This window comes from Rattus rattus, chromosome 1 (genome assembly GCF_011064425.1).
Source record: "Rattus rattus isolate New Zealand chromosome 1, Rrattus_CSIRO_v1, whole genome shotgun sequence".
NCBI lineage: Eukaryota > Metazoa > Chordata > Mammalia > Rodentia > Muridae > Rattus > Rattus rattus.
This window is the reverse complement of record NC_046154.1, coordinates 219,593,712-219,665,069: the sequence shown is the minus strand read 5'-3', so window position 1 is coordinate 219,665,069 and position 71,358 is coordinate 219,593,712. Positions and strand designations below refer to the sequence as shown.

At 38.2% G+C, this 71,358-nt stretch overlaps 1 protein-coding gene across 1 annotated transcript; it reads right to left on the bottom strand.

Moving 5' to 3' along the window:
- Positions 1 to 24,330: 24,330 nt before the first annotated feature.
- Kcnv1 (potassium voltage-gated channel modifier subfamily V member 1) lies at positions 24,331 to 31,973 on the bottom strand. Its single transcript, XM_032915177.1, is given in 5 exon segments — positions 24,331 to 25,735; positions 28,905 to 29,434; positions 30,246 to 30,430; positions 30,432 to 31,425; positions 31,799 to 31,973. Coding segments are annotated over 4 exon segments (1,509 nt in total). The 5' UTR covers positions 30,714 to 31,425; positions 31,799 to 31,973; the 3' UTR covers positions 24,331 to 25,223.
- Between the last annotated feature and the right edge of the window lie 39,385 nt (positions 31,974 to 71,358).

Genomic DNA, 71,358 nt, shown 5'->3' with positions numbered 1-71,358 from the left:
AGCTCTTCACAAACAGTAATGTTCTACTGCTGAGGACAGTACCTGGAGAATTCATTGAACATGGAGAAGTCAAGCTGGTACTTTTGTAGAATTTTTACCACTGCAGGCTAGTACTTGTGGTGTTGGAAGATATTCTTCAGGCTACCAGAAGAGAGGTGAATACCAATCAAAGACAAAAAGTCTACGGCCTACATGACTGCCTGGAAGATATCCTGTTGTGATTGTGGCACAATTCTTGTGAGAGTAAGCAGCCAATTTCTTATTTGAGTTAAGGCCCATTCTGTAAGATGAAACATGTACCCTATGCTACCAAGAACCTGAGACAAGATAGCCCAGCGACCTAGGGGAAAACCATATACTACTGCTCTGCTGAAGGAACATGGGAATACAATGACTACTAATGGCATTCTACTATATTTGTAGATCAGTAAGTTGCTTTTCCATCATCAGAGAAGATTCCTACAGGAGATGGTAACAAATGCAGAGATCCACAGGCAGGCAATATGCAAAGAATGGAAGAACTTGGAACACTCAGCCTGAAATGGTATGTCTCCAGGAAATTCTTCCCCTCAGGGATCAAGGAACTCTGTGGAAGAAGGAAAAATGTGTATAATGATCAGGGTGATGGAAGACACCAAGGAATTAAGGCCTTATAGATAAAGTAGGGCTCGTGCCATGTTAAATCACAGAGATTAAGGCAGGGTTTAAAGGGCCTTGACTGTTCTGCATCAGATGAAGTACAAGAACTGACAGAAGTGGATATTTGTCCCCATCCTTAACCCAGAATTGATATTCAATTGATAGCCACCTGTAAATAACAAAATTAATTTTCTCCAAGAGAGTATCACAGGGGTAGTGTTTGGGGATGAACCACTCTTTTTTTTTATTTTTTATTTTTTATTTATTTTTTTTTTTATTTAACTTGAGTATTTCTTATTTACATTTCGAGGTGTTATTCCCTTTCCGGTTTCGGGACCCAACATCCCCTTATCCCCACCTCCCCTTCTTTATGGGTGTTCCTCCCCATCCTCCCCCCTTGCGCCCTCCCCCAACAATCTAGTTCATTGGGGTTCAGTCTTATGGGACCCAGGGCTTCCCCTTCACTGGTGCTCTTACTAGGATATTCATTGCTACCTATGAGGTCAGAGTCCAGGGTCAGTCCATGTATAGTCTTTAGGTAGTGGCTTAGTCCCTGGAAGCTCTGGTGGCTTGGCATTGTTGTACATATGGGGTCTCGAGCCCCTTCAAGCTCTTCCAGTTCTTTCTCTGATTCCTTCAATGGGGGTCCTGTTCTCAGTTCAGTGGTTTGCTGCTGGCATTCGCCTCTGAATTTGTTGTATTCTTGCTGTGTCTCTCAGGAGAGATCTACATGCGGTTCTTGTCTGCCTGCACTTCTTTGCTTCATCCATCTTGTCTAATTGGGTGGCTGTATATGTATGGGCCACATGTGGGGTAGGCTCTGAATGGGTGTTCCTTCTGTGTCTGTTTTAATCTTTGCCTATCTATTCCCTGCCAAGGGTATTCTTGTTCCCCTTTTAAAGAAGGAGTGGGCAGATCTTCCTGGTCGCTGCCACCGCGGAGAGCCCGTGGGCAGAACCCCGCGAGCGAACTCGAGCCTCGGGACCAAAGGTAAGACTGACTTATCTGCTGCAAGTGACTTGCGGGTGGAATTCCCAGAACCCGTGGGGAGAGACACCTTACCGCCTGGTCAGGTGGGCACTCCTGAGGCTGCAGAGCAGAAGAGACCACCAACACTGCCCACCCCTGCCCACATCCCTGGCCCAAGAGGAAACTGTATAAGGCCTCTGGGCTCCCGTGGGAGAAGGGCCCAGGTGGCAGGAGCCCTGCCTGAGACACCCGGAACCTGAAGGAAACAGACCGGATAAACAGTTCTCTGCACCCCAAATCCCGTGGGAGGGAGAGCTAAACCTTCAGAGAGGCAGACACGCCTGCGAAACCAGAAGAGACTGCTCTCTACACACGTTGCTGATTCCAGAGGAAAACGCCGGAGTCCTACTGGAACCCTGGAGCACGGAGTCTCCCGGATTAGTTGGCGCAGATCTTCTCGCTTGCTGCGACCGAGGAGAGCCCGTGGGCAGCAGTGCGCGAGCAAACTCGAACCTCGGGACCACAGGTAAGACCAACTTTTCTGCTGCAAGTGACCTGCCTGGTGAACTCAAGACACAGGCCCACAGGAACAGCTGAAGACCTGTAGAGGACAAAACTACACACACGAAAGCAGAACACTCTGTCCCCATAACTGGCTGAAAGAAAACAGTAAAACAGGTCTACAGCACTCCTGACACACAGGCTTATAGGACAGTCTAGCCACTGTCAGAATTAGCAGAACAAAGTAACACTAGAGATAATCTGATGGCGAGAGGCAAGCGCAGGAACACAAGCAACAGAAACCAAGACTACATGGCATCATCGGAGCCCAATTCTCCCACCAAAACAAACATGGAATATCCAAACACACCAGAAAAGCAAGATCTAGTTTCAAAATCAGATTTGATCATGATGCTGGAGGACTTCAAGAAAGACGTGAAGAACTCCCTTAGAGAACAAGTAGAAGCCTACAGAGAGGAATGTAAAAATCCCTGAAAGAATTCAGGAAAACACAAACAAACAGTTGAAGGAATTAAAAATGGAAATAGAAGCAATCAAGAAAAGAACACATGGAAATAACCCTGGATATAGAAAACCAAAAAAGAGACAAGGGCTGTAGATACAAGCTTCACCAACAGAATACAAGAGATGGAAGAGAGAATCTCAGGAGCAGAAGATTCCATAGAAATCATTGACTCAACTGTCAAAAGATAATGTAAAAGCGGAAAAAGCTACTGGTCCAAAACATACAGGAAATCCAGGACTCAATGAGAAGATCAAACCTAAGGATAATAGGTATAGAAGAGAGTGAAGACTCCCAGCTCAAAGGACCAGTAAATATCTTCAACAAAATCATAGAAGAAAACTTCCTAACCTAAAAAAAGATACCCATAAGCATACAAAAGCCTACAGAACTCCAAATAGATTGGACCAGAAAAGAAACACCTCCGTCACATAATAGTCAAAACACTAAGCGCTCAAAATAAAGAAAAGAATATTAAAAAGCAGTAAGAGAAAAAGGTCAAGTAACATATAAAGGCAGACCTATCAGAATCACACCTGACTTCTGCCAGAAACTATGAAGGCCAGAAGATCCTGGACTGATGTCATACAGACCCTAAGAGAACACAAATGCCAGCCCAGGCTACTGTATCCTGCAAAACTCTCAATTAACATAGATGGAGAAACCAAGATATTCCATGACAAAACCAAATTTACACAATATCTTTCTACAAATCCAGCACTACAAAGGATAATAAATGGTAAAGCCCAACATAAGGAGGCAAGCTATACCCAAGAAGAGGCAAGAATCTAATCGTCTTGGCAACAAAACAAAGAGAAGAAAAGCATACAAACACAACCTCACATCCAAATATGAATATAACAGGAAGCAATAATCACTATTCTTAATATCTCTCAACATCAATGGCCTCAACTCCCCAATAAAAAGACATAGATTAACAAACTGGATCATAGCGAGGACCCTGCATTCTGCTGCCTACAGGAAACACACCTCAGAGACAAAGACAGACACTACCTCAGAGTGAAAGGCTGGAAACAACTTTCCAAGCAAATGGTCAGAAGAAGCAAGCTGGAGTAGCCATTCTAATATCAAATAAAATCAATTTCAACTAAAAGTCATCAAAAAAAAGATAAGGAAGGACACTTTATATTCATCAAAGGAAAAATCCACCAAGATGAACTCTCAATCCTAAATATCTATACCCCCAAATACAAGGGCACCTACATACGTAAAAAAAACCTTACTAAAGCTCAAAACACACATTGCACCTCACACAATAATAGTAGGAGATTTCAACACCCACTCTCATCAATGGACAGATCATGGAAACAGAAATTAAACAGAGGCGTAGACAGACTAAGAGAAGTCATGAGCCAAATGGACTTAACGGATATTTATAGAGCGTTCTACCCTAAAAAGCAAAAGGATATACCTTCTTCTCAGCTCCTCATGGTACTTTCTCCAAAATTGACCATATAATTGGTCAAAAAACAGGCCTCAACAGATACAGAAAGATAGAAATAATCCCATCGTGCTATCGGACCACCACGGCCCCTAAAGCTGGTCTTCAATAACAATAAGGGAAGAATGCCCACATATCGTGGAAACTGAACAATGCTCTACTCAATGATAACCTGGTCAAGGAAGAAATAAAGAAAAAAATTAAAAACTTTTTAGAATTTAATGAAAATGAAGGTACAACATACCCAAACTTATGGGACACAATGAAAGCTGTGCTAAGAGGAAAACTCATAGCGCTGAGTGCCTGCAGAAAGAAACAGGAAAGAGCATATGTCAGCAGCTTGACAGCACACCTAAAAGCTCTAGAACAAAAAGAAGCAAATACACCCAGGAAGAGTAGAAGGCAGGAAATAATCAAACTCAGAGCTGAAATCAACCAAGTAGAAACAAAAAGGACCATAGAAAGAATCAACAGAACCAAAAAGTTGGTTCTTTGAGAAAATCAACAAGATAGATAAACCCTAGCCAGACTAACGAGAGGACACAGAGAGTGTGTCCAAATTAACAAAATCAGAAATGAAAAGGGAGACATAACTACAGATTCAGAGGAAATTCAAAAAATCATCAGATCTTACTATAAAAGCCTATATTCAACAAAACTTGAAAATCTACAGGAAATGGACAATTTCCTAGACAGATACCAGGTACCGAAGTTAAATCAGGAACAGATAAACCAGTTAAACAACCCCATAACTCCTAAGGAAATAGAAGCAGTCATTAAAGGCCTCCCAACCAAAAAGAGCCCAGGTCAGACGGGTTTAGTGCAGAATTCTATCAGACCTTCATAGAAGACCTCATACCAATATTATCCAAACTATTCCACAAAATTGAAACAGATGGAGCACTACCGAATTCCTTCAACGAAGCCACAATTACCCTTATACCTAAACCACACAAAGACCCTACAAAGAAAGAGAACTTCAGACCAATTTCCCTTATGAACATCAACCCAAAAATACTCAACAAAATTCTGGCAAACCCGAATCCAAGAGCACATCAAAACAATCATCCACCATGATCAAGTAGGCTTCATCCCAGGCATGCAGGGATGGTTTAATATCTGGAAAACCATCAACGTGATCCATTATATAAACAAACTGAAAGAACAAAACCACATGATCATTTCATTAGATGCTGAGAAAGCATTTGACAAAATTCAACACCCCTTCATGATAAAAGTCCTGGAAAGAATAGGAATACAAGGCCCATACCTAAACATAGTAAAAGCCATATACAGCAAACCAGTTGCTAACATTAAACTAAATGGAGAGAAACTTGAAGCAATCCCACTAAAATCAGGGACTAGACAAGGCTGCCCACTCTCTCCCTACTTATTCAATATAGTTCTTGAAGTTCTAGCCAGAGCAATCAGACAACAAAAGGAGATCAAGGGGATACAGATCGGAAAAGAAGAAGTCAAAATATAACTATTTGCAGATGATATGATAGTATATTTAAGTGATGCCAAAAAGTTCCACCAGAGAACTACTAAAGCTGATAAACAACTTCAGCAAAAGTGGCTGGGTATAAAATTAACTCAAATAAATCAGTAGCCTTCCTCTACACAAAAAGAAACAAGCCGAGAAAGAAATTAGGAAAGCGACACCCTTCATAATAGACCCAAATAATATAAAATACCTCGGTGTGACTTTAACCAAGCAAGTAAAAGATCTGTACAATAAGAACTTCAAGACACTGAAGAAAGAAATTGAAAAGACCTCAGAAGGTGGAAAGATCTCCCATGCTCATGGATTGGCAGGATTAATATAGTAAAATGGCCATTTTACCAAAAGCGATCTACAGATTCAATGCAATCCCCATCAAAATACCAATCCAATTCTTCAAAGAGTTAGACAGAACAATTTGCAAATTCATCTGGAATAACAAAAAACCCAGGATAGCTAAAACTATCCTCAACAAAAAAAAGGACTTCAGGGGAATCACTATCCCTGAACTCAAGCAGTATTACAGAGCAATAGTGATAAAAACTGCATGGTATTGGTACAGAGACAGACAGATAGACCAATGGAACAGAATTGAAGACCCAGAAATGAACCCACACACCTATGGTCACTTGATTTTTTGACAAAGGCCAAATCCATCCAATGGAAAAAGATAGCATTTTCAGCAAATGGTGCTGGTTCAACTGGAGGTCAACATGTATAAGAATGCAGATCGATCCATGCTTATCACCCTGTACAAAGCTTAAGTCCAAGTGGATCAAGGACCTCCACATCAAACCAGACACACTCAAACTAATAGAAGAAAAACTAGGGAAGCATCTGGAACACATGGGCACTGGAAAAAATTTCCTGAACAAAACACCAATGGCTTATGCTCTAAGATCAAGAATCGACAAATGGGATCTCATAAAACTGCAAAGCTTCTGTAAGGCAAAGGACACTGTGGTTAGGACAAAAGCGGCAACCAACAGATTGGGAAAAGATCTTTACCAATCCTACAACAGATAGAGGCCTTATATCCAAAATATACAAAAGAACTCAAAAAGTTAGACGCAGGGAGACAAATAACCCTATTAAAAATGGGGTTCAGAGCTAAACAAAGAATTCACAGCTGAGGAATGCCGAATGGCTGAGAAACACCTAAAAGAAATGTTCAACATCTTTAGTCATCAGGGAAATGCAAATCAAAACAACCCTGAGATTTCACCTCACACCAGTGAGAATGGCTAAGATCAAAAACTCAGGTGACAGCAAATGCTGGCGAGGATGTGGAGAAAGAAGAACACTCCTCCATGGTTGGTGGGATTGCAGACTGGTACAACCATTCTGGAAATCAGTCTGGAGGTTCCTCAGAAAATTGGACATTAAACTGCCTGAGGATCCAGCTATCCCTCTCTTGGGCATATACCCAAAAGATGCCCCAACATATAAAAAAGACACGTGCTCCACTATGTTCATCGCAGCCTTATTTATAATAGCCAGAAGCTGGAAAGAACCCAGATGCCCTTCAACAGAGGAATGGATACAGAAAATGTGGTATATCTACACAATGGAATATTACTCAGCTATCAAAAACAACGAGTTTATGAAATTTGTAGGCAAATGGTTGGAACTGGAAAATATCATCCTGAGTGAGCTAACCCAATCACAGAAAGACATACATGGTATGCACTCATTGATAAGTGGCTATTAGCCCAAATGCCTGAATTACCCTAGATGTCTAGAACAAATGAAACTCAAGACGGATGATCAAAATGTGAATGCTTCACTCCTTCTTTAAAAGGGGAACAAGAATACCCTTGGCAGGGGAAGAGAGGCAAAGATTAAAACAGAGACTGAAGGAACATCCATTCAGAGCCTGCCCCACATGTGGCCCATATATATACAGCCACCCAATTAGACAAGATGGATGAAGCAAAGAAGTGCAGAAGTGTAGATCGCTCCTGAGAGATGGATGAAGCAAAGAAGTGCAGAAGTGTAGATCGCTCCTGAGAGACACAGCCAGAATACAGCAAATACAGAGGCGAATGTCAGCAGCAAACCTCTGAACTGAGAATAGGACCCCCGTTGAAGGAATCAGAGAAAGAACTGGAAGAGCTTGAAGGGGCTCGAGACCCTATATGTACAACAATGCCAAGCCACCAGAGCTTCCAGGGACTAAGCCACTACCTAAAGACTATACATGGACTGACCCTGGACTCTGACCTCATAGGTAGCAATGAATATCCTAGTAAGAGCACCAGTGGAAGGGGAAGCCCTGGGTCCTGCTAATACTGAACCCCCAGTGAACTAGACTGTTGGGGGGCGGCAATGGGGGAGGGTCGGGAGGAACACCCATAAGGAAGGGGAGGGGGAGGGATGTTTGCCGGAAACCGGGAAAGGGAATAATACTCAAAATGTATATAAAAATATTCAAGTTAATAAAAAAAAAAAAAAAAGAAGAATTAAGCATTCACATTTTGATCATCTGTCTTGAGTTTCATTTGTTCTAGGCATCTAGGGTAATTCAAGCATTTGGGCTAATAGCCACTTATCAATGAGTGCATACCATGTGTGTTTCTCTGTGATTGGGTTACCTCACTCAGGATGATATTTTCCAGTTTCAACCATTTGCCTACGAATTTCATAAAGTCATTGTTTTTGATAGCTGAGTAATATTCCATTGTGTAGATGTACCACATTTTCTGTATCCATTCCTCTGTTGAAGGGCATCTGGGATCTTTCTAGCTTCTGATTATTATAAATAAGGCTGCAATGAACATAGTGGAGCACGTGTCTTTTTATATGTTGGGGCATCTTTTTGGGTATATGCCCAAAGAAGTATAGCTGGATCCTCAGGCAGTTCAATGTCAATTTTCTGAGGAACCTCAGACTGATTTCAGAATGGTTGTACCAGTCTGCAATCCACCAACAATGGAGGGTGTTCCCTTTCTCCACATCCTGTCAGCATTGCTGTCCCTGAGTTTTGATCTTAGCCATTCTCACTGGTGTGAGGTGAAATCTCAGGGTTGTTTTGACCACTCTTAATGGTAGGACTCACGCTTAGGTAAGCAATAGGAAATGAACTCAATGACATCTTTGGTGACTCGTTATCTCAGTAGGTTAAGTGAGGTGTTTTCGTTGTTGTTTTAGTTTCTACATTTCCTGTTCTTTGTGAATATATCACGGTTTCTGGCTGGGAGCTTTTGTGGGATTTCTGATTGTATAGGTGAACATGTGTATCTTTGCATCTATATGTGTTTCTGTGCTTTTTGTTTTGGTTGTTTGTCTGGTTGTTTTGTCATATTTTTTTATTTTATATATCTTATTTTACTTTATTATTATTCCTTAGAGATCTGTTTGTTTTCTAATGAGAGACAAACAAGGTGTGGATCCGAAGGAGAGGAGGAAGAGAAAGGAACCAACATAAGTAGAGAGGAGCAGAGGAGCTGGAATAAGCAGCGAGAGGAGAAACAGTAACCAGAATATGTTGTATGAAAAAAATCAAAATTTTGAAACTTTTGATAACACATTTATGTTAGTAATATAATTACTAATTATAATTAGTAAAAAATTTGCTATTTTATAATTAAAACTCTATAAAGGTTTTCTTTCTTTTGAGACAGGGTTCCTCTGCATAATAGCTTTAGCTATCCTAGAACTCACTTTGTAGATCAGGCTGGCCTGAAACCCAGAGAAACTCAGAGAAACTCAACTGCCTCTCCTCCCAAGTGCTGTGATTAAATGTCTGATCACTGCTAATTGTATACATGTTTGCCTTGCCTCTAATGAAGATATACAACCACTGTATGTCAATTATAAACTTAAAATATTAAAAAATAAATTGCATTAGTATGCATGGGTATTTTTTTTTGGAAAAACAGTTTCATTGGTTGTCCTTTAAAGAAGAAAGCATAACAAATTGCTGAATACTGAAGCATGTGTGAATCAAGAAGCTCTGGGTTCTGCTTGAGGTATGAGAAAGGCATTCACTTGCACATCATTTGTGACTTTGTGACTTTGCTTTTTTTTTTTTTTTTTAACGGCTTGTGGTCAAGGTAGTACTGTTGTCTGTAAAATTCTTCTTCTTTTTCTTTTTTCAACTTTAGAAGTTAGACCGGCTGAAATGAATTTTCTACACAGTTTCCATAGCAACTCTAACTGTCTTTTATTTTCACATGTACCATTTAGAATGAGTTGACAATGATAATTATAGACCCGTTACAAAACATTTGCTGTTCAGCAAGGCAGGAGTAACGATGGGGTTTCAGAAATATTGCCCTAGTTTAGTGAAACTGAAATTACTTTTTCAAGATTTGGTTTTCTTAATCATATAGCTGAAATTCAAACTAAAGATCCCATTTGGATGCTAAATTGATTAATGTTGAATATCAGGAAACATGTCACTGCTTGGATTCCAAAATCACATTTGTTGGTGAGCTTTCATTTATCATTTATTTTTTTACTTATATACATTCCTTTACACATCTGTCAAATCTTCTTTAATTCAATTATTGCTTCTTTTGATACACTTTTACAATAGAATATATATATGTATATGTATATATATATATATGTCTGTGTGTGTGTGTGTGTGTGTGTGTGTGTTTGTGTGTTTGTGGGTGTGGGTGTGTGTGTATAAAAGAAGACAATGGGAATACACTATAAATAAGCCTCTTATAAGCCATTTTTAAAGGATGAAATAAAATTTCACATAATTTGGAGTACCCTCTGAACTGTGGAAGATGAAAAAGAAATTGTATAGTTAATTACTGTCCCTGTTTCTTCTGATTTAGTTGCATTGTAATCTTCAAAGCTAAATATATTTATTTAACTCAGTGGCCTTACAAAGGTTGATAGGCAAACACAAAATGAGTTTTGAGACATTTAGTTACTAAAAATACCCATTAAAGCAGCAGCATGCTGAGTGTGGTGTTAACACAGAAAAGAAAAAAAAATAGAATTTAGAATGTTTTGAAAATTCCTCTGCTATACCATTTTTATCCATTTTCCTTAATAACAAATTGAAATAGTGATACTGTACACTATAACTAAAGACGGTGTACTTCAGAACACAATAACAATTTTAAGAAATCTTTCTGCCCCACCTGGGTATCCATCCCATATACAGACACCAAATGCAGACACTATTGCAGATGCCAAGAAGTACTTGCTGACAGGAGCCTGATATAGCTCTCTCCTCAAAGGCTCTGCCAGAGCCTTTCAAATACAGATGTGAATGCTTGCAGTCAACCACTTGCCTGAGCACAGGGACTCAAATAGAGGAGTTAGAGAAAGGACTGAAGGAGCTGAAAGGTTTTTCAACACCACAGGAAGAACAACAATATTAACCAACCAGACACCCTAGAGCTCCCAGGGACTAAACCATCAACCAAAGAATACACATGGAGTGCCCCATGGCTCCAGCTGCATATGTAGTAGAGGATGGCCTTATATGGCATGAATGGGAGGAAAGGCATTTGGTCCTGTGAAGGCTTGATGCTCCAGTGTATGCGAATGTCAGGGCGGTGAGGTGGGAGTGGTTACGTGGGTGGAGGAACACCCTCATAGAAGCAGGCGTATAGGGGATGGGATGGGGATTTGCAGAGGGAAAACTGGGCTAGGGGATAGCATTTGAAATATAAATAAATAAAATATCCAATTTTATAAAATAGTTTTTTTGGAGGGAGCAGAAAGGATTGTAGGCATCTATCATGAGATGACTGAAATTTTCTTTTCATTTCTTTAAGATGTCATGTATAGAGAGGGCAATGATGTGTGCTATGATTGGGTTCTATGAAGTAGTGGGAGAGGGAGGGGATGATGAACCATTTTTAAGAGGACAACAGCAATGAGGGCTTAGTTCATTCTAGCTACTTTTTTCTCCTATGATACTCCTTAGAGAGGCTTATGCAATTCGTGAAGAAGCTGGGGTTTAACATGCCTTCAAAAAAGCTAGTGAATCACATGAGTTTACTGACTTGGATGCAAAGAAAACACATTACTTGGACCTTCTCTTTTTGGGTGGACAGAGTATGATAGATAGCCTATGTGACCTGTCAACTTTGTTCAGAACAATGCAGTCCTATTTCTAAGAGTCAAAGAGACAATTCTTAGTGACTACTATTGATGGTGACCTCATCATTAATGTGATAGCAATGCCATAGAAAGTCTTTTACACCAGTACCTTGGTAATAGCCAAAATGTACTCTCACCCTCACCCACTTTCGAAGGTTTATATAATCTTTGTTACCTCACAAATAGAGCTGTAACACTGAAAAAAAAAGTCTTTCATAACAATCTTTTCTTTCTTTTTTCTAACTTCATCAAAGCTGCTAGATCTTCTCTATGATCTGAAGATTCTTCTCAACCTTCTGTCATTTGGTTGTCTACATGGTCATTTCACAGTGAATACCTTGAACATAGTCAATCTATCATCTATCTGCCCATCTGTCTGTCTGTCTGTCTGTTGGTCTGTCTATCTATCTATGAGTACACTATAGCCACCCACAGACATACCAGTAGAGGGCATTGGATACCATTACAGGTTGTGGGCCACCACATGGTTTCTGGAAATTGAACTCAGAACCTCTGGCAGAGCGTCAGTGCCCTTAACCACTGAGCCATCTCCCCAGCCCCCTTTTTTCAATTTTTATATTAATAATTATTTGTCTTGATCACCTTTTTAGAGGACTGTAACTTAAATGTTTGGGAGAAATGTCAACAATTGTATGTCTGACATGCTACTTGTGAGATATTTATTAAATATCTCCTGAATACATACAGACAATGAGGGGAGTCTTAGCATCGAAGTGTAAGAGTTGACTAAGTATCAGTGATACTTATGTCACATCCAGATTATTTTATCAAGTGAAAAATATAAATAAAAAGGATTTGGGTATAAAGAACCATCTCAACAAGAAGAGATGGTGATAGCAAGGAAGGGTAAAATTAGTTAACTATGCAGGGATATGAGTCAAGTGAAAGAAGTGTTTCAAGGAAGTGTCTATAATTAACCTGTGAAGTGCTGCTGGTGGAGCAATATGGAACCTGAACACTGATGACTGAAGCTGTCAGTGAGGAGAGCATTGCTGGTCATAGGATCACTGCTTCTGTAGGCGATGGACTAACTGGACACTAATGAGTAGATTTTCAAGAAAGAAATAGAAACACTCTGAAAATAGAAAGACTAGATGTAGAAACTGCTGCCAAGGAATTTTTCATAAAGGACAGCAGAAAATTAGGTGCATTTTAGATCATGAGAGATCCAGAGAGGTTATTTGCTCATATTTTTCCTTTTGCTATTTAAAAACTGGGAACACTAAAGCACATTGTACGCTGATAGAATTTGCATGGGAGAAGGGAGAAGAAATGATTTTGTGGGGAAGAAGGAAAGAGCTTCTGAGGAAATCCCTAGAACTGGAGGGAGAAGTGAGATGGGCAGGTTGACTCTTGTAATAGAAAGGCAGAAATAAGAACAGATGGAGGAAGGTGACTAAGTGTGGGTGCCAGTTCTTGTAGAATGTCTGCTTGGTGATTCCATTTTACCAGTGAAAGAAGAATCTAAGGGAGGTGTTAGCAGATTCTACTTATTTTCAGTATGAATGGGCACAGGGGGTGCAGTTTGATTGCCCAGAAAACCAAGAATCAAAATGGGGTTGTGGACATGACTGTAATAAGAAGCAGGCAGCAGCATTGCTTCCTTTTATAGCTATGACCTTCTCTACAGGAAAAGATAAAACAAGGCTTTGGATTGGATTGAGTTGGGATGGGGCAGCCCTGATTGAATGTCAGAAAGCAGGTCAGTGGAGGTAAGGGAGAGAATAAAGAACTGACTCTAGTACTTGTGAAATTAGAACAGGGACTTGTCAGCATCCAAGTTATTATATTACTCTTAAATTATCCCAGTAAATAACTGCCTATGGAGCATATTGATAATGTTCACTGTACATAGTTTTCTTAGATAAATCACCATGGCTTATGGAGGTGATTGGAGGTTCTTTGTAAAGGGCTGTTATTGAAAGAGTCACTGAAACACAGCATTTTCAACCCATTCTTGGACTAAAATTTAAGGGCTGATAAGAAAAATTGATACCTGATTTTTATTTAGAGGAACAGAATTTTCATGTTAATGAAACAGATGTATTCAAAGATAGTGTTTTGTTCAGAGAGCTTGGGTTAGCATACATATTTTCTGCAAGCTAAGGATTATAATAAAAGTAACATTTTTTCCATTCTCAATGAACTCCGTTGTGCATTCTACATTCTACATATTACTATTAAGCATTAAATTGGTCAATGGTCCATGTCTTGAATATCTATACGTACATACATGAGAGAAACAGCAAAACAGGAATGCGATGTGACTCCTGGTAGGGAACATATTTGCTTTTAAAAATATTCAAACATTTTACAGAATACATTCAAATTTTTTGTTATATTTTTATTTCTCTCTCTCTCTCTCTCTCTCTCTCTGTGTGTGTGTGTGTGTGTGTGTGTGTGTGTGTGTGTGTGTGTTGGTGTGTGTGTGTGTTGGGGACATGAACACAAAATAGGAGACTACGACCTTTGAGAGTCAGTTCTTTTTTCACATCACCAGGGTCCCAGGGTGTTCAATTCAGTCATTGGTCTTCGGAGCAGGTGTCTTTTTCTGCTCAGCCATGTTACTGGCTCTTGAAAATAACAAATTCACCTAAGCATTTGTATTTTAAAGAATTTAAAACTTTTAAATGTTTTTGCAAATGTCTAGATCTTAGCAAATTTATATAGTTAATAAACCATACTTGTAGAAATATTTTAAGATGCTCTGTGGTAATAGAAGTACATGCATGTATGTAATATACATATAATTTTTATAGTAAAGTCTCAAGTATTGATTGTTCTAAGGACAGTTTAGATCTATACTATAAAAGGTGCAAATTCTACCACAACTGTTCTTGGGAACACAATCCCGCATCTGTGAGTGTTTCTCTTAAGGCAGAATGAGTGCATAGGGAAAACAAGCAATGTGATTTTAGGGTAATTTTTTTTCAGTCAGGTAGATGAATGTTTCCCTGATTTTGCCATCTATTGACTATGTGGATTTAGATGAGTTTTATTCTCCTAATGTCTCGTATTTGTCATTTGTCTTTTCCACACATCACTGGACAGGACACAAGAGAATTGGGCTTGCTTTTGATTATCAAATGACCTCTAGACCCAATAATCATAATGTTTTAAGTAATTATTTGTTGAATTAATAAATGGATATAAAGTAACAGACTGGGGGATAGGGATGGATCTCCCTAAGAATGGAAAATAGGAACCTTTGAGGCTGGCACCACACCCAGTCCCACAAAATCCAGAAGAAGCTAGTCCTTCAGGTGCCCTAACATGCACAGGATCAGAGGTGAGGAGACCACAACATCTGCCTCAATATCCGGAGTAACTGGGACCCCCAGGATCCAGAGACTCAGGACCTCCCCACCCAGCCAATAGTATGGGTTCCTTCCTGTTTAAATCTGTACTCAGAATGCTCTGCACCCATTCCTACAACACACAGAGGGAGCCCGACTCCCAGGTGCTTTGAAATACCCAGGATCACAGAAAAGGCCATAACATCTACCTCAACATCCAGAGTAATTAGGTACCCCAGGATCCAGGGACACAGGCATGGGTTTCTTCTGGACCTGGACCGGGAGCAGACCTGGGTGCTGGCTCTGTATCCACTCTTACAGCATCCATAGGGAACCTGACTCCCAGGTGCTCTGAAATGCCCAGGATCACAGAATCACAGAGGAAGCTAGTCTCTCAGGAGGTTTGACACAACCAGGAACACTGGAGCTCTGACACACTTAAGATCATAGTTAAGGCTACAATATCTTTCCCAACACCCAGTGTAACTGGGACCACACAGGATTCAGGGAAACCCAAACCCTGCCCAGCCACAGGCACAGATTACTTCCAGCTTGCAAACCCAGGGCTCTGCTCCCCATCCACTCCTGCAACATCTTAAGAAAGCTTGACTCCCAGAAGCTCTGACACAACAGGATCTCAGGAGCTCAGTCATACCAGGATTTCAGAATCAGAGAGGCAGCTTGCCACACCCAGCATCTTAGGATCATAGGATCTAAGAATCATAGCATCACAAAGACAGCTGGATTCTGAGGAATTCTGACACAATCAGGATCACAAGATTGACAGGCTCCAGTTAGAGACAGCAAGTGGCAGGTGGCATTGAGATAACCAGATGGTAAGAGGCACAAGAACATAAGCAACAGAAGACAAGACTATTTGGCATCATCAGAACCCAGTTATCCAGGTACAGCAAGTCCTGGATACCCCATCTCAATGGAAAAACAAGATTCAGATTTAAAATCACATCTCATGATGGTGATAGAGAAATTTAGGAAGGACATAAATAACTCCAAAAAGAAATACAGGAGAACATAGGTAAATAAATAAAAGCCCTTAAAGAGGAAACACAAAAATCACTTAATGTATTACAGGAAAACACAACCAACCAGGTGAAGGAATTGAACAAAACCATCCAGGATCTAAAAATGGAAATAGAAACAACAAAGAAATCACAGAGAGAGACAGCCCTGGATATAGCTAACCTAGGAAAGCAATCAGGAGTCATAGGTGCAAGCATCGCCAACAGAATATTAGAGATAGAAGAGGTAATCTCAGGTGCAGAAGATACCATAGAAAACATTGACATGACCTTCAAAAAAAAAGAAAAATGCAAAAATCTCCTAACCCAAAACATCCAGGAAATCAAGGACACTATAAGAAGAGCACCTAGGAATAACAGTTATGGAAGAGAGTGAAGATTCCCAACTCAAAGGGCCAGTAAATATCTTCAACAAAAACTTCCCTAACCTAAAGAAAGAGATGTCCATGAACATACAAGAAGACTATAGAACTCCAAATAGACTGGACAAGAAAAGAAATTCTTTCTGTCATATAATAGTCAAAACATATAAAAAGCAGTAAGGGAAAAAGGTCAAGTAACATATAAAGGCAGACCTATCAGAATTAGACCAGACTTCTCAACAGAGGCTATGAGCTCCTAGGTAGATGTCATACAGGCCCTAACAGAATACAAATGCTTTGCTGAAACTACTATATCCAGCAAAACTCTCAATTGACGTAGATAGAAAAATCAAGATATTCCATGACAAAACCAAGTTTACAAAATATCTTTCCACAAATACAGCACTACAAAGGCTAGTAGATGGAGAACTACAATATAAGTAGGGAAATTACACCCTAGAAAAAGCAAGAAAGTAATATTCTTGCAACAATCCTAAAAGAAAATAGCCACATAAACATAATTCCACCCCTAACAACAAAAATATAAGGAAGCAATAGGCAATTTTCTTTAATATTTCTTAAAATCAATGGTCTCAATTCCCCAATAAAAGAACAAAGAAAAACTAAACATGGCTATATAAACATGACTGAGCAGTTTGCTCCATACAGGAAATGCATCTCAGTGACAAAGACAGAAACTGCCTCAGAGTAAAGGGCTGGATTTTCCAAGAAAATGGTCCCAAGAAACAAGGTGCAGTTACCATTCTAATATCCAATAAAATAAACTTTCAACCAAAAGTTATCAAAAAAGTTAAGGAGGAATACTTCATACTCATCAAAGCAAAAATCTACCAAGATGAAATATCAATTCCGAACATCTATGCTCCAAATGCAAGGGCACCCACGTTCATAAAAAGCAATTTGATAAAGTTCAAATCACACACCACACCTTACAATAATAATGGGAGACTTCAACACCCCACTCTCAGCAATGGACAGAGCATAGAAACAGACAGTAAACAGAGACACAGAGAAACTAATAAAAGGTATGAATCAAATGGATTCAACAGATATCTATAGAACATTTCATTCTAAAACAAAAGAATATACCTTCTCAGCATGTCATGGTACCTTCTCCAAAATTGACCATATAGTTGATCACAAGGAATCAACAGATAAAAAAGGTTGAAATAATCCCATGCATCCTATCATTTCACCATAGACAAAGGCTGATCTTCAATAACAACAAAATCAACAGAAGTCACACATATCCATAGACGCTGCACAATGCTCTACTAAATAATTTGATCAAGAAAGAAATAAAGAGAGAAATTAAAGACTTTTTATAATTTAATGGAAATGAAGTCACAACAGGCCAAATATATGGGACATGATGAATACAGTGCTGCAAGGAAAACTCATAGCTCTGATTGCTTCAAAAATGAAACTGGAAAGAGAGTACACTAGCAGTCTGACAGCACATATGGAAGCTTTAGAACAAAAAGAAGCAAATATACCCTAGAGGAGTAGATGGCAGGATATAATCAAACCCGGAGCTGAAATCAACCAAGTAGAAACAAAAAGAACTAAACAAAGAATCAACAAAACTAGGAGCTGATTATTTGAGAAAATGAACAAGATAGATAAACCCTTAGCCAGACTAAGCAGAGGGCACAGAGAGAGTATCCAAAGTAACAAAATCAGAAATGAAAAAGGAGATATAACAACAGAAAAAGAGGAAATTCAAAAAGTCATCATATCCTACTACAAAAACCTATACTCAACAAAATGGACAATTTTCTAGACAGATACCAGGTACCAAAGTTAAATCAGGATCAGATAAACCATATAATCATTTCCATATGCCCTAAAGAAATAGAAGCAGTCATTAAAAGTTTGCTGACCACCCCCCCAAAAATGCCCAGTACTAGATGGGTTAAGTGTAGAATTCTATTAGATCGTCAAAGAAGACCTAATACCAATATTCTTCAAACTATTCCACAACATAGAAACAGAAGGAACACTATCCAATTCCTTCTATGAAGTCACAATTACACTTATTCCTAAACCAGACAAAGACACAACAAAGAAAGAGAACTTCAGACCAATTCCCCTTAAGATTATTGATGCAAAATTAATCAATAAACCAAATCCAGGAACACATCAAAACAATCATCGATAATGATCAAGTAGGCTTCATCCCTGGAATGCAGGGATGGTTTATTGTATGGAGATCCATCAATGTAATCTAGTATATAAAGAAACTAAAAAAAACAAAAAACAAAAAAAACAAAAAACAAAAAAACAAAACAAAACAAAAAAAAAACAAAAACCACATGACTATCTCATTAGATGATGAGAAAGCATTTGACAAAATTCAATAGCCTTCCTGGTAAATGTCTTGGAAAGATCAGGAATTTAAGGCCCATACCTAAACATAGTAAAAGCAATATACTCAATGGAGAGAAACTTGAAGTAATCCCCCTAAAATTAGTTCCTAGACAAGGATGCCCACTCTGTCCTTATGTATTCAATACAGTACTCAAATCCTGGCCAGAACAATTAGACAAGAAAATGATGTAAAAAGAATACAAATTAGAAAGGAAGAAGTGAAAATATCACTATTTGCAGATGATATGATAATGTACGTAAGTGACTCCCAAAATTCCACCAGAGAATTCCTAAACTCGATAAAGAACTTCAGCAATGTGGCTGGATATAAAATTTATTCAAACATATCAGTAACTTTTCTCTACTCATAGGACAAACAGGTTGAAAAAGAAATTAGGGAATTGACACGCTTCACAATAGTCATAAAAATATAAAATACATTGGTGTGATTCTAACCAAGCAAGTGAATGATCTGTATGACAAAAACTTCAAAGTTTCTGAAGAGAGAAATAGACGAAGATCTCAGAAGTTGGAAAGAAATCCCCTGCTCATGGATTGGCAGGATTAGTATAGTAAAAATGGCCATCTTTCCAAAAGCAATCTACAGACTCAATGCAATCCCTCAAAATTCCAACTTAATTTTTCATAGAGTTAGAAAAAGCAATCCTCAAATTCATTTGGAATAACAAAAACTCAGGATAGCAAAACTATTCTCCACAATAAAAGAATTTCTGTGAGAATCACCATCCCTAACCTCAAGCTGTATTATAGAGCAATAGTGATAAAAGCTATGGTAATTGTGCAGAGATAGGCAGATCGATCAATGGAATAAAATTGAAGATCCAGAAATGAACCCACACACCTATGGTCACTTGATCTTGGACAAAGGAACTAAATCAATCAAAAAGATAAAAGTCAGCATTTTGAACAAATGGTGCAAGTTCAACTGGATGACAGCATGGAGAAGAATACAAATCAATCTATTCATATAACCTTGTAGAAATCTCAAGTCCAAGTTGATCAAGGGCCTCCACATAAAACCAGATACACTAACTAACAGAAGAGAAAGTGGGGAAGGGACTGGAACACATATGTACGGTGGAAATTTTCCTGAACACAATACCAATAGCTTATGCTTTAAGATCAACCATAGACACATGGGACCTCATAAAATCACAAAGTTTCTGTAAGGCAAAGGACACTGTCAATAGGGTAAAACAGCAACAAACAGATTTGGAAAAGATCTTTACCAACCCTACATCCAAAAGAGGGTTAATATCCAATATATACAAAGAACTCAAGAAGTTAACTCCAGAGAATTAAATAACACTATTTAAAAAAAAATGGGTTACAGAGGTAAACAAAGAATCCTTAACTGAGGAGTATTGAATGACTGAGAAGCACCTAAAGAAATGTTCAACATCCTTAGTCATTCAGGAAATGAAAATCAAAACAACCCTGAGATTCCACCTCACACCAGTCAGAATGACTAAGTTCAAAAACTCAGGTGACAGCACATGCTGGCAAGGATGTAGAAAAAGAGGAACACTCCTCCATTATTGGTTGAATTGCAAGCTGGTACAAACACTTTTGGAATCAGTATGCTGTTCCCTCAGATAATTGGACATAGTACTACCTGTGTACCAAGCTATACCACTCCTGAGCTTATACCCGAATGATGCTCCAACATATCACATGGACATATGCTACACTATGTTCACAGCAGCCTTATTTATCATAGCCAGAAGCTGGAAAGAACCCAGATGTCCTTCAACAGAGGAATGGACACAGAAAATGTGATACATTTATCCAATGGAATACTAATCAGCTATTAAAAGCAATGACTTCATGAAATTGCTAGGCAAATGGATGGAACTAGAAACTATCATTGTGAGTCTGGTAACCCAATCACAAAAGAACACACATGATTTGTACTCACTGATAAGTGAACATTAGGCCCAAAACTCAGTACCCAAGTTGGAATTTACAGACCACCTGAAGCTCAAGAAAAAGGAAGACCAAAGTGTGGATGCTTCAGTCCTTCTTAGAATGGGGAACAAAATACTCACAGGAGGAAATTCAGAGAAAAAGTGTAGAGTAGAGCATGAAGGAAAGGCTATCCAGTGACTGCAACACTTGGGGATTCACCCCTTATACAGTCACCAAACCCAGACACTACTGTGGATGCCAAGAAGTGCATGCTGACAGGAGCCTAATATAGCTGCCTAATATAGACTCTGCCAGAGTCTGACAAATACAGAAGTGGATGCTCACAGCCAACCATTGGAATGAGAACAGGCTCCCCAATGGAGGAGTTAGAGGAACGACTGAAGTAGCTGAGGGGGCTTGCAACCCCATAGGAATAACAAAATAAACCAACCAGTTACCCCAGAGCTCCCAGGGACTTAACCACCAACCAAAGAATACACACTGAGTGACCCATACCTCCAGCTGCATATGTAGCAGAGGATGGCCTTGTTGGGCATCAGTGACAGGAGAGGCCCTTGGTTCTGTGAAGGCTTGATACCCTAGTGTTGGGGAATGCCAGAGCAGGGGTGTGAAGAAGTTGTTGGGTGGTTGGGGGAGCACCCTCATAGAAGCAGGGGCAGGGGCTATAGAATTGGGGGGCAGGGTTGAAGGGGAAATTGGGAAAGGGTAAAATATTTAAAATGTAAATAAAGAAAATATCCAATACCAAAAGAAATTGAAAGTAGAATAGATGGATTGGGTAGTGCAGGAATTGGTAAGATCAAATGAGGAAAGGGAAGTAGCTATAACTGGAACTCTTCCATCAAATGATGTCAGTAATGTATTATATCTAATCTAGTTGGCTGAAGGGGCGCCATGAGATCCTCCAACATCCCTCTGTATTACCAAGGTTTTTTGGCTATGCTCCATAAATTGGGAATAAGGTCTTATAGTTGAAGACAACAACTATGCAATTCTCTTAACTCGGAGAAGTCAAACAGGTTCCTATCTGTGACTTCACCACTATGGACTAGTGTGAATGCTACTAGAATGTATTTGTTCACAATCAGAAGAGAAATGTAGACAGCAACTGAGCTACAGTCACTTCAGTCTAAAATGATGGCCTGCCTACAAGAAGTACTAGCACCAAGCTTGTAAGAGTAACCTACTGTCTTAGTTAGGGTTTCTATTGCTGTGAAGAGATACCATAACCATGGCAACTCTTAGAAAGAAAGACATTTAATTAGTTTTGGTTTACAGTTCAGAGGTCTGGTCCATTACCATTATGAGGAAAACATGGCAGCATGCAGGCAGTCATGGTGCTAGAGAGGTAGTTGAGAGTTGTACATCTTGATGCGTAGTTAGCAGGAAGAGACAGTGAGTCACTAAACCTGGCGTAAGCTTCTGAGACCTCAAAGCCTATCTCTAGTTACACACTTTCTATGACAATGCCACACCAACTTCAACAAGGCCATATCTCCTAATAGTGCCACTCCTTATGGGCCCATAGGGTCCACTTTAATTCAAATCACTACACCAACCATACCTGATTTGAATTAAGACCTACTTCATGAGATGTAACCCATCCCAATCAGTACTTGGAGGCCAAGAACCAGAGACCAATAGCCCAGAGACCTAAAGGGAACACCAAATACTACTGTTCTATTTAAGGAATATAGCAAAAATGACTTCTAATGACATATTGCTATATTTATAATTTTGTGACTTGTTCAATTATCATTAGAGAAACTCCCTTTTGTAGCAGATTGGAACATAGACCAATAGCCAGACAATGTTCATGGTGCAAGAGACTCTGATATACTCAGTCCTAAATGGGTTATCTCTACCATATCCCTTGCCTCCAGACTTACAAAATCCTGTGGAAAAAGAGTCAGGGAGATTGTAAGAACCAGAGGAAAGAGAGGGACCAAAGCCCTCTAAGCACAGCAAGAACAATGAGCAAATGAACTCATGGCATGAGACTGTGGCATGTACACAACCTTGCCTGCTTCTGCACCAGATGGGGCCCTGGAGCCAAGAGGAAATTTTAATGCAAGCCTCATCCCTAACCTGGAAGTTATTTCCAGTTTATAACTTCTCACAAAAGAGAAATCAGTTCTCTCTATTTGTGTCTCACTAGGAATACAAATACCCAATGACAAGCAGTAGAGAGCCAAGACAAAACAAATTTAGTGGAGTCTTTTGAGATTCTTTGTCACATAGGGTCTTGTCAAGGTGTTTTTGTTTTTATTTTTATTTATTGTAACCTTACAGGTCATTTGTAAATCTATCATGGCTTCCATTTTTGCATTTTTATTGACTTCCTCTGTGCAAGTGTGTGTGCCTCTTCTATATATTTCCTGAGCTTTCCCTCTGTTTTCTTGCTTTTTGTTGTTGATCTAAATCCTATACTATTATTGTTATCATCATCATTATTATTATTATTATCATCATTATTATTATTAAAATGTCTTTGTGTTTTCTAAGGGAAAGACAAAAAAGTGGTGGATTTTGATGACACAGGAGATGAAGAGGATCTCAGCGGAGTTGAGAGAAATGAACCCATCATCAGAACATAGTATAAAAAACTCGATTCGCACTAAAAGAAAAGTAGAAAAAAATTATAGTTTTAAAAAACTCATGTCATGGAAATTTGTTCAGATTTTAAACATACACATGCAGGCACCAGGAGTTAGTACCTTGCTTCTGTGCTAAATATTACAATCTTATATATTTAAATTAGGAATGTACTTAGAAACCATGGCATCTCACAAATGATTGGCACCTTTCTTGCTTGGTTGGTAGTTTGTAATATAGCAAGATGCCTTAAATACACTTGGTGAAATATGCAGGCACACATCAACAGTACATTACAAATTATCAAGCCATATATTAGGACAAGGGATTATCTTTTTCTTTTTGAGACAGGTTCTTACCATTCCTTGAGCTTGTTATGTAGTCCAGGTTTCCTTGCACTTGCTATTTGAATTAAGCTGACCTAGAATGTGCTATGCAGTCGAGTTGGTCACAGGTTTACATATATTCTGGTTGAGCTTTCTGTGTGCTAAGATTTGAGCCTTGCCTTACCACCTCAGGATTTAAAGAAAACTGTTATTCAATGCTTATTACCATCCATGTCAGCTATGATTTCTTCTAAGTGTCTTTTCCTAATTGTATTCTAAGTGAAGTTTTAATATTGCAGTTATTCTGCATGTATGCATTTCATGTATATTTGTTTTATAAATAGGAAGAGTAACATTTCTATCCCAGAGCCAATCATCCATCCATCTATCTATCTATCTATCTATCTATCTATCTATCTATCTATCTATCTATCTATCTATAGAATTTTATTTCATACATCAAGAAAGTAGGCAATAAGGGAATCCTTTGTTAAGCTTTTGAAAGTATTATTTACTATAATATTTAGAAACAGGGTTGTTTCTTAGTTTTAAAAATTTTGGCTTTAATTATATGCCACAACATCTAGGTATTGTTGTATTCCCATAAATACCAAAGAAGTGCTTGTGATATCTGAACATCTGTTATTTACCTCAACAGTCAGAAAGCTTCTCACAATTTTTTAACAAATAAAAAGTTCTTTGAGTTCAACTAATGATGTCATCCAACATATTTCCACATATGAAAAGACTATCTAATCTTTTTGGTGAATAAATTTACTACTTTAGTTTTCCATATTCATGACTTTGAAAGCATAGCTTAAATAATTCATCCATAATGAAATGTTTTATAAATCATTTAATTTTCCCAGAGAGCTATGCTGCGTTCTTCTTCACACATCACACTCAGCTGGGATAATGAAATTGTCCAGGGACTTGAAGTCTCACCTACTGTACTCTTCAGCAGTTTGAGGCTTCCACTTACAAATGGACTGTTGAAGGGTAAAGCTCTGTCCAGTTGGAACCAGTGACTTGCACTTGATGGAAGATGAGGTACTCACTATGGCTACTAAGCTTAAGTGTTTGATTGCAAAGCTAATATTTATACTCAATAGTTTTAATTGATAGAGAAAGAAGTAACTTATTTGTAGAATATCTTTAAATGGCAAAAAGATGCACTGTGTATTTTTAAATGCTCACTGCCCCAACTCCCCATGGACTGTGCAGTTCTACTTCCATGAAAAAGCAGAAAACATCACTGCTGAAAGCCCAAGAATAATGACACATGATTCTTTAAATTTTGATGTATGAAATCATATTAATTGATACTTCAAAATTCAGATACGTGTTCTTTTCCCAATTGATTTTGGTTGTATTAATTGGCTACGTTGAAGACATGTGTGTTAAAATAATCAGTAGATGCTATAGAAGATGTTAAATATTCTAGAAAATACACCAGAAAGAAGATAAGTGGTCAAGAAAATCATAATCAGTATACAGATAGCCATAGCAGCAAGGCTTCATCAATCCAGTCAAATCTACATAGGTTTTGTAAATAAGTTGAAGGTAAACTTAAAACCAGAAATCATCTCCACCACTGCTTCTAGTACTCGCTCTCTCCCTGCCCTTTAATCGAAGCATCTCCATGATGCTCCGGGCATAGATATCCCTCAGGTTAACACTAATGTATGAGTCAGTGGCTATATTCTTGGTAAGCTTCTTGAGAGCTTCACGCTGTCTCACAGCTGCTTCCTTGAGTTTCAAGGTGAAGTAACAAGCAGAGAAGCGATCATTAATAATGGCAATAGGCAAGGCCAAGACAAGGATTCCTGATAGAATACACATGAAGGCCACGATTTTGCCTGTCGTGGTGTCTGGTCTAATGTCCCCATATCCTACTGTAGTCATGGATGTTGTGGCCCACCACCATGCACAAGGAACACTGGTGAAGGTTGTATCAGGAATGCTTTGCTCTGCAAAGTATTCTATTGTTGAAAATATAGAAATTCCCACAGATAGAAACAGGAGCAGTAGGCCGACTTCTTCATAGCACTGGGTGATTGTCATCCCAAGTGAGCGCAAGCCTGCAAGAGAAGAGGTGCTGTCAGGCATACTCATCCTTCTCCTGCTTCTCTCCTTCCCTTCTCCCTCCTTGCAATCCACCCACATGCATGTTCTGCATAACTAATATGATGAGCCATGCTCTGGGGACACAGTGAAGACGAAATTATGACCTCTGGTTCCAGAAAGCTTAGAGTGTTCTTGGTGGGGGCAGGTTTGGAAGGATAAAGACAACTGTTACATACATTCATTCATTTACTTGTATAATAACTGAGATCATGTTATTTCTGACTTTTTAACTATGAGACTGAAAGACAGGCAGAAACTGTCTTACATGAGTTCATTACTTCATGTGGTGAAGGCCCTTTGCAGAGGTGCCTGTGGAAGACTCACTTGGTCAAACCTGACTTTTAGCATGTCATGCCAGCTCTTCTGCTTAACAGCATTTTGCTGGTGTTCTTATATATTTTTGTGTCTTCTTTTATTATCTTTTTCTCTATTTTGTTTGATTTTTTTTATTTGAGACAGGATTTCTTTACACGGCCTGGCTGTCCTGGAACTCACTCTTTAGGCTGGCCTTGAACTCAGAGCTCTGCTTGCTCCTATGTCTTATTTTCTTACTCATAACAAAGCTTAATACAATCAGATGTTTCACTGCCTGAAAGCCAGAGGAAGGTTGTATTCCATGGCAATAAATTCAAACAGCAGGATGAATTAGGCACCAGTGGCAACACTTGCTTCACATGTATATCCAAAACATATTCTTACCAGTGTAAACAAGGTTCTGGAATTCCCAGAATACCAATTGAAATTCTAATTCTTGTTACCCTTGATCATATGATATTTGGGCTTCTATGTAAGGATAAAGCTAAGTAACAAAATCTTACATTGCCAAAAGGCATAGTAATGAAGGGAGGTGAGGAATTTACCAACGTTGAGGAGTCACAGGCTTATGGAATTCCAGTACCACCTATAAAAAGCCTAGGTACCAAGAAGAGCAACAAGAACCTACTATAAACCAGGACTTAATAACCAGTGAAATGTCTTCCCCGAGGTTAGAGAAATGTTTCCAAGAGTTTCTGTTTTGAAGGCACAACATGACCACACAAAAAAACTGCCTTGAAAGCCCAAATCAATACTTTTTAGAATAATTTTTATTCATACTCCCCCTTAGGGATTATTTGAAATCCATTAGAATATAACCCATAATCTACCTATTTTGTAGTTGGCTCTTCAAATATTGAGATAAAAGCCTTAATATCATCTATTTGTAAAGAAGAATGCATGTTGATTTTGAGGTTTACCTTAAAACATATGTCTTTCAGAATAACTTTATACTACCTTGTTACAAAATTGTCTTGGATGTGTCTATGTGGAATGACAGTTTAGAAATAAATTGACACTATATGATGAGAAATATAGTGCTTAGAAACTGATTTAATTTAAAGATAAATGCTATATTCATATGTTTCTTAGATAATGCTCAGAAATAATATTCACAGGGCTAACATATGTAGTACAAAGGTACAAAGCCAGGATTTATACCAAGACTGTGAGGGATCCTAACCATAATTATGTAATATCTCTCAACAGAAGTTTCAAATATGTTGGGTCTTACGGTAGCTGTGGCTATATTTTGTAAATCTTATCCCTGACATAAATCTATCACATATTCATACATTTTTCATACACTTTAAATTGAAGCTTTGTTAGCTGCACTTGCTGTAGAACTGAAAACTTTTGAAGAGATGACACTATGGGGATTACTATTATTTCCTTTTTCCTTTCTTTTGAAAAAATGTAGCTCCCAGTGCTTTATAAGTTGAATCCTGTGAAGAGTTTATAAATACTCAAAGAAAGCATCCCATTATCTGTGTCAGGAAACAAAGAGTGTTACTTGTAAAACTTCTTGGAAACCCCATTATCACATCCTTGGAATGTAAGACTAGTTAGGAAAATACATGACTAGAATTCTGCAGAGTGAGTTTTAATTATAGAGATGTAAAACAAAAACTCAGGTTAATTACTCCCTGTCTTAATAAGGAGACATAGCTACCACCATTTTTACAGTGGTCATTCAAATATATCTTTGTGGATATTTATGGGAGCAGTACTCTGTAAACATATTTGTATGTGTTTGTGTTGTATTATTATGCACTCTACTCCAGTGTATCTCAAAATATATATGGATGCCAAATGACCTACCTCAAAATATTTGCATATCTGCTAACATACATGGATCAGAAACTATTCCATGTACTAAAATCTGACCTGAAGTCATGAATTTGTGGAAATATCCTCATTTTCTTTAAGTGAACTCTGATAACCCTTGAATATTCAATAGTCATACAACCTAGTACTGAGCACCACTACTTTCAGAAAATAAAATTTTTTTAATTGCTCTGTTTGATTTCCTTTGACATTGGCTATAGCTTTTAGTGACAGATTAGTTTGTGTGTGTGTGTGTGTGTGTGTGTGTGTTTGTTTGTATGTTGTATATGAATATTTTCTAGAGAATGTTTATTTGATTTTTCAAAATTTAAGATAATTTTTTTTCTTTTTTTTTCTTTTTCAGAGCTGGGGACCGAACCCAGGGCCTTGTGCTTGCTAGGCAAGCGCTCTACCACTGAGCTAAATCCCCAACCCTCAAGATAATTTTAAAATGCTGAATAAGACATTAATTACTGACATATCTTTCTTCTAACACAAAATAATTTTATTTATTCATCAAAAGTAAGTGGAAGGCCATCAACACCTGGCCATTTTTCTTCTGCCCTGACTCTGTTCTCCAGTCAATATATATATATATATATATATATATATATATATATATATATATATATACCATACATCTGAAATACTTTTGGAAATAGAAGGTACAAATAGTTTATGGCCCTATTATATTATATAATTTATATGCCATTTATATGTTTATATATGATCTTTGAGAAGAAGGTATATATATATATATATATATATATATATCTTATGGACAGAAAGTGTGTGTGTGTGTGTGTGTGTGTGTGTGTGTGTAAGATAGATGATGAATGAATATGCTTATGATAGCATCTTGAAGATTTTTTTCCCTTTTATAGAAGATGAAAGATGGATAGGAATAGAAGGGGTGTTGTGCCAATATATCTAAACTTATGTTAAAAGGAAAATTAAAGGGCACCAGTGAAATATGAATACCTGTCGAATGCCTTCCCAGCTTCAGCATGCGCAGAGCTCTGAGGAGCCTCAAAACCTGGACCAGACGTCCTACATTTTCCAGCTCTTGGGTGGTGTGGCTGCCGCTCAGGCTTTCCACCAGAAGAGTTATGTAGAAGGGCAAGATGGCAAGGAGGTCTATGATGTTTGGAACCTTCCTCAGGAAGTGGCACCTGTCTTTCACACACAGGAAGCGTAGAATGAACTCCCCGGTGAACCAACTGATGCACACATACTCCAAAATCTCCAGCAGCTGTAGGTTGAGCCAGCTTAGCTCAGCTGACATCAGGGCCATGTTGACGATGGACACTGCCACAAAAATGATGGAGATCACTCCAAAGATCCGGGCTGCTGTGGAAGACCCAGGCTTCTCCAGAATATCCCAGAGCTTTTGTCGGACGGTAGGACAAGGTCCTTTTGAGAAGTCCTGTTCACTCTCATGTTGACTTTCCTGGTCATCTGTGTCCTTCTTGAAGTCAAGAGTTTCACTCAGCTCCTTTCTTCTGAAGTATCTTTCAGAGAAGACAACTTTGTGATTAATTTAAACACAAACACACACACACACACACATGTATAAGAGAATTAAATTTGACAGAGTTCACACTTATATATGAATAAAATATAGAAATATATGTTCATATTTTTCCATGATGGTCCTCGACAGATTTCTGACTTACTACTTTTAAAATGACACTTTTCATAGTAGAAATTTATGTAAATGGATTTATACATTAGCAGGCAACCTAAGATCAGTGAGTTTTTTGTGACTTATTTTTCTGGTGACAAGGACATGAATTTCCCACATGGAGTGTTCATGTGTATAAAAGAAAAATATATGAAGGAGTGGTAGGAATGACAGGAAAGAGTAAGTCACTATCAAATCAGATAATTGTCACCCAGGCAATGATCTCTGCTTCAGGACATTAATGAGGTCCTTCAAACAAGGTTTTCACAGTTAAAATCAAGGTTTGATGAATGATAATAAACCAAAACCTTTCATTCTTATGTATCTTTGGGGGCATAGTTTTTCTGACTCATCTATTAAATTATCAGATGTTTACTGCAAGTCTGACTGGTCTGAAGTCTCACAAGAGATCTGAGTATTAGCCTCTGGGAGAAATGGAGCAAGAAGTTTTTGTTTTTGTTATTTTAAAGTTCAATGCACAAGTTGACTTTAGGGCTGATTTACTTTACAGCCAAAATGTAGACATACCTATTCCCAGGGTTGGAGTAGACAAGCTTACACAAAGCCTCAAGTCTTTGCCTGGGCTTTCTTACCACCCTCTCCTCCCTTCCCGCCCAACTGCCGCGCCCTGCTGGTACCTGTCCCTGCAGCAGGAGTCGATGCTGAGTTCATCGATGCCCCAGTACTGGATCTCCTGAAGAAAGGAGAGCGCACAGAGCTGCTCCATGACGTGCAAGCAGCCAGTGCGATAATAGTGGGGACATAACGGAATGCCTGAGGCTGCGGTCGAAGAAGCCTCGTTGTCCACCGGGTTAGCATCATCCACAAAGCTCCAAGGGGCTGGGGGCTGCAGCCAGGGCACCCAGGCGGCGGTAGGAGGCCACCACCACGGCCAGTTTGCCCAGGCGCGTGTGCGGGAAGCAGGACAGAGCTTGCTGAGAGAGCACGAAGCGGCTGCCTCCCACGTTGACCGTAAGGCAGTCCCCCAGAGCCAAGGGTTCCCCTTCGCCCTCGCTGCAGAAGACGCTGGAGTCCAGCGAGGTCAGGGAGCCGCTGTCCAGCGAGGACGAGTCCAGAAGCGGCCGGTTGCGGGGTGACAGATCCATCCCGACCGCCTTGGCCTGAAGGCACTGCGAAGTTGGGAAGGCGCTAGATCTAAGCGTGGGTCCCCGCGCGGGCGGTGCCACAGCCCCTGCTGGCGGCAGGGATCTCCCAGGTTCCCGAGGGAGAAGCCTCCCACTAGCGCACCCCTACTCTCTCCACCAGCTTGGTGGCTGGTGTCGCTAGGGAGCTGCGAGTGCGCGGTAGAGCGAGGAGGCTGGGAACGCAGGAGTGGTCGTGTGGAGGGAACCCATCAAGCCTCTATCAGGCAGGGAACAGCCTAGGACACACAGCCTGTCCCGGTGGCCCCTCCTAGATATAAGTAGAGCCTTTCCTCAACTTTGTAATTCAGAACTCCCAGTCCCCCACTCCCCAGCCTACCTGGTGTGTCGATTTAAGCTGGTGGCTTTGGGTGGCAGAGTTGGGCAAGGGAGGGAATGTGAAGATCTGGAGGACAGAAGCAGAGAGAGGACTCCCTAAGTGCAAGAAAGGGGACTAAAAGTTCAGAAACAGGTGGCAATAGCAGAATGAGTCTGAACTTGAGGATTTATAGCCTTCCCTCATCTATTGTAAGGTATTCACTCCGTGATGTTCTCTAGGGCTATGAACACATGGGAAAGCATGTCTGGGGTACCCGACTCAAGATTTCATCCCACGTCTCTCTGGTTCCCATCTGTCATTCATGCGAGATTTCCTTCTTCCTTAGGTTTCCAGCTCCTAGTTGAAAAATAATCCTTTTAGTTGAAGGTTCAGTGGCTCACTAAGAATAGGGGAGCTCAGCACACCGGGTGCCCCACAGGAACACTACACACTTTCTAAGTTTCCTCAGAAGAGACATTCTGGGCACATTCTCCAACACAAAGGGAGGCGCTCCCTTTAGGGAAAAAGAGAAAGGCAGAGAGACAAGGAATAGAACAAGCGTGGGCTGAGGCAAGAGTTTAAATAACAGCGACCCCACAGTTAAAGATGAAGCTAAATTCAGGAGATCAGGTGAGATTGGCATAGTGCCTAGTGGCCTTTTAGAGCTGTGTCTCCAGTCAACCTGTTGGACACAGGGCTGGTGGAGTGGGAAGAAATGACAGTGACTCACCTGCAACTTCAGGCACACCTGGGTGTTGCTCAGCCAGTGCAGCGAAAATGGATAATGTAGTATTCTTTAATCCTTCTGGTCTACAAGTTGAGAATTTTGACTTCACCAGTCAAGAATGGAAACTGCTCACAGCAGAGCTTTTAGCCAGAAACTGCTCACAATACAGATCTTAGCCAGCTTTTGCTGCCTGTTCTGCCTCTCTGCATCTTGGCTCCTGGCCTGGACTCAGGATTCTGTGGCAAGTTACACCCCCACCCTGCCCAGCACTCCTCTGGAACCAGCAGCCTAGGTGGCCAGCTTCTTTAGAGAATAGAAGTAGGGAGGTGAGAACCAGAGAGGAAAGGAGTGCTTAGTGACACTGAATATTACATCCATCGGAAGAATTGCTGCATTTGATTTCCATTCCCCACCATCTGTGTCCACAAAAATATTCCAGCATTTTCAGTGTGGTAAAGCGCTGGGAAGCAGGGTTAGTACAGTTACATTCTACTTCTTCATGTTGATGGAGAAGGGTTCATCATTATGCATGGCAACCATTTATGATCTGCCCTTCCCAGTGTTTGCCAGGGAAAGTGAACCCTGCTCTACTTTGTGGTTTCCTAGTGGTTTTGGAATCTATAAAGCTTACTGTAGTGAGGAGAGCTTTTCCAATTGATGGGACAGACACTTGGCTGTTTAGGTCTCACTTTGCCAGCTAACTTTGGTGGCTTTTTGTTGTAATTTACTATGTGGACTTTAGTGCCTCTTCAATATTGTAAGTTGTAAAATAGATGGGCAAACATTTATTCGCTGCTAACTTTATACCAAGAAATTTTGTAAGCTCTCTACTATTATAGCATATTGTTTTGTTATAACAGGACCATGAGATATTCATGTGCTCATTTAGTGCAAGAGAAGTTGAGTGATTTAGACTCAATTCATATTCAACTATAGTAATGTCAGAGGATACCTCCATAAGTTAAATGTGGAGAAGGTAATTTTTACTGATTTTCAAATAAATCAAGGTAGGATGACTTACCTGTGTTTCTAATGAAGGGCCAGAGTTAATGACGTTGTCGGCATTATAAAGAAAACAGATGAGAATTTCTTCTTGTGAGGCTCTCAGTTATCCTGTAAGAACTGAGGAGAAATTTCAGTAAGTCCCTTTAACTCTGAAGTTTCTAGGTTATGGTTCTATTAGTAGCTTTGCATTTGCTTAACTTTCACTTCTCCAAAGAACTCTTTCAAGCAGAACATATGAATCATTCCAGTAACTAGTTCATCATTATGTTTAGACATCATGTAAGCTAATAGTGTCCTTTTTTACTAAGGATAAAACTTCATCTCAATTACAGATGATTTAGTCATTGAAAAGAGGCACACGTTCATAGATTTATTTAGCTTTATGATCAATATTAAAGGTCTAGACTAGCCTTACAGATTATAGAAAAGAAATTTCTAAAATTTTACATTATTTTAGGTAAGGAAAATGACTGAGGGTCACATTGCCGGATCCCTGACCCTCAGTTGTGATGGTGTCTTAAGGAAGTAATAATAACAATATTCATCAACCTCATCCTTAAGGATACAAAGAAATGGTTCAGTTAGTAAGAGCACTTGCTCTGCAAGCAGGGAGACCTGGGTTCACAATTCGAGAACCCGTATGTGGTGGCTTGCCTGGAAGTCCATTGCTGTGTAGGGGAAAGAGAAACTACTGGGGCTGGTTGGACACCAGTGTAATTCTGAGTTCAGTGTGACCCTGTCTCAAGGGAAGGAATAAGCCAGAGCATGTTAAAGCATGGAGGCTAAGTCCTTGTATAGTCTTTGTGCCTACACCGGCACACACAAACTCCACAGTGCACATCTATCACATATATGCCACACATACTGACATACCAATTATGACTTTTTTAAGCCTAAAGCCATTTTCTAAGTGTGTGAATTTTCACAATGCACGAGAGACAGGCATTGTCATCATGACAGACTTCAAATTGTCCAACTCAATTGACGACTCTGTGAAAATAAATGCTAAAATTCATCATGCTGGAAATCCCATTATAAAATCATTTTCTTTGGTTTTTGAAAAATATTATTCACATTAATTTTATACTTGGTTTATGTTATCCATCTAGATGATGTACCATAATGTTCCTGTGAAATTAGTATTGATATTAATGTTTTAAGATGATAATGCAGAGATATGATTTAAACTCATTGAAGTTTTATTTAAGAAAATATACAATCACTATTAGTTTATATCCAACATACTTCAACATCACAGTTTTTATAATTAGATAAGGAGATACGATGGGAAACTTGAAAAAATAAAAAAAAAACTTGAATAAAAAGCTCTAAAAAAGGCAACGGGAAAATTCTATTTTTTTACTTTTTCTAACCCTATCAATCTAGGCTCTTATGTTTACATGAAATTCTCTTAAATTTTATTATTCATTGTCAAAAGAGAAAGCATTTCATACAGTCCATGCATCATGATGACTTGTATTTGATTTTGCAGGGGTTGACAACCAGATAAGTCAATGATATGGACTTTTAAAAATGCCTTTGTTTATGGCCAAAATGATTTTTATTCCCTTATCCTTCACAGGACTTGGATATGTTGAAAGGAAAAGAAATCAGATGACTTCTATGTATTCATCTTTCATGTGCCTTCTAGGTGCTTGGAATAAATCCTCCCAACTGTATGACAGCCCACTCTAATGCAGAATTTAGCTTAATGTGGGTTTGTTCTGGATTCCTTCCAAGGGGAGACAATTATCTTTGGAAGAACCCAAGAGCTCATTTTTATAGCCTAGTCTGTTATGGAGATGGCAGCATACACTGAGGATTGTGATGACGACAATAATATCATGATACAAATAGCTACTACCTGTACATGTTTAATTCATGCTTTGTATTGTGTTGGACATATAACCTTAACAGGTTGTCTCATTTTCCTCATGTGTTAAACAGTAGAAATGATTGTATGCTTTTCTTTTAAAATTAGATGAGATAGAAAATGTTACCAATCATTCATCTAGTTTTGAAATGATACTTTTAAAAATATATTATTTAATTTTTGCAATTATAATATAATGACATCAACTTCCTCTCCCATTTCTTTCCTCTAAACTCTTCTGTGTAACCACATTTTTAATGTTTAGGACTGTTTCCTGATATCCACCCCCACACTTCACCAAGTATTTACTGTATGATAAGCAGCACACTAAGAACCTGACATTATCTGACATCATTTATATACCAAAAAACCTTTCAAAACAGACATTATTATTATTATTTTTACTATTATTATTACTATTATTATTATTTTACATACATAAAACAAAGAGGGGACCATTAAAATAATTTCCATTTGTTACATAGGATGAAGATATAGATTTGACTCTGCTCAATTTAAAACCTGTTTTATTTGAAAAGGTTTGCTATAAAAATAGAACCATAATAGGCAGGAATCAGTGGAAATCTTTTTTTTTTCTACAAATAATTTTAAATATAAGTATTTATTTTTCTACTCTAAATAATTAAGGCATATATAATGGTCAAAATAACATGCATTAATTTCACAGTTTAATACCTAATTTTTTCTCTAAATGTGCTAGCTGAGATGCCTGATTTTCGTTTTATGACTTGCATTATGCTACTTGGATCTTCAAAGACATACGTTGAAATTTCCTGGATTGTGCAGGGCATGTTGAGTAGGCACTTATTATTTCACTGATTAATTCTGTAATTACACTTAATTTAAACTTTTATAAACAAGATTTAGATGCCGTGGTGCAGAAGCAGGGCAAGGGCTGTGCCCCTCATACTCATAAGCTGTTAATTGAACCCAGCATTGAGCTTGAACATTCCAATTAAAATCCCATTATTCAGCTTGACTGGAATCCCTCATGTTGAAAGATCAAAAGCCATTAAATAATGCACTTCTCATTGAACTTATATGGTTTATTAGTATTTTTCTTTTTCTTTGTGCTTCTCTCACGCAATACATCCCAACTACCACCTCCCTGCCCTTTACTCCCACAAATTTTCCCAGCATCCTCCCTCCCCATATCCACTGCTGCTCCATCTCCCTTTAGAAAAGAGCAGGCCTTCCAGAGATATCAGCTGAACACGGCATAGATGTAATAAAATGTAGCATAGACCTTTATGATGTAATAAAATTAAGCATAGACCTTTATTTAATACTGGACTATTAACAGTAAAGTGTTATGTAGCCCTCTCTGTTCTGTCTAGTGTTTTATCTCAGTATCAAGAAATGCAGCAAAGTTGTTTCACCCAGGAATTAGAAGAAAACCTTTGACCTAAGTATACTATGAAGGTTTTCTTATACTGTATTCCTTTTATTTTCCTGAAATTTGAAGAGTTTATCGATTGGCAATTGTTCCTAGAAATTTATTGTAAAATCTGAGGTCATGACTATAAGTGATATGCATGCATGTATTTGTATGTTCCATATATTTTATGCTTCGCACACACTATGTCATTGACAGTACTAGAAGCAGATGCAACATAAGCATGAGAAATCAACAATGCAGGCAAGTTGAAGGTGAATTCTAAGAAGGCCAAACTGTCATTATTTCTGCAAGCAAATAGTGAGGAACCAGAAATAGCCTAAGAACAAAATGAAGAGATATCATAAGGAGCAATGAAATTTCTTCTTAAATAAAGGGGTAATTGTTGTGGTTTAATGTTCCCTTAGGTAGTATCTTCATACAATTTGAACATGGTATTAAAAAAATAAAAATATCAAATATAAAATAATGTTTAAGATGTCTATATAGAAGCCCAGCCTCATATTAATGTTAAATGAAATGTGAAACTGTTTGGAACACATTATTCTAATATCTAACATCATTATCATAATTTCAGCACACAGAACACTGATTTAATAAAATATATTCTGTTGAGTTCATTACACAAAAATGGGCTGATCATACTTCCTTTTAAACTCAGTCAAGAATTTTTTTCACTCAACTTTGTGACCCACATTTTTGTACTTTTCTGCAGTAATAAAGAATGAAAATATGGATTTGATTAGATTTAATTATTTCTTTTATTTTTGGTGGTTATATCATTTGCCCATTAACTGACCTCCTTCCAAACCCTCCCATATGCCCATCCTTGCTCTCTTTCAAATTCATGGCCTCCGTTTTTATTAATTGTTGTTACATGCTTGTGTGAATATGCATGTACATACATTTCTAAATATAATCTTCTCCATTGGCAATATTATGTTACTTGCATGTATGCTTTCAAGATTGACCTTTTGATATTAGATAAACAAGCTGTGTGCTCTTCCCTGAGAAGACAATATTTTCTTCTGGCTGCATTCATTCGTTGCTTGTAGCTCTTAATGTAGGTTTTAGGTCTCTTGGTCTTTCTCCTATCAACTTTGCCATGTCTACTGTTGTCTATGTTCAGGTAGTCATGCTGGGGAGATTTCCTGTGTGGAGCCTCTGAGGTTATTCACAGACATAGACTCACAACAAATTTCCTGATCTACTAGCGCCTGCAATCTGTCTATCCTCTTCTGCAGAGCCTTAGGTACAGCTTTGTCTCAAGACATCACTGTTTCTCAGTAATCACCCTACCTCAGCCTCCCAAATGCTAAGGTGTTAGGTATGCAAAACCATGACAAGGTCTTAAAACATGAGGTGAATTCATTTGCTTCAGTGTATATTTTCTATACACATTAGAGAAAAATTTAATGGTAGTAACTGGGTGTTAAATTTGTCACTCTTCCAACATAGGAAATACAGACAGCCATATGGCTTCTCTCACCATTGAATCTGATTGACATCTCAGTTTTAGACATGGCCTCACAGTTCTCCCACAAACAGATTTCCCGGAAATCTAAAAAAGCAGGAATCCAGGGGAAGACAAATATTACAAATTTATCATATCTGTTCTCATTTTTGTTTGATCAAATTCATCTGCTTTAGTAAGCAACTGATGTTTTAATTTTATAATGGCTGACAGCTTTATTACTGCTTACAAAAATAATCATGGAAATGAGGGCAACAAGCCTCCTCTCCTTAAATCCACCAGTGGCAAATAACTCAGTACTAAGGCATAAGGCCATCGGAAACTTTTCTCTGTGTATTCTTGTGTGCTGACTGCCCATCTTGTCAAGACCTGGTGTAGGCATCTGAAGCTGTGACTTTATAATTGCAATGGCTGTCTTGCCTAGAAGTGACTCTATTGGAGATTTCCAATCCAAAGTTTTGTCTATAACATAAATAAATAAAATAAATGGTTTATGAAACAAATCCAAAATATATTAACCAGGAAAAGCAACTGGTGTGTGTGTGTGTGTGTGTGTGTGTGTGTGTGTGTGTGTGTATTATGGTTGAAAGAAATTAGAAAGGATATGATGGAGAGAATAATTAAATAAATATCATTTTGTCAATTATTGTCAAACTGTTAGTGGGAAAAACAAAAATGTGATTCTCAAATTATTTGTGAAAGAATGCAAATAAAATAAATTTAAAAAATTTTTAAAATAAATTTAGGAAATGGTCAATTTCATAAGATGATCAGTATTTAAAATGCATCAAAACAGCTATATCAGGATTATTATAAAAAATGATTTTCTCCTGTGCCAATGTGTTCGAGGCTCTCTCCACTTTCTCTTCTGTTACATTCCACATATCTGGATTTATGTGGAGGTTCTTGATCCATTTGGACTTGAAATTTGTACAAGGAGATAAGAATAGATCAATTTGCATTCTTCTATACGCTGACCATCAGTTGAACCAGCACCATTTGTTGAAAATGCTGTCTTTTTTCCACTGGATGGTTTTAGCTCCTTTGTCAAAGACCAAATGACCACAGGTGTGTGGGTTCATTTCTGGGCCTTCAATTCTATTCCATTGATCTACCTGCCCGTCTCTCAACGAATACCATGAAGTTTTTGTCATTAGTGCTCTGCAGCATAGCTTGAGGACAAGGAGGGTGATTCCTGCAAAACTTCTTAATTTTTGAGAATAGTTTTCATTATCCTGTTTTTTTGTTATTCCAGATGAATTTGAGAATTGCTCTTTCTATCACTGTAAAGAATTTTGTTGGAATTTTGATGGGGATTGCATTGAATCTGTAGATTGCTTTTGGTAAGATGGCAATTTTTACTGTATTAATCTTTCCAATCCATGAGCATGGGAGATGTAGGTTGATGTCATTATGCAAGTGAAGGCAGCTACAGGATTGAAGGAAACCTGTCATTGGACAAGAAGGAAGGATGGGCAGGATGAAAAAGTTTAAGAGAGGAGAGGAGACTGGAGCGAGAGGGAGAGCAGCAGAGAGAACATGGAGGCACTTGTTAAGATTTCTCTCTGTACATTTACAGGTTGTTAAGAATATTCTTAACTCTTAAGGGATGGATGTGTACAGGATTTTGTATGTCTAGATGAACAAATTATATCTTATCTACATGGCAGTTTATATCTTTATCAATTGGTTGTAAGTTAATTGTGTGGATGTATTATTTATTGAGCATTAACATCTAAATCTGATTGTTGGGTTCCAGTTTGTTGAGTCATGACTTAATTGGGTTGTAGGGAGTGTGAGCAAAATCCTTGACAGGAAGCCGTGGTAGGTTATAGAATGCTTGGGGCTAGTGTGGCATGCGGCCACACTAACACTGCCCGCTGAACATGATGTGTGTATCAGGCATAGTAACAACCCACCAAGGACACAGTGTGAAAGTGACTGACAGAGAAATAGCAAGAGCATGTGGATCCGTGTGGAGTAGGAACTCTCAGGAACTGGTCTAGCACTTTTTTAACTTTACTGCAACTGGAGATCTTTCCATCTTCTGAGGTCTTCTTCGATTTCTTTCTTCAGAGAGTTGAAGTTCTTATTATACAGATATTTCACTTGCTTGATTAGAGTCACACAAAAGTATTTTATATTACTTTTGACTATTGCATAGGGTGTAGTTTCCCTAATTTCTTTCTCAGCCCATTTATCCTTTGAGTAGAGGAAAGCTGATTTGTTAGAGTTAATTTTATATCCAGTCAATTTGCTGAAGTTATCAGCTGTAGGAGTTCTCTGGTAGAATTTTTGGGGTTATGTATATATATACAACTGCAAATAGTGATATCTTGCATTCCTCCTTTATAATTTGTATCCCTTTGATCCACTTTTGTTGTCTAATTGCTCTGGCTAGAACTTCTAGTACTATATTGAATAGGTATTTGGAGAATGGTCAGCCTTGTCTTGTCCATGATTTTAGTGGGCTTGCTTCAAGTTTCTCTCCATTTAGTTTGATGTTGGCTACTGGTTTACTGTATATTACTTTTACTATGCTTAGGTATGGGCCTTAAGTTTCTGATCTCTCCAATACTTTTAGCATGGAGGGTTGTTGTATTTTGTTAAAGACCTTTTCAGCATCTAATGAGATGATCATGCAGTTCTTTTCTTTGAGTTTGTTTATATAGTGTATTATGTTAATAGTTCTATATCAGTACTCCATTTGTAAATTGGGTTATTTGTTTTTTTGTTGTGTAATGTCTTGAGTTTTTTATATATATTTTGGATATAAATCCTCCATTAGATATAGGATTAGTAAAGACTTTTCCAAATCTGTAGGTTGTCATTTGTCATAATGACAGTGTCCTTTGCCTTACAGAAGCTTTTCAGTTTCAAGAGGTCCCATTTATCAACTGTTTATCTTAGCGCCTGAGCCATTGAAGTTCTGTTCAGGAAATTTTCTCCTATGCCAATTATTTCCAGGTGATTTCCCGGTTTCTTTCTATCAGATTCAGTATATTTGTTTTTTCGTTGAGGTCGTCCTTGTTCCATTTGGGTTTTAGCTTTGTGCAGGGTAATACATATGGATGAATTTGCAGTCCTCTACATGCAGATTGCCAGTTAGACCAGTAATATTTGTTGAAGTTGATTTCCCCCCCAAGTATCATTTTGACTTCTTTTTCTCAGATCAAGTGACTGTAGGTGTGTGGGTTTATTTCTTGGTCTTTAATTCTATTTCATTGATCCACCTGTATTTCTCTATACCAACACAATGTGTTTTTTTTTCATTTTTAATCACTATTATTTTGCAGTACAGCTTGAGGAGAGGAATGGCGATTCACCCAAAAGTTCTTTTATTGTTCAGAATTGGTTTGGCTATCCTGGGATTTTTATTTTATTTGTGTGTGTGTGTGTGTGTGTGTGTGTGTGTGAAGTTGAGAATTTCTCTTTCCATATCTGAAAACTGTGTTGGCATTTTGATGAAGATTGCATTGAGTTTGAGTGTTGCTTTTGGTAAGATGGTGATTTTCACTATGGTAATCCTATCAATTCATAAGCATGGAAGATTTTTCTTTCATCTTCCGGAGACTTCTTTGATTTCTTTCCCAGGGATTTGAAGTGCTTGTCATAGAGATCTTTCACTTGTTTGGTTAGAGTTACACCAAGATAATTTATACTATTTGTGGCTATTGTGAAGGGTGTTGTTTCACTAATTTCCTTCTAAACCTGTTTATCATTTGTCTAAGGGAAGGCCATTGATTTGTTTGAGTAAATTTTATATCCAACCGCTTTGCTGAAGCTGTTTATCAGCTGTAGGTGTTCTCTGGTAGGATTTTGGGAGTCACTCATATGTACTTGTAGAGTGGTGGGCTGTGAAATGTACCCTGATTCCTGGTTGAGATAGGTCAAATCCCTGGGGACTCTAAAAAGGATTGCAGGAGCATTTCTAGTTTCTCAGTAGATCAGGCCTCTCATGTAGCTACAGCCCGCCACAACCCCCTGTAGAGAGGTTTGAGACAGATTGGTCACATAGGACAATGCACAAAGCCCCTCCTCCACAGTTGAGGGCATGACCGCAAGCAAGTCACATAGGCTCAAGATAGATCAGTCAGGAAGAAGCAGGACCAAACCCCCAAATATGTAAATGAGGTACTCCCAAGCTCTCAGGCCAAACCAATCGGAAGTACCTGCTGCCAGACCCTGACCCATCCCAAAACTGTATTTAAGAATCCAGTTCAGAAGGATTAAAGGTGTGCCGGAATTACTCCATCCTCTGAGAGCTTCTATCATAAGAGCTGTAGCACTGCTGGTAGGGGAAGTGATCTGCTCTCCTGAAATAACTGTCAGAAGCTCCCCTGCATCCCTCGCCTGCTAGTCAGTCTCCTGCTGGCTCAGCCCAGTCCAAGCAACCAAAGTGACAGTTGCGAAAAGAGCAGCACTAGCAGCAGAGGTGGCCAAAACAGTGCCCTTCCCTTTTGCCTGAACCAGTGTACCTAGATGGACCAGAGATCTCCATGGGAAGCCACCAAGGGGCTATCATATATATCTGGAAACTATCATATATATCTGTAAATAGTGATAAATTAACCTTTTGGATCTCAATTTGTATCTTTCCAATTTGGATCTCACTTTGATCTCCCTTTGTTGCCTATTGCTTTAATGTACAGTACTATATTGAATAGATAGGGTGAGAGTAGGAGTAGGCAGCTTTTGTCTTGTACATGATTTTAGTGGAATTGCTTCAAGTTTCTCTTCATTTAATTTGATATGACTGTTAGTTTACTGTATATTGCTTTTGTTATGTTTAGGTATGTGCCATGGGTTTCTGATCTCTTCAAGACTTTAACATGAAAGGATGTTGAAATTTGTCAAATGATTTTTCGACATCTATTGAAATGATCAAGTGAGTTTATTTGTTTGAGTTTGTTTATCTAGAGGATTATGTTGATAGATTTTGTATATTCTACAATCCCCTCATTTTGGAATGAAGTCTGTTCTTCAGTTTTGAGAATTTTATTGAATATTTTTGCATCGATATTCATAAGTGAAATTGGACTGATGTTCTCTTTGTTAGCTCTTTCTGTGATTTAGGTGGTAGAGTCACTGTTGCTTCATCCAATGAACTAGGTATTGTTCCTTCTGTTTCTAATAATTTGAGGAGTATTGGCATGAGCCTTTCTTTGAAAATTCTGCATGGGAAGTTTTTAACAACAGCTTCTATTTCCCTAGAGATTATGGGACTGTTTAGACAGTTTACATGATCTTAATTTAACTTTGGTACATGCTATCTATTTAGAAATCCACCCACTTAGATTTTTCTCTTTTGTCCAGTGTAGGCTTTTGTATGAAGATCTGATGATTTTTTGAATTTCCTCCATTTCTGTTGTTATGTCTCACTTTTCATTTCTTATATAGTAAAGTTTGATGCTGAATCTGTGCTTTTACTTAATTTGGCTAAGGGTTTATCTTTCTTGTTGATTTTTCTAAAGAACTACCTCTTGGTTTTGTTGTTGTTGTTGTTGTTGTTGTTGTTGTTTTTCATTGTTTTCGTTGTTTCTAATTGGTTGATTTCAGTCCTGATTTGGACTATTTCCTGTAGTCTACTCCTCCTGGGTGTGTTTACTTCTTTTTGTTATAGAGCTTTTGTGTGTCCTATTAATTTACTGTGTCCTATTAATTGGAATCTCTCCAATTTCTTTAAGAATGCATTTAGTGCTATGGCTTTTCCTCTTAGCACTGCTTTGTGTCCTAAGTTTGGTTAGCTGTGCCTTCAGTTTCATTGAATTTTAGAAAGTCTTCAATTTTTTAATTTCTTGCCTGACCAACTTATCATTGAGTAGAGATCAGTTTCCATGGGTATATGGGCTTTCTGTTCTTCTTGTTGTTTGTGAAATCCACCCTTTGTCTGTGATGATGTGATAGACTGCAAGGGATTATTCCAATCTTCCTGTATCTGTTGTGACTTTCTTTGTGTTTGCTTATATGAAATACTTTCTGTCTTTGTTACAGTTTCATATAAAGTAACATATAAAGGCAGACATATCAGAATTACACCAGATTTCTCAACATAGACTCTAAAAGACAGAAGATTCTGGACAAATGTCATATAGACCATAAAAATCTACAGATGGCAGCCATCTGTCCATTGGTGAGAATGGTAAAGTACCCCACTATATTTGTGTGAGGTTCAATATATATTCTGAGCTACTACTATACCCAGAAAAACTCTCAACATCATAGATGGAGAAATCAAAATATTCCATTAAAAACACAAAAATTTAAACAATACCTTGTGTGCAGCAGAGAGATGGATCCTGTTTACTTTATGTATCCCGTCTTTTAGCCTATGTCCTTTTATTTGTGAATTGTGTCTACTGATGTTGAGAGATATTAATGATGAGTGATTGTTATTTCCTATTATTTTGTTGTTGGAGATGGTTGTGTGTGTGTGTGTGTGTGTGTGTGTGTGTGTTCCTTTGGATTTGTTGTGAGATGATGAATTTCTTGAGTTTTCTTGGGTGTCGTTACCCTCGTCATGTTGGAGTTTTCCTTCAAGTACTTTCTGTAGGGCTGGATTTATAGAAAGGTATTGTTTAAATTTTTTGTGTTTTTAATGGAATATCTTGATTCCTCCACCTGTGATGTTGAGAGTTTTTCTGGGTATAGTAGTCTAGGCTTCCATCTGCATTTTTTTATGGTCTATATGACATTTGTCTAGGATCTTCTGTCTTTTAGAGTCTCTGTTGAGAAATCTGGTGTGATTCTGATAGGTCTGCCTTTATATGTTACTTCGTCTTCTTCCCTTTCAACTTTTAATATTCTTTTTTTTTGTACTATTAACTGATGGGGGAAGATATTTTTCTGTCCCAATCTGTTTGGAGTTCTGTAGGCTTCTTATATGTTTCTGGCTATCTCTTTCTTTTGGTTAAGCGTATTTTCTTCTATGGTTTTGTTGAAGATGTTTTCTGGTCCTTTGAACTGGGGTTCTTCATCCTCTTCCAATCCTATTATTCTTAGCCTTGGTCTTTTCATTGTGTTCCAAATTTCCTGGATGTTTTGAGTTAGGAACTTTTATACTTTGTATTTTCTTTGACTGATATATCAATGTATTTTATGGTATCTTCTATACCTGAGAGTCTCTCTGCCATCTTTTATATTCTGTTTGTGATGTTTGCATCTGTCATTACTATTCTCTTTCCTTAGGTTTTCCTTCTCCAGGGTTTCCTTCTTTATTGCTTCTATTTGATTTTAAGGTCTTAGATGTTGTTTTTCTGTTCCTTTACCTGTTTGCCTGTATTTTCCTGGGTTTCTTTAAGGGAATTATTTATATTCTACTTAAAGGCCTCTATCATCTTCATGAGATGGAATTTTAGGTCAGAATCTTAATCTTTAGTAGTTTTAGGTTTCCAGGGATTGTTGGATTCCGATGGTGCCAAATTACATTGGCTTTTGTTGTTTACTTTCTTATGGTTCTCTAGTACCCTGGTTTGGGCAGAACTCCTAGAACATAGGCAGACTGTGTGGTCAGAGAGCATGCATGCCAATCTGCAAATGGTACAAGTGCAGAGAGCAGGGGCAATGCAGCTTGGGAAGAGCAGGATGGATCCTACGTCTGCTTTGTTCTTTGGGGGTCCCAGGTGGCACGGGTGTTGGGTTGGGTGTCTCTCCTGTGTTACTTATTAGGGCAGACCTCTTGGGAGACAGCCAGGCTATGGGGTCTGGTGGCAAGTACGTAGATCTTGACTCTTTTAAAAAATTTATTTATTTATTCACTTTATATTTTTATCACCCCCTTCCCATTTCTTCTTTTAATCTAACCCTTACAAAACCCTCCACCAAGTTTTCTCTCAATATCCCTGGAGAGAAGGGGAATTTCCCCCTTGGCTAGCAGTCTACCCTGAGGCATCCTATGGCTTTAAGCCTAATTGTGTAATTTTGCAGTGAGTCCCAACCAGGTAGTTCAGTTAGGGCAAGGGGATTCAATGTTAGACAATACAGTCAGAGACAGTCTCTGCTTCAATTGTTAGGGGACCCCCATAAAGACTAAGCTGCACATATGATGGACACCTATCCTTCAAGAGTAATAACCTCAAAGTAGTTTATTTATTTCGAGCCTTTTGCCTCTAGAATAGTCTGGGATTATAGGTTTGTACCAGTAGGCCTTGGTAAGCATTTCTTTCAGTATAACCAAGAAAACTAAATCTAACACAGTGAGGTAAATCTTCTCTTTATGTAAGACATGATAATTTTAGAAGCAAATGCTCAGTTTGGCAGGGAGCTTTGCTATATTTTAACCATATATATATATATATGAGCTTCCTGGAATAATGACTATAACTACCCTATCCATAATAAAGAATAAAGAATGTTGTTGAGCCATATCCTTTTTTTCTTTAGCTAAGACTTCAGTAGGCTTCCCCAGCTTCTTATCAGTGAATCTCCTCCTCAGTATATAGGATTTTGTAATTTATTTATATTCTGACCCTGTTTTGCATCAAAATAACAATATTCCATGTTGGCAGTGGGTAGGCATAGAACAGCTGCTCCAGCACATCTCTTCACTCAAATGATTGCAAATATTATCTTCTATATTACTGACCTTCTTATAGCAGGCAACACCTGCTACTCCCAGTTTTGCAGGGTCACTAATCAATGTGCTCATATATTCCTGGAAAGATACAAAGACACTGTGACTCATCAACTTGATTTCTCATCTCCCCTGCTTTCCCCTCTCCCCATCTTTTCCTTTAGCTATTTACATCTTCAGTTTCCTACTTTTAAGTCTGGGATTCCCAGATTCTTCTAGGCTAGTACTTATCAAGCTGATTTGATGAAGGGTGGAGATAGGAATTTCCATGTAAAACACTGTCGTGATATTCAAATGTCCTAAACTCTCAAGAAGAAAGCCCCACATCTTAGTTGTGGTCTCTATTACCAAGATGACCCTTTTCACAGCACTGTAGGTAGAGGATTCAGGCTGACTGAAGACATTAATAAATCCAAATCAAAAATAAATAAAACCAAATCAAATTAAAATTCAATCTGATTGTTTGAAATATGCTAATGTGTTAAACTTATAAATTCATCATCTTTAAAAATTATTTGTTTAATAGAGGTGACACATTAAGCATCAAGCATAACACATATGTATATATATGTGTGTGTGTGTGTGTGTGTGTGTGTGTGTGTGTGTGTAAGTGACAGTGGCAGTGGTTTATTGTGATACTTATTGAGAAGACACATATCATTGTTCTTAAAATGTAGGCAGGGGTCATCATGGAGGAGATATCATACATATCACAGAGAAAGCCTGTCATATATGTACCAAGCTTCACTTTTCAAGGATTCTAGAAGACTCATGAACCAATGACATAGGATTTTTTCTGTTTGGTTTTTTTCGTTTTGTTTTGTTTTTAATATATGTTGGTCAGCTTTATCCAATGGAATATGCTGCAAACACTCTTTTTTATTGTATCCATATTTGTAAAACTCTGCAGAAGAGTCCTTACTCTCATGTCTTTGCTCTCCTTTTCAGGATCATTCATAATAACTAAATGTCTTCAACTTATGCACTCATGGGTGAGAAAATAGTGTTCATATAAAAATAACCAGACTATAAATTATTGATTAAATATACTATAGTTGTTTCTGGAAATGATTTCATTAGAATATCTTAATCTTTATGCTTGACTTAATAAAATACGTATTAAATAACACAAAATTCTTACAACTTTTAAAATCAATATCGAATCTTAGAATCAGAATTCTCTGTAATTTTGGCAAGCTTGAGTTTTAAAATAACATACAATATTCAAAGAACCCAGATCATATATTATTCCCTTCCACATAGCTATCCAAAAGTTCAAATTTATTTAATTTTGTCATAAATACCCACAAATACATTAGTTAATATAAATATTTAGGTCAGACAAGACAAACATATTTAAATTACTTTTTCTCCAAAGTAAATTAAGGAAGTTTCATTATAAGTATTTACTGAATTATGGATTAATGGGGTTTCAGAATTAGTGGAAGCCTTAAATATATTGTCAGTTCAGAAGCTGATAATCAGGTGATTGTAGGAACCAAGCATTCTTCCATCTGCTGCATGATCTTTAGTTGTGCTTATTGCCCACTATAGGCTTGAGGTGAATTAACTCTCTTATTAACACCAGTATCAGAAGAAGAAATCAAGTTCTAGTTTAGTATTTGTATATTTGCCCTATCTTTCCTATGTAGGTCTTTTGCAAATGGTAAAATTAAAAATTAAAATAACCTTTGCTAGAGGTTGACTTACATTTTTAAGTTTGTTTTGAGGTACTGTTTTTCATCTTTCTTTTTTCCAATACTAACAGTTTGGGAGGTAGTTGTTCATTTTTTCCAAGTTTAATAAATTTAATAATATTTTATAATTGATGCTTTTTTGTCTCATAATATTGATAATGATAAGGAGTTGCTTGCCTTTCTATGCTCTGAACTTATAGGAACAAATATTTATTTGCAATATGGAACTGGAGACCATACATTTTGTTCTCTGTCATTTGTAGTAAAGAACAGTTAAGACAGCTGAGAAAATTAGACAAACCTCTAAAACCTGACCTGAAAAATCAAGACTCTCGCAATAGTTCTTTTATGTACACAGGAAAGAGCCCTGAAATGGTGAAAAGATAGTTCTAAATGTGGTGGGATAGTTACGTTGCTAAGAAACAGCATTCTCAGAGTTCAACTATGTCTCCATGCATGTATTCACTGATATGGGTGTGTTTACCCAGAGCCAAAGAGGAGAAAAGGACACAGTGCTGAAGTCTGGACACTGGAGCATCTGCTGCATTTATTCAGATGCAAACGGTTTGATATATGTATGAGGTTTGGAATAAAAATGGAGTGTGATAATATGCAGGATATTTTTAAAGTTCCAAAGTTTTCTTCTTTTTATTTTTATTTCCTGGGCCCAAAAGACAAAATGTAAGTACTGTTTAACAACTTTCATTTGTGCATTTGATAAAAATGAAGTATTCATTAAATTCCCTGTCATCATTTCTCTGTGGAGCATATTAGAGACACAAAAAGCAATCATTTTCTTGGTGGTTTCGCCCCCAGTAGCAGTCTGTCTTTCACTAAAATTGATGTGTAGACATAGAAAGAGGCAGTTGGTCTCTGATTACCGCACACCTGGCAGGCTCAGCCTCTGTTCTTCTAAGCATCCAGAGTGCTTTGTTTATTACTTCATACTGTGCTTCTGCACACCCTGGAGCACCTGCGTTGTCTCACACCGCCATTGCCGCTCAGCTGTAGTTTGCCATTGATCTCAGATGTCTGGATAACTTGCCTCACTATACTACTGTAGCCTTGGTTTCCTCTTATTAGGAATATTTTCTCATATAACATAGCCTGATTACAGTCTCTCCTTCCTCTCTACTCCTCCCAGTTTTTCCCTACATAACTTCCTATCTATATTAACTCTTTTTCTGTCTCTCATAAGAAAACAAACAGGCTTCTTAGGGATAATAATGAAATACAGTTAAGACAAAACAACAGTCAAACAAATACAAAACCCCACATCGGAATCTGAAAAAAAATGAACAAACGGGCAAAAAGAGCCCAAGAAAAAGCACAAGGAAAAGACATGGATACAGAGACATACTTGTTCACACACTCAGAAATCCTATAAAATAACAAAATTGGTCATATGCAAATGACCTCAAGGGTAAAAAGGAGAGAAAAATATAAATTAATTTTCAAACATATGATTAAAATAAGAGTAGCTTGTGTCCCTAGTGGGACTCCTTGTAAAATTATATATATATATATATATATATATATATATATATATATGTGTGTGTGTGTGTGTGTGTGTGTGTGTGTGTGTGTGTGTGTGTGTGTGTGTGTGTGTGTGTGTGTGTGAACAGATGTAAATAGAGGTAGCTTCTGGCTAGTAGTGGGTGCATGTGATTTCTGCTTTCAGCTTTAGTATCCCATCTGATGCAAACCATGCATGCTCTGTTCATGTTATCTCAGTCTCTGTGAGTTCATCTATGTGTCACTTCTGATGTTTAGAGGGTCTCCTTTATCTATGGCCAGCAACACAGTTCCATGTAACCCATTTCGATACTGGAAGCTTCATTAATTGTTGTGTGGTACACACACACACACACACACACACACACACACACACACACACATGCAGCTCAGTAGTATTCCATTGTGTATATATACCACATTTCCTAATCCATTCATCAGTTTAAAGACCTTTATGTTGCATCCATTTTCAAGCTATTAGTAGACAAACAATAGCTGAGCAAGTCTATGCGGAGTGGAATGTTGAATCCTTCAGCATGGTTTGCTTTTCATTTTTATCATTTCTATTTTTATTGTTTTAGTTTGTTTTGAGACGGTCTCTCTATGTAGTCTTGGTTGCCTTGAAGCTCACTATGTGGACCATATAGGCTTTGAACCTATAAAGATCCTCTCACTGCGACTTCTTGAGTTTTAAGATTAAAGGCAAGTGCCATGATGTTTATTTGGCCCTTTTTTAAATCTAGGTTCTGGAAATCCACTTTAGGTCTTCATGCTTGACAAACACCTTTTTTTTTTTTTTTTTTTGGCTCAGTGGTCTCTCTATTATCTTTCTGTTATTCTCCCCCTCTGTTTCTTTCTTTTTCCAGATTTTTAATTTTTGTTGTTGTTGTTGTTGTTGTTGTTGTTTTTAGGGGCATAGTTCCCAGTGTGAAACTCAGACTGGTCTTGGGCTGTGCTCTTCCCTTTGTATCCTAAGATTACAGATATGTGAATAATATCCAACACAATCTCTCATTTCATAATTCTATTATTTAGATTATTTTATTATAGACAATGTTTCAGGATGGCGAGTCTTTCCTGCTTGCTTTTGTTGGTGAGAGTATGGGGGAGAGAGAGTATGGGATAAACAGTCCAATCAACATTTTTCTAAACTCTGAAGCTCTCCCATTCCATAAAGAACTGCTTTGTAATGGGTATTTTTAAGTTGAAAGGGTTTGTATTTAATTTTTTATCAAAAGCTTTTCAAATGTATTTCCTCTTCCATTTCCTTACTGTTATTCTACTCAGATATGCAGCTCGTGGTGCTCACCACACGTTCTCTTTGCTCTCTGCTTCTACTTTTAATTTTTCTAGCCTCCATCATGACATTTAAACAATTTAAATCATGTAACACTCATTTCTACTTAAAAGGCTTCAAACCTGCTTTTACTGAATACAGAATAAAATCTAAATGTCTTTGCATGGCCGTCAGGGCTTCTGCCCTTCCCACTGTCTTCTCCCACATCTCATTTGTCAGTACACAGGCTGTGCATCGCAAGCTGCTGTGGCTGGTCCTCTATGTCTTATTTAACATCGGTTGTGGGGGCGAGAAGCGTGGGTTTCCAGCTCTTTATACTCATCTGTCTCCAGTATAGCCATGTGCAGCCTGAAGGACAGTGGTCTTTATTTTATTTTATTTTATTTTAATTTTACACCACTTTTTTCCCTCAAGAAGTAATTCAGAGTTTAATACATAATTGACATCTAATAAATGCTTACTAAAATTGTGTAGACATATTCTATCTTACCATGATAATGTAAAGTGTAAAAATCTTCAAATGTGAATATAGGAATACATTCACACAAAAATAAAAAAATTATGTTATTCAAGTTTCTGTGCTTATTGTATAAATTTAAATGCCACAAACTAATGTCATTACCTACTTGTAGATGGACTTATATTGAGACTTGTTTCCTCTAAGAATGTTTTTTAAAGGATAAAACATCTTATCTCTGCCTAGTAAAACATTTTTCCTGGGATTGATGATGCCTATGAGTTTTAGACACTGCCTCTCTTTCAAAGGAGGATATGCTTCAGATTGGGACAATGTCAGGTACTCTGGTTCCTGGTTGAGGAGGCTTGACCCTGGTGACCCTGAAAGGAACGGTAGACATTTCACCTGACTCCCAGGAAACCAGGCTAGTCACTAGCCCCAGTCCTCCATAGATTTGTGACCATCAGTCACATAGGGCAATGCCCCTCCACAGGTAGAGGACATGACCACAGATCACATAGGCTCAAGACAGATTTCCATTATAATGAGGTACCTAAAGGCCTGGAGGCTTAGCCAATGCAACTTTCCATCTCAGATACCCCTCCCTGCAAAGGCATTTAATCTCAGGCTCACTCTGAGTAGTGGGATACCATTTTACTCATCTACTTTCATGACAATAAATGCCTTAAAACCACCGACTGTCTCTTTTCACTGGGATCCATCATGGGGAGCCACAGAGAAGGTCTTTGCTTACAGAGACGCAATCTAATCTCCCGAAAAGGCCTCTCTGTATTCTCAGCTGTGGCAGCCACGAAGCTCAAGCCTACAGCTGTCCAGCCAAAGACTACCCACCATGGGACCAGCTAGAGCTCCCTTCTTTCCCCTTTGGCCCCATGCTAGATCCAGCCCCACGGTCCCCCACTCGAGTCATTCTCAGTTCTTTGGTGGCATCCCAGTTGTTCCTGGATGCACAAGACCCTGAGAACCAAAGGTCCCCAGCCTCCTTGCTGGCCCAGGTATCCCCCAAGCCAGCTCCAACTGTGCCCCAGACTGCTTCCCTACTCCCAGAGTGATGTCCTGGGGTTGCCCTACTGTCTGAGACCCGCCGACCAGGTGAGGTGTGGAGTAAGCAAGGGACACTGGGGACCCCAATAGTGCTACAGACTGACATTCTTCCTCATGTTTCCTTTTATTTATTTTTTATTGAAAACAGATTATTTTTCTTCAAGAAATATATCATGATGGTTCTTCCCCTCCTCTTCTCCTCCCAGCTCCTCTCCATCTCTCTTCTGATCCAGATCCACTCACTTTCTATCTCTCATTAGAACATACATAAATAAAATAACATATGATAAAATATAATAGATAAGACAAAAACTAATATATCAGATTAGAGAAAAATTAATCAAACAAGCAAGCAAGCAAACAAACAAAATCAGAAAGAAAAGACCTAAGAGAAGGCACAAGAATAAAAGTCCCACTTGTTTGAAGTCAGAAATCCCACAGAAACACTAAACTAATATGTAAAGTACCTGAGACAGAGTCATCTAGGCTCTGTTTATGCTGCCTTGATCTCTGTGAGTTCATATGAGCTTTGATCACACTAATTGTTTTAGAGATTTTTTTTTGTCTTAGTGTCCTCCATCCCCTCTGGATCTTATTCTCCCCTCCCCTAAATTTATTTATTCACTTTACATCCCAATATCAATCCCGTCCTCACTGTATTTCCTCACACAGAGCCCCCCCCATTCCTCCCTCCTCTTCTCCTCTGGGAAGGGGAAGCCTCCTCTGAGTATACCCTGTCAGCACAGAGACACATATTAAGTCACTGGGGGACTAAGCACATCCTCTGCCCAATTAGGGGAAAATAAAATCCACAGTCAGATAGGCAACAGATTCAGGAACAGTCTCTGCTCCAGTTTTGGGGGGACTCTCATGAAGACTAAGCTGCACATCTGCTACATATGTGTGTGGAGCTCATGTTGCTCTTTGCTTGGTGGTTCAGTTGCTGGGAGCTTGCGAATGTCGTGATTAGTTGACTCTGTGCAGTCCCTATCTACTATCAATCCTTCTCCCAACTCTTTGATAAGACTCCCTGAGCTCCAATCTAATGTTGACCGTGAGTCTCTGCATTTCGTTTTATTGGCTGTGGCTTAGAGCCTCTCAGAGGACAGATATGCTAGGCTCCTGTCTGTAAGCATAACAGTATCATTGATATTGTCAACGATTTGTTCTTCTTAAACTTTCTCTGCTCTCTCATCCTCAGAGATCCCTGAGCTCTGAACACACACACACACACACACACACACACACACACCACACTCACATACACATTCTTTCTCTCAATCAATTATGTGTGTGTGTGTGTGTGTGTGTGTGTGTGTGTGTGTAGGCTTGCTTGAGTTTGTGCACTATGCATATATTGAAGCATGAAGAGGCCTGAAACTGGAGTTTAAGATGATTGTGACCCTTCTAGTGGTGCTGGGAACAAAGCATGAGTCCTATGCACAAGCAGCAAATGCTCTTAACTACTGAGTTCTCTCTCTAGGCCCTTAATTTTTCACATTGACCTAGTCAGTTAGTAACCCAGATATTCAGTAGGATAATGATAAATTGCCTAATATAGTCTTTTGCTTTTGGCTGAGATACATTTTGATATATCTTTTCTCATTATTGTCAATGGTCAATTTAAGGAATAGCCATTTACTATTTTTAAAAAATACATTATTTATTTACTAAACACCCCCGATCACAACTTTCCCTCCTTTTTTCCCCAATCCCTTTCTCTCTCAGTTCACCTCCCATAGGTACCAAAAATTGTATCAATTTGCTGTAAGATTAGGCCCATCTTCCTCTATTGAGGCTAGACAAGGCAGCCCAATGAGAGGAAAGGAATCCAAAGGCAAGCAATGTATTCAGAGAAGACCCTGCTCCTGTTTTAGTATTCCCACGTGAAGACCAAGCTGTACAATTGTTACATATATGCAGAGTCCTATGTCTGGTCCATGTATGCATTCTGGTTGGCAATTCAGTCTCTATAAGCCCTTATGGGCCCAAGTTAGTTAATGTTGCAGGTTTTCTTGTGGTGACCTTTCTCCTCCTCTTTCACAGGATTCCTCCAGCTCCACTTTGTGGCTGTAAATCTTTGCATCAACTTTTATCAATTGCTGGATGAAACCTCTCAGATTACAAGTATGTTTAGTTAGGCACTTACAGCAGGATATAATTAATAGTGTCAGGGATGGATTCCCTCTCACGTCATGTGTCTCAAGCTGAGCCAGTCATTTGTTAGCCTTTTCAATTTTTGCTCCATTTTTACTCTTGCATAACTTTTAGTCAGGACAAATTGTGAGTTTTGTGGCTGGGTTGGTGTCCCAACCCCTCCATTGGAAGTCTTACCTGGTGATGGAAGGTAGCTGTTTCAGGTCCTTATCACCCATTAGTAGGGGTGCTAGTTATGGTCACCTTCATAGAATCCTAGGGGTTCCCATCGCCCTAGGTTTCTAGCTTGTCCCAGATAGTCCCTTTTTCCCAATCCAGTTGTCCTAGTACTCTTTCCCTCCATCCTTCCCCCACCTCTTTATTCCTGTTCACAGCAACATGCCTCCCTCCATCTACGTTCAATGTCTAACCTTTTCCCTATCTCAGTGAGATTCAAGCACCACCACTACCCCACCACCACCTTGGGCCCTTTTTTTTAAACGAAGCTTCTTTGGGTCTATGCTTTGTAGCCTGGTTAGTCTGTAGTTTACAATTAATATCCACTTATAAGTGAGAACATGCCATGTTTGCCTTTCTGAGTCTGACTTATCTCACTTAGGATAATCTTTTCTATTTCCATCCATTCGTGTGCAAGCTCTATTTCTCTTTTTGTTGTCTTTCAAAACAAACTAGAAAATCACCTCATTTTGTGGTGATTGGAATGTGAACTCTCTGCTTCCTGACGTCCAGGTCAGTCTAATTCTCCTGCTTCCCTCTGCTCCTCTTCAGTGAAAGTTGCGTTCTATTTGAAACTGTAAGGTGAATTAAAATTTTCATTCCTAACTTGTTTTATTTTTTGTCAAATATTATATCACACAGACAAAAGTAACTAATCTACCCTATTTTTTATTTACTTCTTTTTTTATCATTTTAACTGAAAATGAGGAAACTGGAAAAGATATGCTAATCAATCATCCAGGATCCTGCAAGCAGGAAATGTTGGAGTCAACATCTGAACATAGCTTAACATGAGTAGATAACATGTTTCCACCAACATGTACTTGTGTCCAAATGTTTTTGTTCTTTGTTATATTTTAACATACTAAATGAATCAAGTGATCTGGGGGAAAAGAAAGAAGCATAATGAAATGAAATTAATATATAAATTATTACTAATGATCTGACCTGTCAAGGAACTCTAATATTTGGAGATGAGAAACCAAAGGGAAAGAAAGTATTAGAAATGTATCTGTGTAATAGTCCATTGATCAATAATTTTGATTATCTCTCTCTCTCCTTATATATTTTAAAATTTACATTTGAAATGTTATCCCCTTTCCTGATTTCCCATCCATAAACCCTATATTCAATCCCCCTCCCCCTTCTTCCATGAGGGTGTTCCCCAACCCATCCACCCCACCCCTTCCTGCCTTCCTGCCCTAACATTCCCCTAAACTGGGGGTCTAGCCTTGGTAAGAGCAAGGGCTTCTCCTCCCATGTGTGCCCAGTTAAGCCATCCTCTGCTACATATGCATCTGGAGCCATGGGTCTGTGTATGTCTATTTTTTAGATTGTAGTTTAGTCCCTGGGAGCTCTGGTTGGTTGGTATTGTTGTTCATATGGAATTGCAAGTCTCTTCAGCTGCTTCAATCCTTTCTCTAACTCCTCTAATGTGGATACCATTCTCAGTTCAACAGTGAACTGAGAGCTGTGAGAACAGTGGCTGTGAGCATTTGACCCTGTATTTGTCATGCTCTGGCAGAGCCTCTTAGGAGACAGCTATATCAGGCTCCTGTCAGCATGCACTTCTTGGCTTCATCAATATTGTCTAGTTTTGGTGGGTGCACATATATGGGCTGGATCTCTAGGTGGAGCAGGCTCTGAATGGCCATTCCTTCAGTCTCTGCTCCAAACTTTGTCTCCATATCTCCTCCTATAAATATTTTTGTTCCTCCTTTTAAGAAGTACCAAAGCATTTGCACTTTGTTCATCCCTTTTTGTGAGCTTCATGTGGTCTGTGGATTGTATCTTGGGTAATCTGGGCTTCTAGGCTAATTTCCACTTATCAGTGAGTGTGTTAACGTGTGTGTGTGTGTGTGTGTGTGTGTGTGTGTGTGTGTGTGTGAGAGAGAGAGAGAGAGAGAGAGAGAGAGAGAGAGAGAGAGAGAGAGAGATTGGGTTACCTCACTCAGGATGATATTTTCTAGTTCATTCCATTTGCCTGAATTTCATGAAGTCATTGTTTTTAATAGCTGTAGTTCCATTGTTTAGATGAACCACATTTTCTGTATCCATTCCTCTGTTGAAGGGCATCTGGGTTCTTTCCAGCTTCTGGCTATTATAAATAAGGCTACTATGAACATAGGGGAGCACGTGTCTTTTTTATATGTAGGGGCATCTTTTGGGTATATGCCCAAGAGAGGTATAGCTAGGGTCCTCAGGTAGTTGGAATGTCCAGTTTTCTGAGGAACTTCCAGACTGATTTCCAGAGTGGTTGTACCAGTCTGCAATCCCACCACCAATGGAGGAGTGTTCCTCTTTCTCCACATTCTCTTTTTTAAAAATAGGTTATTTTGGTTGGTGGCTAGTGAGGGAGGGTATGAGAGGGGGAAGCATTTGGGATGTAAATAAATAAATTACAAATATTATTTTAGTTTTAATAATTTATCTGTGAAGTGAGGATATGTGTCTATAAGTAAATCACAGCCCAGAGGCTTTTAGTACCCTTGAAGCTGGAGTTACAAGTGACCACAAAGGGTGTGAATTAGAGCTGGAAACAAATCTCAGGTTCTCTGCAAGACCAATACACACTTTATTCATTTAACCATCTTTCTAGATCTATTTTAGATCCACAAGCTCTGTTGAAAATTAACTTTCATTTTTTTTATTATTTTCTCAATATATGAAAACTAGCTTGCACATCAATGATGATTAAATGCTACCTTATAATCTTTGTAGTCAGTTAGTTATGATACATGGCAGGCTATTTTGTAGAATTTATTTAAATCAACAATAAGTAGAAAGGTATTCTAAAAAGATAATTATCTTTTCAGTTTATATCCATAATTAAACCCTACACCCAACGTTTAGGATTTCTTATTTTTACAAATACACAACTCATACATTTTAATTATATGCCACACATATGTAACTCATTTCTAAAACGGTTCAGAATATGAAAGTAATATATAAACCACACAAATAATTATTGTTCAAATTTCTTAAATTGGTGCTAGAAAGCTTCCCTAAATTATCAATAAGGCAGTTATTGTTTAAATCTTTGGAAGCTTCATATACACAAAAATTTCACAAAATTCCTACTAGCCATAATATATATTAAAAGTCTTCCTACTAATTTAGTTACAAAAGACTCACAGACTGATAATGTCTAACTAAATCAACCATGGAGGCAACAGTACAAATTATGAAAAGAGTAAATGTCTTCATTCTACCACTCATGTCCCTGTTGTAGGTTCCTTGGTTCTCGTGTGCTGCAGTGCTGGGCTCTAGCAGAATGACACCGCTCCGGGGTGTGAAAACCCAGTCTTAGGTGTGGAGAACTGAAGCTGACTCCTGATGCTCGGTTGCGACATGGGGGGGTTCTTTGACTCTTGCACATCCAGGTACTGCTGGAAGTCCTGGAAGAGCAGAAAATGCAGTTGGGGGCTAGAGGACTGGGGACAGCATCTAGTCTGGTGCTTGGCGGGAGGGGGAAAGCGGGTAGTGGTGGTGGTGGACCTCCATGGCTCCCCATGGCAGATCCAGATGAAGAGAGTCTATGGTTCTAAATAGTTTATCGTCATGGCAGAAAATGGGTGCATAAAACCATACCCTACTTCTCAGGGTGGGCCTGAGATTAAATATCATTTGCAAGGAGGAATGTCTGGGAAGGGAAGCTGATTGGCTGTGCCCTCCAGGCCTCTAGGTACCACATTAGCACAGAGAACTCTGCTTTGGACCTACATGACCATAGGACATACTTGTTGTCTGTAAGAAACATAACACGCATTCCAAGTCATGAGTCTGGCAGGGAGCTGGGAGTCACCTAAGGCTCAGGGGTGTGCCCACCGATTCTCCAGGCCTCGATCTACTCTGCCTTACTAAACTTCCTTGTGTGGTTTTTACATCCCACACACCATCTTGTTTAAGTTTGACTATATCCTCCGTACATTACTGTGAAATCTCCTAATAACTTCTTTATCCGCGATCTCCATTGTTTCCCATTTTCACCACATTCGTAACAGTTTCAGTGATTTCTCTTAATAGCTCATTTGCTGGTGACCTTCCAAGGATATTTCTCAGTCCATTCTTAACCAGGTCCTCCCTCCACCATCCCTGCTTCTGAGAACGAGGCCCCTTTCTCTTGTATTCCTGACTTCACGTTGTCTTACACAGAACATCTTTTCATTCAACTTTCATCTTCCACAGACTACCGCACCTTTTGCGATTCTGCCTAGGTATTTTCTGTGTTGAGTTAAATTTGAATTTTATCCCTGTGTTTTCCATTGTCTCCTCAGAGTTTGTTTAAATAATTTTCCAATTTGCCCGTTCATTGTTCTCATGGGAATGTGCAGTCCTCATTCATGAGAAACAGTATCTTTAGCTCAACATCCTGCTCTCTGTCCTAATCACAGTGTCCAGCATTTAGTAGACATTCAGCACAGTCTCTCAGTGTTTTTTTCAATAATGAAATGTTTCTGATATAAAAACATATCATTTTATATTCCTTTATAATATTTTTCCTTTGTAACTTTTTTCTTAATATCAGATTCTTAAAGTAGCCCACATTTTTTTTTACATCTCTGTGAGTTTAATTCCCTATTAAGTAGTTGGGTGTCCTTAGACAAATTAACGAAAGCTATAATGTTCCCATTTTAAAATTTGAAAAATAATTGGGTCACAATGACTAATACTTGAGATTAAGCACAAAACACTTCACATGGTGCTTGGAACAAACTAAGGACTTCTTACTGTGATTTTTATCTTCGCCAGATTTTTGTTAAACCTAAGATCAAGAGCAATGGATATCTAAACTAAAATGTTGTATCGAGACCTTAGAGATGCTGGCCATTATAGGAAAGGACAGGGTTCTGGGACAAGTTTTTATAATTGCCAACTGCGGAAAGGGGGAACAGCTGCCAACACTCATAAAATTGACTTAGAACATTGAAAAAAACAAATGTTGGGAAACCAAGTTATTCTAAAAGAAGTTCAAGGTTCACAAACCTCTTGAAGGGCAGGCCACAAAGACTGGTCTGTTGCCTCTGAAGGAATTAGAAAAAATTGACTGGGAATTTTAAAATGAAGAGGCTGTCTGTGATCTACTTTGAATCTAAGTCAAGGTTTCAACATGAACTTTTCGTTGGTTTACTTTGCATTTTACTCTTGATTAATTTCCTTTATCTCTTCCTTTTTTGCACTCTGCAGGCTTTTTAATTACCTTTGCAATATCTAAGGACTTATGTGCACTTCATCAGAGTACACACAACTTACCAAAAGGCTTTAGAACTCTAGCTTTGGAGACATACATGAAGTTAAATTCACATGGCTTCTTTCAAACTGTGACTTTGCTGTTTGAGAGCTCTCTCTCTCTCTCTCTCTCTCTCTCTCTCTCTCTCTCTCTCTCTCTCTCTCTCTCCCTCTCTCCCTCCCTCCCTCCCTCCCTCTCTCCTCTCTCTTTTTAAAAATTTATTTTTTCACATATTCCATCCTGATGACAGTTCCCCTTTCTTCTCCTCCCAGTCTCTGTCCCTGACCTCCTCATTCTCAACATTTTACTTCTCCATTTCCCAATAGAAAAGGGCAGAACTCCTAGGGATATCAGTCAAATATGGCATGTTACTGGGATAATAGGGGCTCGCAGGGACTGAACCTATAATCTGACCTAAGCCCTCTGCATATATGTACATGTTATGCATGTGTAGCTTGTTCTTTTTGTGTGACTCCAAACAATGAGAATCGGGTACTGTCTTAGACTCATTTTCTTGATTTTTTCCTTCTACTAGGTTGCCTTGCCCAGCCTTCTACTAGGTTTTTTGTCCTGAGAGGACAGGAACTCCACAGGAAGTTCAACAGAGTCAACCAAACTGGACCCTTGGGGCTCTTCGAATCTGAACTATCAACCAAAGAACATACACAGGCTAGACCTAGGCCTCCTCATACATATGGAACAGATGTGCAGCTTGGACTTCATATAAGTCATGAATAACTGGAATGGAGGCTATCCCAAAAGCAGTTGCCAATCTGTGGGAAATGCTTATTCTACTAACTTGGGTGTCTTGTCTGGACTCAGTGTGAGTTGACCTACCTAGCCTCACAAAGTTGTGAAGTGCCATGGTGGGAGGATACAGGCAAGGGGGCACCTGCTCAGAGAAGGGGCAGAGAGATAGGGAAGGATTTTGGAAGAGGGGACTGGGAGAGGTGCAGTGAATGGGATGTAAAGTGAATATGTAAAAAATAAAATATTTACACAAAGGGGAAATGATGATCTTGCTGCTGACAATGATTACAATGATGCTGCTGGTGGTGGTGATGGTGATGATTATGATGATGATACTATGACGGATTGCTCTAAGGCTTCAAAAGATAATATAAGTAAAACCTTAATCAGATCAACTTATAGATCAGTTTATGTCTTCTATAAGTTATTTATGTTGTGTGAAATATTGTGTTTTTTTCCCTGCTATGCCTTGTCTTGAAAGACTACGCATGTAGACTGATAGATGATTGTGCTCCTGGTGGCATGTGAGCAGTACTGCCTTTCTGGCACTACGCACAGAGTACAGACTGAGAAAAGGTATATACCAAGAGCTAGAAAGGAATTCATGCTATAAATTTACTGGAATAAATCAAGATTGTAAAATACATGAATATATTGAAATCGTAACAGCAAAATCATATTGAGAACTTACAAGACACACCAGAGCAAGGAAAAGGCACCACTTTCTCATTCGGACCTGATGGGGAGAGGTTCACCTGACATTGACATGAGTGTGATGACAGTCGTCTCTACCACTCTGTCATTGACTTCCTGGTATGTACATCAGAGCATCCACAGTAAAGGACTCCGGACAGTCACTGAGCCTTCACTTTGATTCAGTGCCCACTGCTGTTGCTGCCTATTCAAATGGCCTTCCGTTTGTCCTGTTCAGCCATCTGGACCTGCTGTTCATAAACCATTCACCCTCCTGGACATGGTTCTGCTCTTGGCTGCATCTCAATCCTGAAGTTCATTTCTGAACCCAAGTCTGACTTTAAAAGAACAGACCCCAACTCCATTATTAATTTTCTGTTTAGACTATATTTTCTATCAGATCTATTGGCTTCCCAATTTCATTGGATTCCTGAAACCCCTTGAACTTTTCTATGCTCCCATAAGCCTTTAGAAACATTTGTAACATCCCAACCTCCACTCAAAACACACATACCTTTATTGTGTAGTGTGTACTATATGATCTTTGAATTAATATTAGTAATTAAGAGTGTACTAAAATAATCCATGTCTATCTTTAGCTAGGGCTATTAAGGAAAGTTAGAATATCTGAGAAAATACTTTCATTAAAGTTGCCATATCTTGTGTAGTTACTGTTATTCAACTAATTCTGATATGGTTAAAAGAAGCATACCAATTTACCTATGTTTCTGACAGTTCACTGAAATAGTTTAAAATGTTATTCATCTTTGAGTTCTAATCATCAGTTTTTTTTCTGTTGGTGTTTTGTGTATTATAATTGTGAGCTTAAGAACATTCAAAGAATCCTTTATGTTTATTGTGACTGGACATCAGCAATTTGAAATGGGTACCCTAGAGATAGAAACAAGTGAGTTAAATGAGTTTAATTTTGGAATCTGTGGACATTTCAAGTGAAGAAAAACATACCTGATGATGTCTCCAAAAATATAGCCAAGAACTGAGAAAGAAATGCATTAAGATGAAGGAGTAGTGGCTCAAGGGTAAATTTAACCTAGTTTGTGATTGTAGCCATGCCTGACCTTGGGCTTAGTTATAGTGCTAATAAAAGAACCCAGAAAACAAATAAAACAAAACAAAGCCCCCAAACATTAATTGTTTAAGTAAGCTAACTTTATTTCAATTTCCAAGAATAAGAGAGCTTGGTAAATAAGTCAGTATCTTTCTTTTATTTATTTATTTATTGTAGGATCTGAGGTCTATCTGAATAGAACAGAGGCCCAGAGGAATGTGCATTAATTAGTAAGCTTCTAGTGTTAAATTGCTGCTAATTTGGGTCTTGTAATTGAAAGGAACTAGCAGACAGAATGGTGCTGACAGCACTCTTGGAGAGGAGGAAATTTAAAACAGCTTTTCTGTAACTTATCTTCCTGTGATAAGAGACAGTCTATTTCACTTGACTGAACTAATTTTGTGATTTGAACCTTCTGTCTCCCCTGAAAAATGACAATTTTGCACAAGATGAGAGGGAATGAGCGTACTTGACGAAGTTCCATTTTAGATGCACCTTACATAGAAGAACTTGTAAGAACACAAAGATACGTTCAAATATTACAGGAAGTTTAAAAACTGATGCTTCTGTTTATTTAGTGTTGCCTGATTCTAAAATTGAGATATTTTTTGAAGTTAAAGCTGCCAGAATCCAACCATAGCCAATAGTTTAGATGTAAAGAGCCGGGCCCTTAAATCTGTCCACTTCCTGGTTTCTGGTATGTCTGGTCTGTGTAGGTCAAGAGCCGATAAGTTCAGTTGATGTGATGATGATATTTGGATCTGTCTGTAGATTGAAATTTTGTAGACTTTACCATATCTATAGCTTTTAACCACCCATCTGTCCTCTTCCACGAAGTTCCCTGAGCCTTAGGGAAGATGGTGTAGGTTCCTTGTTTAGGGTTAGGTCCATATCAAAGGGTAGATTTTGAGTCTTTAGCAGCTGAGAGTCTCTGCCTGTGTAAGGAGAGGCTTATTTGACTAGGGCTACAAGCTGCTTTGTGTGTGTGTGGAAGAATACTTAATTAGAAGCAGTTTATGTGTATGATAGTTTAATTAACCATCAGAAGTACATTCCACAAATTAGCCTATTATAACCCTCAGACAATATTTATTATTAGCCAGATTACAGTACTAGCCACTAGTCCTAAGACCCCAGGGAATTGGTTTTGAATCTACTCAGAAGACAATTGGCTACCCACATCCTGCACTGCATCACCAATGGCCAAGCCACTACTTCAAAGGTGACCACATCTTGTTATCTAAGCTGCGTCTTGATTCTCTTTTTAATCCAACTTAATATTCCCTTATCTCACAGCCTCCTCTTCCCAATTCTTCTTTCTTCTATAAACATTTCTAGCGACAATGTTCTTCTTCTATACTTTTTTTTTAAATCTCTCTTCTACAACATCCCTGTCCTAAGGTAACTTCCTTTTTCCTTTTCCAGTCATTTCCTTATTTCTTGTATTCTACAGGTACTCTAGGTTAGACAGCATAATGATAAGTCAATGTCCCATCTTTACATGGGAAAGAACATGCAGGGCTTGTTCTTTTGAGTTTGATTCACTTTACTCAGAATTTGTTCCCCATTCCACCATTTCCCTCACATTGCATGCTTCATTTTTCTTTGTAGTTGAGTAGTATGTTATTGTGACTAAGCACCATCTATTCAGCAGCTGAAGTCCATTCATTTCCTGTGAATAAGGAATCTATAAATATAGATATGTAGCCATCTCTGTGATAAAGTCATTTGTATATAGGTCTATGAATGGGATGGATAAACTGTTTTGTTTTGGCGAAGCAGCTAGACTCATTTCTAGATCTCTACACTAGTTTCTTTCCCATCGACATAGCACAGGGGTCCCTTTCTCCAAATCTCTGCCAGCATTTGGTATTTCTACACTAGATGATGGCCATTCTGACAGAGATGAAATAGACATTTAATGAGATCTTAATCTGTATCAAAAGTGTTTCCTACACACTTGTAATTCTCTTTCCCCTTTAGTTCTGTAGCCCGATTTATAAGTTGGATGTTTGTTTATTTGATATTTAGATTTTAAAAATTCTTTGGTTTTATCATTAATCTACTGTAAGTTGTAGAGCTATAAAATATTTTCTTTCTTCCCATGAGCTGCCTTTTCCCTGTATTGAAAATTTTTCTGTAATTTTATACAATCTCACTCCTCAATTGTTAGCTTTATTCCTGTGCTAATGCATTAATTTTGGAAAACTATTACCTGTACCTGCATGTTGAAGTGTGTTTGTGTTTCCTAATTTTTATCTCTGCAATTTTAGAGTATCAAGTTTTATGTTGGCAATTTTGACCTACTTGGAGTCGAGTTTTATATAAGGTGACAAATATTGATCTAGTTTTATTCTTCTGTGTTTATATACACATGGTCCAGCAGCACCATTTGTTGAAGAAACTGCCTTTTGGGCCTTAGGTAAATTTCTGTGCTCTTTGACAAAATCAGGTAGCTTTTTTTCTGTGTATTTATATCTGAGTCTTTTATTCTCTTCCAAAGACTTGTGTATCTGCTTTTGTGCCTGTAGCATGCAATTTTTATTGTTATAGCTTTGTAATATACCTTGAAATCAGGTACAGCAATATCTGCTGCCATATTCTTTCTCTTCGGTATTTTTTTGAATAACATTTATCTTTGTGCTTTCAGTAAAATTTATGATTTTTCTTCTACATATTTGAAAAATGGCCAGGCGGTTTTGAACAGAATTGCATTGACTCTGCACTATTTCTATTTTTTTGTACAATAGCCATTTCTATAGGATTGATACTTCCAACCATAAGTAAGAATGGGAAGTCTTTCTATCTTCTGAAGAAGTATTTTATAATTTCTTTCTTTAGTTGTTTAAACTTTTTTGGTAGTGCTTTTTTTCTTAGGTCTATTTTTAAGTGTGTGTGTGTGTGTGTGTGTGTGTGTGTGTGTGTGTGTGTGTGTGTGTGTGTGATTAATAGGATTGATTCTAAGATCTCTTTTTCAGTATACTTCTCATTGGTGTATGTGAGGACCATGTTTTGTGTGTATTAAATTTATATTCTGCCACTTTACAGAAAATGTTTCCTAGCTCTGAGAGGTCTTTAGTGGTGTCTATTGTATAGAGAATCACATCATTTGCAAACTGAAATAGTTTTGTTTCTTTTTTATCTGACTCCTGTTTATTTTCTCCTTTTATTCTGTAGCTAGGACTTCAACTACTGTACTGGACTATGTGTAGAGAGAATGAACCCCTATTTTGTTCGTCATGTTAATGGGAATGCTGTGGATATTTCTCCAATGATCCTGTCTAAAAGCTTAGCATGTTTGGCTTGTATGATTTTGAGATATAAGCATACTGTTTTGAGATATATCCACTTTTTATTGTATATCTATAATTAATTTTATTTCACTTGCAGTAGTGAAATAATAGTGTATGGTGTTTTATGGTCTTTAGTTTTGTTTTTTTTTAATTTAATCCTTTTTCATATCTTTCATAGCCAATATAGTTTTTTCTTTCTTCACTGCTCCAAATGTACCCCATTTCTTGCAAGGATTCACTGCTCCTCCATTTCCCTTCAGAAAAGGGCAAGCCTTCAGGGATATCAACCAAATACAGCATAACAAGCTACAATAACACTAAGTACATACCCTCATGTCAAGGTTGGATATAGTAATTCAGTAGGAGGAAAGGGTTCTAAGAGCTTGCAATAGAATCAGAGACAACCTCCACTGTCACTGTTAGGAGTCCCAGAAGAATACCAAGCTACATATCCATAACATATACGCAGAGAACCAAATTCAGATCCATACAGTCTCCTTCACTGTTGCTTCAATCTCTGTGAGCGCCTATGGGCCTAGGCCAGTTGAGTCTATGATTTACTTGTGGTGTCCTTGCCTTATAAGGTTCCTACAACTCTTTCTCTCCATCTTCTGCAGGATTCCCTGAGCTCTGCCTACTGTTTCGTTGTGGGTCTCTGTACCTGTTTTCCTCAGTTGCTGGATGAAGCCTCTCTGATGATTATACTAGGCTCTGGTCTATAAGTATAGCAGATAATCATAAAAGTATATTTACTTTATTACTCATATCTTCCTATTTAGAGCTTTTCAGATTTAAAGCATCATCAATAAAGCACCTGCTGACAATGGCATAAATGTCTCTGTTTGAAATACTCATTCTATTTCTCTTCCTGTTTCTTTTACGGTTGTGTTTTGTGGATCAAGCCTAAGTATATGTGCTAGACCGATGCTTTCCCACTGAAATATTTGTCCAGACTGTTTGGTGTTTCTTATTTTCATGACATATTATCAACAGATAGTCAATATATAGCCTTTTATCTGTTTTTATTGGTTTATGTGTATTGGCTAGGACTTCTCACAATAATCTGAATAGAAAGGAAGAATACCAATGTTTTTATATTTCTTTTTATTTAACTTATTCTTCCTTATTATAGTCAATCATCTAAGATAATCAAAGTCCACCATCTTAGAAGATGATAGCTTGTGTTAAGTTGAAATCTAATACCCAGGGCATATTGTTTATTTGTAGTTTCCTTTAATAGTGTATTTTTGTTTAGTGTTTTTAATAAGATTAAGAAATGAATATTTTCCATGTTTCTGTCTATATTGAGATGATCATGGGTCACTTTAAATTCAGTAAATTTACATCACACTGATCTTGGAAGAGCAAACTGATCTCACATTAGTAAACTGAAGCTCAGTTTTATGGTTCTTTATGTATTGCTAGATTTGGTCTTATTTATTTCCTCTGTGTCAAGTTCTGTTGCACTCAGCACAAGCCATTCACTTGGAGTTTCCCTCCATGTATCATCATTTGGAAATACTTATGATTATAAACTGAGCTATGCCTTATTTGTTTCCAGTTTTCATGAATCACATATAAGAAGGATGCAAAATGTTACAGAGGATAGAAATCATCTAAATTTTTATTGTGCTGGTGATATTGAGAACTGAAATATTTTAAAGTGGTCCAAAGATCTTTAAGTGTGTTTCATGAAAAACTGCACTGTTTACAGGATGTCATGCTGAGTTATTTGATTATGTGGGGCTTGTGCTTTCCTATTTTCTTTGAACTTTATTTCAACTCTGCGAATAGCTACTTAACTAACAGTAAAACAAATCTAATTTATGGAAATGTATGTTTGTCAAGGGGAAAGTCATTCAATGTGTTTCTGTAGCTATTTACCAATTTTGCATTTAGTAGCAAATATATTCCGTGTGTGTGTGTGTGTGTGTGTGTGTGTGTGTGTGTGTGTGTGTGTGTGTGTGGTGTTTCCTATATATGGGTAGGGTATGTTGGAATGTGTATATGAATGAGTGTGTCTGTGTGATATTTGTGTGTATGTATGATATGAGTGTGTGTGGGGTGCATGTGTGCGTGTGTGTGTATGTGTCTGTGTGTCTATACACTGTAGCATTTGTATGTGTCTGTGTAAAATAAGTATGATGTTTGTGTATGAGTGTATTTGTGTCTGTGTATGTGTGGTGTTTGAGTGTGAGTTTGTTTGTCTCTGTGTATTGTGGTGTTTGTGTGTGAGTACGCCTGTGACTGTGCATGTATGTAGTTTTCTTTTATTATTTTTATTGGATTTTTTAAATGTATTTACATTTTCCTTTTCCCTGTTTACTGTTCATAAACCCCCTATCCAATCCCCATCCCCCTTCTTCTATGAGGGTGTTCACCAATGCATCCATCCACCCTTTCCTGCCTCCCCACCCTAACATTCCCTTTCACTAAGGGGTCCAGCCTTGTTAGGACCAAGGGTTTCTCCTCTCACTGGTGACGAACAAGGCCATCCTCTGCTACATATGGAGCTGGAACCATGGGTCTGTCCATGTGTACACTTTGGATGGTGGTTTAGTCCTAGGAGTTCTGGTTGGTTGGTATTATTGTTGTTATGGGGTTGCAAACCCCTTCAGCTCTTTCAATCATTTCTCTAACTCCTCCAATGGGGACCCAATTCTTGGTTCAGTGGTTGGCTGCAAGCATCCACTTCTGTAGTTGCCATGCTATGGCAGAGCCTTTCAGGAGACAGCTATATCAGGCTCCTGTCAGCATGCACTGTTTGGCATCAGCAATATTGCCTGGGTTTGGTGACTGTATGTATATGGGCTGGATCTCCACGTGGGGCAGGCTCTGAATGGCCATTCCTTCAGTCTCAGCTCTAAACTTAGTCTCCATATCTTCTCCTATGAACATTTTTCTTCCCTCTTCTAACAAAGATTGAAGCTTTTGCACTGAGGTCACCCATTTTCTTGAGCGTCATGTTGTCTGGGGATTGTATCTTGGGTAATTCGAGCTTTTGGGCTAATATTCACTTATCAGTGAGTGCATACCATGTGTGTTTTTTTGTGATTTGGTTTCCTCACTCAGGATGATATTTTCTAGTTCTGTCCATTTGTCTATGAATTTCATGAAGTCATTGTTTTTAATAGCTGAGTAGTACTCCATTGTGTAAATTTATCATATTTTCTGTATCCATTCCACTGTTGAGGGTCATCTGGGTTCTTTCTGGTTATTATAAATAAGGCTGCTGTGATCATAGTTGAACATGAATCCTTGTTGTATGTTGGAGCATCTTTTGGGTATATGCCTAGGAGTAGTATAGCTGGGTCCTCAGGTAGTACTATGTCCAATTTTCTGAGGAACTGTCAGAATTATTTCCAGAGTGGATGTACCAGCTTGCAATTCCACCAACAATGCAGGAGTGTTCTTCTTTGTCCACATCCTTGCCAGCATCTGCTGTCACCTGAGGTTTTAATCTTAGTCATTGTGACAGGTATGAGGTGCAATCTCAGAGCTGTTTTGATTTGCATTTTGGTGATGACTAAGTATGTCGAACATTTCTTTAGGTGCATCTCAGACATTCAATATGGGGCTTGAATTCCTGATCTTTCCAAGACTTTAACATTGAATTTTGTCAAATGTTTCTAAGCATCTAATAAAATGATCATGTGTTTTTTATTTGAGTTAGTTTATATAGTGGATTACTTTGATGGATTTCTGTATATTGAACCATCCCTTCATCCTTGGGATCAAGCCTTCTTGATCATGATAGATGATTGTTTTGATGTTTTATTGGATTCAATTTGTTAGAATTTTATTGAGTAATTTTGCATCGATATTTATATGGCAAATTGGTCTAAAGTTCTCTTTTTTGTTGGGTCTTTGTGTGGTTTAGGTGTAAGCATAATTGTGACTTCATAGAAGGAATTGGGTAGTATTTCTTCTGTTTCTATTTTGTGGAATACTTTGGACAGTGTTGATATTCGGTCTTCTATGAAGGTCTGATTGAATTCTCCACTAAATTCATGTGGTCCTGGGCTTTTTTGGTTAGGAGACTTAATGACTGCTTCCATTTCTTTAGGAGTTATGGCACTATTTAAATGTTTTATTTGATCCTCATTAAAATTTGGTACCTGGTATCTGTCTAGAAAATTGTTCATTTCATCCAGATTTTCCAGTTTTGTTGAGTATAGGCTTTTGTAGTAGGATCTAATGACTTTTTAAATCTCCTTGGGTTTCTGTTATGTCTCCCTTTTCACTTCTGATTTTGTTAATTTGGATACTCTCTCTGTGCCCTCTGCTTAGTCTGGCTAAGGGTTTATCTATCTTGTTGATTTTCTCAAAGAACCAGCCCCTAGTTTGGTTGACCTTTGTATAGATCCTTTTGCTTTTACTTGGTTGATTTCAGCCCGGAATTTGATTATTTCTTGCTATCTGCTCCTCTTTGGTTTATTTGTTTTGTTGTTGTTGTTGTTGTTGTTCTAGAGCTTTTAGGTATGCTGTCAAGCTGCTAGTGTATGCTCTCTTCAGTTTCTTTTTAGAGGCACTCAGAGCTGAGTTTTCCTCTTAGCACAGCTTTCATTGTGTCCCATAAGTTTGGGTATGTTGTGCCTTCATTTTCTTTAAATTAATAAAAAGTCTTTAATTTCTTTATATCGTTCTTTATCAGGTTCTCATTAAGTAGAGTATTGTTCAGCTTTCATGTGTATGTGGGTTTCTGTCATTTTTGTTGTTATTGAAGACCAGCCTTAGTCCATGGTCATCTGATAGGATGCATAGGTTCATTTCAATTTTCTTGCATCTGTTGAGGCCTGTTTTGTGACCAGTTATATGGTCAATTTTGGAGAATGTACCATGAAGTGCTGAGAAGAAGGTATATTCTTTTGTTTAAGGATGAAGTGTTCTATAGATATCTGTTAAATTTATTTGGTTCACAACTTCTGTTAGTTTCTCTGTGTCTCTGTTTAGTTTCTGTTTCCATGATCTATCCATTGCTGAGAATGGGGTGTTGAAATCTCCTACTATTATTGTGTGAGATACAATGTGTGCTTTGAGCTTTAGTAAGGTTTCTATTATGAATGTAATTGCTCTTGAATTTGGAGCATAGATATTCAGCATTGAGAGTTCATCTTGGTTGACTTTTTTCTTTGATGACTATTAAGTGTCCTTGCTTCTCTTTTTTGATAACGTTTGGTTTTAAGTTGATTTTATTTGGTATATGAATGGCTACTCCTACTTGTTTCTTGGGACCATTTGCTTGGAAAACCATTTTTTCAGCCCTTTGCTCTGAGATAGTGTCTGTCTTTGTTGCTGAGGTGCATTTCCTGTATGCAGCAAAATGCTAGGTCCTGTTTACCATTCAGTCAGTTAATCTATGTCTTTTTTATTGGGAAATTAGATCCATTGATGTTAAAAGATATTAAGAAAAAAGTGATTGTTGTTTCCTATTAGTTTTGTTGTTAGAGGTGGAATTATGTTTTCATGGCTACCTTTATTTTGGTTTGTTGAAAGAAGATTAATTTCTTGCTTTTTCTAGGGTATAGTTTCCCTCCTTGTGCTGTAGTTTTTCATTTATTATCCTTTGCAGGGCTAGATTTGTGTAAATTTGGTTATGTTATGGAATATCTTGGTTTCTCTATGTATGATTGAGAGATTTTCTGGTTATAGTAACCTGGGCTGATTATGTGTTCTCTTAGGTACTGCATGATATCTGTCCAGGATCTTCTGGCTTCTACAGTCTCTGTTGAGAAGTCTGGTGTAATTCTAGTAGATCTGCCTTTATATGTTACTTGACC